Source organism: Leguminivora glycinivorella, chromosome 1 (assembly GCF_023078275.1).
Source record: "Leguminivora glycinivorella isolate SPB_JAAS2020 chromosome 1, LegGlyc_1.1, whole genome shotgun sequence".
NCBI classification, from domain to species: domain Eukaryota; kingdom Metazoa; phylum Arthropoda; class Insecta; order Lepidoptera; family Tortricidae; genus Leguminivora; species Leguminivora glycinivorella.
Window position 1 is genome coordinate 7,009,432 of NC_062971.1, and position 71,527 is coordinate 7,080,958.

The following is a 71,527-nucleotide window of genomic DNA, read 5'->3' on the forward strand; positions in this document are numbered from 1 at the left end:
TTGGTAGAAAAGAAAATTAGACTATTTGTAGTCAAAATGGCGCAACTAAAGCCTGACTACGTAGATTTTATTTGACCCTGAAAGAGTATCGCTACAAACCGTTTTCATATAGCAATAATGTGCCGACGTCGTATGTAATGGGGACAGCGTGTACTGGTTACCCGTTAATATTTGTAGAAAATTAAAACATGGTTTTACAGAATCAAAATTTAATTTGCAAGGTTTTAAGACTCGCTACTTCTTTCCGCACAGCCAAAAATCCATGAATCTGGTGACTTAATCGAAGTCATCGATGTTTATTTTCTTTTTGCGTTGGATCTTGTTTTGAAGAGAAGAATAAAAAATATATTAGGATAAATCGAAACCAACTAATCAATACAAGAGAACCGCACTATAGATTGTCAGTACCGGACATGTCAACAACCGATTTCAGAACATTGTTATTGAAATGCTGTGAAATCCTTCATCCATTGTTGTTGTAAGTAATTTATCACGTTCAGTATAATTATTTTCACTTTTATTAATATTATTTTGGGCAAAATTGCGATGCAACCGTCAGAAAATTTAAAATATTTACTTCTTGTTTACATCACTGACATTCGATGATGACTTTCGACGACGGGAGTCAAATAGTAATTCTTGCCAGTAAGTAAGAGAAATTAATTCAGCTGAAAATCCCCAACGTGGCGAGGGTCAAATGAAAACTTGTCAGGCTACTAGCGTTACAAAAAAAAAAGTTATCCAATGTGACCCCACTATGCATGGTGCAATTGTTTGTGAAAGCCAAATAACCATATTATATTTAATTTTATTTTATTAGTCCCTTAAACGATTGTGTGTTGGTGTTATGAACTGACATGACATAGTTGCACTACATAAAGTACTTACATGTTGAACTTCATAAAGTTTGATAACCCACAAGTATTCATTGAAGTATAAAACTCACCGGTACGTGTTTTGCCGTGAGATATAAAAACAATGTTGCATCACGTTTTTGCGAAGTAATAACGGTGTTCTTCTGAAAATGTACCATCAGGCCAATTCCAAATTAGAGTTCTATCATCTAAAGGATATCATTTGAATATCGTGCATTTCGCTCGTGCTTTTCCACAGCTGTATTGGCGCGAGCAAGATGCAAGATAACATATTTTTATATCGTTCTGACGACAATGTACATTTTGTATTGGCCTCATCTCGTTTCTCTCGGTTGTCTCACTTTTATACTTTTAGTTGGAAATTCAAAACGGGCCACGTCGCACATTTTAATTATTTCCCTACTCGACACATTTTTACTGTAAACTACTTTTAGTACAGATACAGTCCAAATTCAATAAGAAATATGAAATTTGAAATGTACGTGAAGTCGCTTTATAGCTACCTAATCAATTGATTTTTTTTATTTCCCTTTAATATGGCGTAGCTAACTCGCCCCGCCCCTCCAACCTCAACTCCACGCACAGACAGACATACTCATTGACACTCCAAGACAAAATACGGACTAACACCGACTTTTATAACTTTGTTTTGCTCGTATGAGCCAAAAGACCTGGCCCCCATAAGGGACCAGGCATATATTTTTTCCCCGGGTTGTCCTCCCAGGACATCCTGGCGTCATGATTCTGCGGATATGATAGAGTCTTCACTCTAAATTCCCAAAATGCACATCTCAAAAAAAAATTTTCTTTATTACCTAATTTATGCGGATTTATATTATAACCCCCGACGCAAAAACGACGGGGTGTTATAAGTTTGACGTATCTGTCTGTCTGTTTGTCTGTCTGTCTGTCTGTCTGTGTGTGTGTGTGTCTGTCTGTGGCATCGTAGCTTCCGAACGTATGAACCGATTAAGACTTCGTTTTTGTTTTTGTTTGAAAGCTGAGTTAGTCGGGAGTGTTCTTAGCCACGTTTTATGAAAATCGGTCCATAATTATGTCGGGGGTTTTTCAAAATTTTAATTTTGAGGTTAGGTTATATATAAATTAGGTACCTACTTTCATTACCCAATATCACACATTTTATCTAGGTAATCTGTTAAACTAGTACATAGTAAAAGCAGACCCCAAAATCAGATGGGAATAATCATGCTGAAGAGAGAGAGCCCAAGATAAGTTTTCAATGATTTTGACAGCCGTCGACGGTGCAAATGTCATTTTAAACGTCAAACTTCTATTATGTACCAATCGATGCCAAAGATATTTAGGACTCTCTAAAAAAGATTTACTACTTCAAATGTAGCAAGCGTAAAACGTTGGTTTCCTGGCCTGCGTGTTAATGTTGTTTGTTTGCTTGCCTGCCGTTAATTAACTCCGAGCGGAAGTCCGATCGCCACTGACTAATTTTGGAACGTTAGAATAGGATCAAAGTCTTTGTACTGCAATTTCCTTTATTTACGGGTTCAAACGAACATGATTAAACTTATAAGACTAAACTAAAAAACTATACCGTGAGTTTATGCTTTAAACGTCACAGAAAATGAAATTCATTGTATTGATAAAGTGAACATTGCTCCCAAACAGTTATAGGGACAAAAAAATACATATTTCGTGAAATTCACGCTAGGCGTCAAGTACGGACAGTCGAGTTCATAAATATATGTACATTTCTTCACAACTCGTTGCAGTAAGGTGAAAAAACCGGCCAAGAGCGTGTCGGGCCACGCTCAGTGTATGGTTACGTAGTTTTTCGTATTTTTCTCAAAAACCACTGAACCTATCAAGTTCAAAACAATTTTCCTAGAAAGTCTTCATAAAGTTCTACTTTTGTGATTTTCTTCATATTTTTTAAACATATGGTTCAAAAGGTAGAGGGGGGGAGACGCACTTTTTTTTCCTTTAGGAGCGATTATTTCCGAAATTATTAATATTATCAAAAAACGATCTTAATAAACCCTTATTCATTTTTAAATACCTATCCAACAATATATCACACGTTGGGGTTGGAATGAAAAAAAATATCAGCCCCCACTTTACATGTAGGGGGGGTACCCTAATAAAACATTTTTTTCCATTTTTTATTTTTGCACTTTGTTGGTGTGATTGATATTCATATTGGTATCAAATTTAAGCTTTCTAGTGCTTACGGTTACTGAGATTATCCGCGGACGGACGGACGGACGGACAGACAGACATGGCGAAACTATAAGGGTTCCTAGTTGACTACGGAACCCTAAAAATGTACACATATTTATGAAATCGACTATACGAATTACGTAAAGCTCAGGCTGTTAGCTCATATACATCTTAGGTATTTAGGTACAGAATGGCGCAGTTTGTAATAGTATTTTATGCAACTGGTGGTTAAAAGATGTCAAAAAAGGTGAGTGGCATGGGTAACAATTTGAGGCGAAGCCGAAAATTGTTAATAAAGACGCCACGAGCATTTTTTGACTCAGTTAAACACCGTTGCATACAATACTTTTTCTACGACCAAGCACTTATTTTGAAAGAAAATTATAAATCAACAAATACCTACTTTCAGTCATCTTAGTTATCTAGTGGACCGCCTACCATTTTGAATATGCAGTTTGAGTGCAAACATGAAAATAAAACTGTCTATGGTATGGTTCTTTGAAGCCTGGCCACTAAGACGAATCGAGCCGAGTTGAATCGAGTTCTCATACATTTGAATGCGATTCGACGCGTCGCCAATGAACGCAGCAGAAAACGAAGGAGTCTCGACTCTGCGAATTGGTTTGTTAAGTTGGTAGCAATGTATTTACTGAACTGTAACAGCTATATCGTGCTACTGCTACTAAATGTTTTCAGGGTATAGACTAGATAGACTTGTCCTGACATCTTTTATGTAGGGTTTTAAAGTTCTATGCACGACCTTGTAACTCACGAATAACAGTACGGGAGTAGAAAAAGGTATTTAATAGTTTAGATTGTCTATTATTTCAATGGAACCTAGTTTACCCCATAGGGTGGAAGATAAGTTTGCGGTCGCAGTCATAAATCCTGTGATTAGTTGCCAAGCGGACCGTAAGCATTCATGAATACTGGCAAAGATAAGATAACGCACGGAAGAAGACGGTAATGACTGCTAAGAATTCGTCTAACAGACCCTTTAGCTTTAGCACAACTTGCCTTGACGCGCGCGAGTCCATACCTAGGGGAGGCGCCACTAAAACCAAATTTTTACAACTTGAAAGAGCCCAGAGGTCACTATTAAAAGTTATGCATTCTAAACCATTTAGATTTCCAACAATAGACCTTTATAAGCTTTCGGATGTTCTAACAGTTAGAAAACTTTACATACTATTTGCAACTTTAAAAGTACACAAGTCTAAACCATACTCACCTACCACACGCAATAGAAGGAGAAACTGCAACATTATACCAACCACATCAATAAATACTACATACGCTAGCAGACAGTTTGCGTACAAATCCGGTAAATTATATAATATCATACATAAGAACTTAAATATATATAACTTACCTTTTTACGAATGTAAAAAATATATAACAGACTGGCTTAAATGTAAAAACTATTATGATACTGAAAATTTAATTACAAATGTGTTAGAAGCATAAATACTCACATCACATACGCACAAAAACACACACACAATCACACACACACACACACACACCCACTCACACTCTCACACACACACACACACACACACACACACACACACACACACACACACACACACACACACACACACACACACACACACACACACACACACACACACACACACACACACACACACACACACACACACACACACACACACACACACACACACACACACACACACACACACACACACACACACACACACACACACACACACACACACACACACACACACACACACACACACACACACATACATACATACATACATACACACACACACACACACACACACACACACGCGCGCACACTTTCAATCACATGGACTTGCTAGTCCATCTTAATCTCATTAGGTTAAAATATAGTTTAGAAGAGAAGTTACTTCAGTTAAGTTTTCAAATTGTTATTAAATTTCAATGATTCAAATAAATCATTCTTGTTTAGATTACTTACCTACTAGTTTTAAGGAAGAGCGGTACCCCTTACCACAGGTATTTGTTTACTTAAAAAGGGGTATCCACAACTAAAGTTATGTAAGTAACTCTTAAAATGAATAAAGAATTTTTAATTTTAATTTTAATTTAACATCACGCGCGACTTTAAGTTGTATGGACTCGCGCGCGACAAGGCAAGTTGTGTTAGAGGGTCAGGTCTTGCGTCCATCTGCTGTCAAAGTACACAATAAGTACACAGTGATTTGCGACCATTCTGTTATAGTCATACTTGTTATGGAGAATTTTTGACCAAAAGCTGCACTTTTAGATGGAAGCAAGCCGCTTTGCATGGTGATAGTAAACATCATAGTAAACAATTTTTTCCGAGGATATCGAAATTTCATCCCTTAGGAAGCCGAGCGCAGCGAGGTGTTTTATGAAAATGAAAAAAATTAATGTGTTAAAAATTATGTTACATAAATTAATTTCTTTCAACTGACACACGTTTTGTAAAAATCAGACCACCCAAAAAAAAAACTTGTTTTTTTGTTGTTTTTCGTTGCAGACCTCGCTACGCTCGGATTCCTAAGGGATGAATTTTTTATATCCTCAGCGAAAATCATTTATTATGATGTCTTCTATCAATGCATACTCTTAGCTGTAAGAAAAATATATTATTTCTGACTTTTTGGCTGAATAATTTAAAAGCGACCATATAAACAAACTGAGCCAACTTTGGCAACTTGTCTCTTAAAAACTACTGATCCGATTTCGATTCGGTTTTCAGTTTATAATTATGAATTTATTTGTCTTTGATTTTAAAAACTCATGTATCGACATTGTATATCTTATCTGTCGTTCTTAGCAATTCAGCGTGATACGAAAATTTAAGTTTTTTTTTTAATTTTTCTTACACGTTTTTAGCAATTTTTTTTTTAATTTTTTTTTGATTACATTAAACAATACCTTTCAATTGACACATTTTTTGTCAAAATCGGACAAAGCACAAAAATAATAGAATTTTTTTAACAGTTTTTAATAGTCCTCACTACGCTCGTCCTTCTAAGGGCTTAAATTATGATATCCTCGAGAAAAAAACTTTTATTTTGATGTATACTGTCACTGTGTACTTTTATATCTAAGAAAAATAGATTATTTCTGACTTTCTGGCAAAGGAATTGCAAAGTGATCATATAAACTAAACTTTTCCAACTTTGGCAACTTGTACCTTAAAAACTACTGATCCGATTTCGATGCGGTTTTTAGTTTTCAATTACGAATTTATCTGTCTTTGATATAAAAAAACTCATATATCGATATTCTACATTTTGTCATTCATTCTTTGAAGTTGTTTAATGCGATACGTAAATTTACATTTTTCAATTTTTTTGTTACTTTTTCTGAACAATATTTTTTTTTAAGTTGCACTAATCAATATCTTTCATTTGAGATACGATTTGTCAAAATCGGACCATATGATAAAAAGATAGAATTTTTTTCATTTTCATAAAACACCTCGCTGCGCTCGGCTTCCTAAGGGATGAAATTTCGATATCCTCGGAAAAAATCGTTTACTATGATGTCTACTATCACCATGCAAAGCGGCTTGCTTCCATCTAAAAGTGCAGCTTTTTTTTCATAACTAGTATGACTATTACAAGTTCAGATCATATTTGACATTAAATATATTTACATATTAAACAGATGCGAGAATATTTAAAAATCTAACCCTTATCAGACTCGAACGTACAACAGAAGTTTTAAGGGCCAAGCATGGGTGTGTTTTGTACTTTTTCTTGACTCTGTGCCGTGTTTCGTGGTTCCACTTTTTGTTTCGACAACCTGTTAGGATTTCGAGCACAAACTGCTGTTGACTTTTGTTTTGTACCATTAGGACTGTTGCTCTCGGGAGTTTATATGGACCGTTATCGGATCACGTATGTGTTGTACATTTTATTCTTATACCTACAGCAAATTGCGCTGTGCATGGCCCGCACACCAAACTCCATAGGAAAGACAGTAAAAAGTTAGATAAGTAATTTCCGGGCTAACCTTATTGCCCTTTCAAATAAAGATGGCGGCGTGCGCCCGTCGGCTCCACAATCACGCAGTAACCGCAAAGTGTGCGTGCATACACGAGCATAGTTACAATAAGATAAGATAATAATAAATAAATATTATAGGACATTCTTACACAGATTGATTGAGGCCCACGGTAAGCTCAAGAAGGCTTGTGTTGTTTGTAAGATGTTTATTTGTAAAAGTCATCACCACACCAACTGGTAAAGGCTCTCTTTGCTATTCGAAAACAGATAGCAAAATTGCATTTTATCCACAAGAGTGCAAAGTAATTTCACACAAATTTAAACTTGATGTCTTAAGCTGGCTGGTAGAATTTACCTATGATAACTGATGATTCTGAATCATATTTATGATTGAATAAATTGATGGATTTGATTAAGTTTGAAGTCAGTATTTTGTTCGTGTTGGTGTGGTGAAAAATTTTGTGTTTCACTCGGTGGCAGAGTTTGTTAACCTCAAGATTCCACTTATTAAACCACTTGCTGTACGCTCGCGGTTCAATATTGGAATCTTTCACTTGCTCGGGTATCAATATTGGCACGTGTGGTTAAACAATAACTTTTCCCCCTTGTAAAACAATAGTGTTATACAAGGGGGCAAAGTTGTATTTTAACGCCGAGTGTGGAATTGAAAAACGAGCAAGTGAAAGGATTCAGCGAGTGGTTCGAGAATAGAATCCTGAACTTGCGAGTTTTTTAACACACGAGAAGTAAAATACATTTGCACCCGAGTGTAACACAAAACTTTTCCCCTCACTATAGCGAGGAAACTACAACGCAAAAGATGCGTTTATCACTCACTGCTTCCAGTAGTTCCACAGGTAGTAAATCCTCTTTATTACTAGATTCACCTACTTTTATCAATTTTAAAGCAGTTAATTTGACTTTATTCAAGGTCAAATTACTTTACCCACTAGTGGATAAAATGCGTTTTTTACCCGCTGGTATTAAAGGACAAAACACGTGTTTCCGAGCTAGTGAGGGGAAAATAACTAATGAACCCGTCTTAAGTCTTTTGGAACCCATGGAGACTGCGAGACCCTCCGTGCATGCCGGACGTACTAGTGTTCAGACACTGGTTCAGACATAGATACGCGTTGTGGTATTAGTTGTTGAATAGTACCTTTATACGCCACGAGGGATGTTTTGAAATAACAGATATAAAATGACTGCAAAATAAATACGTCCGTTATAACATATTTTCGAATACACTACAGCTACTTACAAGGTTACGCTGAAGTTCGCAAGTTCGCCTAATTTTTGACACATCGCTCTCAACATAGGCCGTTCACTATAAATATTAGGTCCATTACTCACGTCACATGCTCCTATGACGTGCTATGAATTTATATAAGAGCCAACAGATGGCCCTGTTACTTTGATTTATGCGGCAGTTTTGTTTTGTAAATAGAAAACAAACAAAGGTTTATGGAGAGAAAGTTTATTTGGAGGGTTGACATAAGTAACTTGATTTGGGAGATAATAAATCAGCCAGTAACCTACTCTGAGTGAGCCTATTCGCGTATTTTATACGGAACTTTTTTGACCAGGTGAAGTCAAGGGAAGTGAAATGTAATTATTTAAAAAAATGGTAGCTATGTATTACAAAATATCCACTAATATTATAAATGGGAAAGTGTGTGTCTACGTGTGTGTGCGTCTTTCACGAAAAACGGACCGACGAATTGACGTGATTTTTAAGTTACTACTTCTTGTCTTTTTCTAACCCCCACTTACGTAAACAATCAGATCAAGACGAAAACGTTATTAATTTATCAGGGTTCGTAGACAACTAAGTACCTAACAAATCGCCGGCACAAACCTCTCTCTCAATCGCTTTTCCGTATAAGTAAGACAAATGCCGTTATGGTTAGCAAGGAGCGTAACGATTTGCCAATTATCTATGGGTCTCTTACACAAACTCCTTACAGCCTGGTAAAAAGAGTACAAAACAATACCGTCTTTGTAAAAATGAGGAATCACGGTCAAAGGTTATGGACAGATGGCGCCACCCTATTAGTCCATTGCACTTGCATTGCACAGATAAAGAATTTGATACGTGATAGCGAGAAGATGATATGTTTTTTCTCTCTCACACATATGAATGACAGTGTCATGCCTAGACACTTGCACAGGCGCCGCCTGGCGGGATAAAATGTCAGTGTGCCTCCTTATTGAACCGTTTTGCCCGTGGTATTTTGACACTTGTTCCATGTTCCACTTCTACTCTCTTTTTCCAAGCTGCAGAACGCTTAGGTACGAAAAACTCGATATTTTTTGTTCCTCAGCTTAATCAATTTTCATACGTAGTAAGACACCCTTTCCCAGTATCATGTCCCCATTGTAAGTCTTCGGATACCCTTTCGCACGCTTCTCGACTGAAAATAGTTATTTCAGTTCAGAAACTAGATTCAATCGAGCGGTAAATCGATACTCCCAACTCTAGCCTGCCTCGATTAGAGGCGACACACTGCCAACGCTTCTATCCAATAATTACAATCAAAATAGTGGGTGATACCTAATAAAAGATTGCTTATTTTTATCCTCAGAGAGCGTCGAGGAAATTAATTTCGCAGAATTGCCTTAAGACGCTGACAACACCCAATGACCTTGACGCTAGCATACACTGTCTATTCCTATGGGAGTAATGAGAGCGCGATGTCACTAAAAGAGGGCGACTAGGTACGAAAAGTACGGAAAAATATTGAAATAAAATAGAAAGATTTGTGCAATATGTTTCGTTAGTGTTTTAGAAATGTATATTTCTGTTATTGTGATTTTAATTAAAGACAACTAAGTGAATAACTGAATGACATAGAACCGTTTAATGACGAACTCGAGACCAATCTTTGCAATTTTTTTCTATAGAGCCGATTTCATTAAATCGTGTTTCGAGTACGTCTGTGTTCGTTGAAATATAATAAATAACAACATTTGTAATTTACTTGCCTTACTAAAACTAGTAGTTTACCTTAAAAAGACTGCGCAAGTATCATCAATTTTGCGCAATTGGGTGTTGTCAGCCCCTTAAATACACGCACAGCCCTCATGTTCTTTAGACATTCATAATATAATTATATGGAGACTATATTTGTATGAAGATTTGATCGTCACTTTTCTTCTCACGAAATCGACCTTACATATTCTGTCAGGCAGAAAAATAAATAAACATTTAATTTAATTTACATGTTCATCCTAGATTCTAGGATTTGATTAGATGATTAATACAAAAGGGGTACAGTACTAGTGACGAAATATATACATACTCATAAATTAAATAAATTACTCTCATGGCTCAGGAACCAATACATAACACTATTTTGTTTGTCTTGTATCTGATTAATCTGATCAGACTACAGCAAGTAAAGGGTTAGTTAGTAGCATTGAAATTTAACTTAATCCAAGTTACTTTTCATTACCTTCACAGTATAGCTTACACCAAACAATTTTAATTTATGCAGATGTACTCACGTTAATATATCGCGATCGGCGACATGTTAAGAGTCATAATATATGAAGACTCATCATCAGCGTGCGTAGCCGAATGCACAAACGCTTACGAAACGCAACGCTCGTAAATATCTATCTCTATCGCTCTTGTAGGTATTGGCGCGACGGAGCCAGACTAACTTTCGCGGCGTTTCGTTTTCGTTTCGCGTCGCAGAAATGCCATTTGGCTACGGCACCAGGCATGAGTGCTCGCGCCTGCTAAACTCCGACATTAAAATTCGCGAAACTTCCAAGCACTATGTCAGTGTAAGTCAAAGGCTCGCAAATTAGCGTCACGTGTGCTCGGCAATCCGCTCCGTGTTATTTATCGGAGCACGCTGTAGATGAGGGACAGGTTATATAAGTACGTTAAACGATCGCCTGGAATGGGAACCTAGGGGCTTAATGGATAGTGAACGGATTATCGAGGTTTGACAACTTCAAATTGAAATTGTCCTCGGGTTAGGTAATGGCGGTTGGTAATCTCTAAGGGTTAGAATTATGGACGAATACCTATCGTCATCTATGCTAGAGTAACGATAGTTTGGAGTTGCTGAAGAATCAATCAGTATTGCGGGTTGCATGGTTTTGTAATAATTTGTGTACTCAGAGCATATGTATAATAGGTACTAGAGAACGGGCAAGTCGTGGGCGAGCGTGTCGCATTTGTTAGCTTATTGGGCACAGTTGTCCCACCATAATGGTTGAAATCGAATCACCAGAGATGTTCGTCATAACTTTAGTCTTGGACATATTCATCTTAAGGCCTATCTTCAAAGAAACATGGTACAGGTTTTCGACTAAGCCTTGGAAATTTTCTAGGGTCTCGGCAAACAATACAATATCGTCGGTAAGTGCGACACACCATGGATATCGATACCGGTTTTGTCCTATTCAAGCGTTTTTATGGCGTCTTCTAGTACCGCCGTTAAAAGCTTGGGTGAAATAGTATCTCTTTGCCGCACTCCCCTTATGATGGATATAAGATCACTGAGTCTATGAAGCCGGACTTGCATTGTTGCCGAGCTATATAGCTCCCGGAGCACATCCACATCCACGTAGCGAGCATCAACTGAACAACGATGGAGAGAGTCAAACACGGCCCAATGTTCGACACTGTCGAAGGCCTTTTCGTAGTCTACGAATGCCATGCACAAGGGTAATATATAATATACGCGGTAATATAGCGCCATATGTACTGAAAGTATAAATATTTTAAGACTTTAAGATATATATTTTGAAATGAATCAGCCAACCCAGAGCTAAAATTATATCGTTAGAGGTTGTCAAAGGAACAACAAGCATTTGCTTCACTCGCTGAACAGTGAACACACGACATGTGTCCTACTCGTAGAACCTTATTCTCCATCGTACAATTAGATACACTCGCCCGTATTCCCAAAAAGGGTACACAGACCATGTTTTTATTTTGACAAAAAAAAAGTGAACGTAAAACCAGTCTTTATTGTAAACTGTTTGGTTTTTATCGGTAATAAATTGTTTTGACCTTCTCTTAAACCTAAATCAAGGTAAAGTTATCCATTGTTGTTACATAATAATATGACCACCCTATACAACAATAACAATGTCAGTAAATCAGCTCAGTCAGTTCAAATCAATCATGAGATGAATACCTTATTTTGCATTTGCTTAAAAATCTGTAAAACAAACGAAACGAAATATCAAGAAACAAGTCAGTGATTGATAACAGTGTTTATAAGAGTTTATTGTGCTGTAATTGATTTCGTAACTATTTATGTTCCTAGTATACATATTATGATATTACTAGCATTATCAGCGATAGCTCTGTTTGTCTGTCTTTACTTTAAACCACTGGATGAACCAATTTAGATATAACGAGTAGCAAAACATGGGATAAAATCGGCAGATGACGTCCTACCTACAACATACAACCATGTTTTGTTAAGGTTTATATTAAGTGTGTGATTGCAGTTTTTGAAGATTATTGAGAAAAATAATTTCAAGATCGCATGTTGTGAGAGCAAAATTAGCTTTAGTATCGTTAGGTATTTGAAGCGTATTTGATATTTAACTTGGGTGAGGCTGTGAACTCACGGCATCTGGTTCGATACGCCAGCGCCCTGCCAACTGAGCCACCAAGACTTAACCAAGCCTGCGAAACATTGCAAACGTTTCAGCTTGTCAAAGAGTTAATATTAGCATGAGTTATCAACAAGTTAGATTCAGATGAGTTTCCCTCGTTATCTTTTCCTTTTTTTGTATGAATATCTTTGTGTATTGTATGATATATTTTTTTATGTTGTGCTCACGAACGGGGAAAATAAAAACAGTCTTTATTACAGAAATTATTATTCCACGCAGGAAGCAGAAACCGCGGACAGCAGCTAGTTCTTAGTTAAATAATTGGAGTAAGTTTTCGTACCTACTCATTGTACGTTATCGCCGAACTATAACTAAATATTTATTCAGTACAACTTTAATATCATATCAGAAGTAATAAATATAAGAGACACGTGTAAATTTGTATATTTGTACTTATTTTGTGCATATTCGTTAGTCATTAGATGAAGTTTCAGCCGTTTAAGCATATAGAGACTACATACCTACCTATTATTTTATTAGAAATTTCAGAAGATTTACTCATTCAATTGTGATTGTTTAAAATGAACTTCAAGACATTCGTATTCATATTTAGTTTGGGGTATGTTTCTGGATATAAAATACTGATGATAGCCCCCCACTCTATAAGAAGTCTGAATATACTCGGCGTAGCCTATGTTAGGTTAGGGGGTTTCCGAACGGTCGCCGAGCTGTCAAGTTGACTCTGTGACCAGCTGATTTCAAATACTGAAATTTAATTCTATTTTTAGCTTTAAATAGGACTTCTACTCATTGTTAGTTAATTTAAGTAGTAAAGTATTATCAGTGATACAGTTTTGGTGAAATTGGCAACGTTACACCGAGTATTTATTGGACTTTGAGGCAGGACTACCCAACTGTCAACGAGTGATCAGACACTGCCGACTACTGACACACTGCACACTTTATTCATTCCTACAGCTCTCATCTCTGTCGTCATCTTGGCAAATCTTTCAATCTCTATTGAGATAAGTACTCATCCTTTTTTATTACATCTTTCAGAAAGCCAGACGAGTGACAATGGACACCGAAATTGCGACCGAAACTCGCAAGGCAACGGCACGACAACTAGAGATGCAGCTAAAAACAACAGCACAGGACCTACACGAGTCGAGGGCCTTGTCGAAGCAGTTGTTGGAGGAAAGGGAGGAAAGCGAAGTGGAGCTCCAGAAGGTAATCAACAAAAACTCAGAATTGAGAAGGGAGCTGGCGGACAATGATGTGCAGCTGACTGATGCCCGCGGAGAAGTGGACCGTTTGCAAGGCACAATAGACACCTTCAACCAGTGCGCTTCGACACATGAAGTGGCCTTGGCCCGCATCACACAGTTAGAAGAAGAACTGGGTGCGGCAAATGAGGAACTTAATTTGTTTAGGAAAGAGCGGGAGCACTATGATGCTTCGCAGTTACAGAATGTGTACCAAGAGTTGGTAAGCGGTGAAACACAATTGAGTAGGGACTCCAAACACATAGTATTCTTTAATAGTAGTAATAAGTTAAAAAAGTACATTAAGATTAATAGGTATATTAGGAGAACCCAAAAGCTGATCAAAGGCCAGGCATGTATTAAAAAATATAGTAAATTAAAACACACGTTAACAGTTATGAAAAACAGGGTTCAAGACTGTCATTCAGAGCTGGAAGTCAAGGAATCAAATTTTCTGAAATTAAATGCCGACATTAACAGGCTGAAAGATGAGCTTTTGGCAGTATCCACCATGTATGAGACCACTAAAAAACAAGTTGAGGAGCACATACAGGCTTTTAATAAATTGCTGCTAGAAAATAGAGATTTGGAGGAGCGGTGTAAAGCATTATTAAATGGAAAACATTGTAATTGTGGCCAAATGCCACCAGCAAAGATTATTCAAGCCGATGTGGCCCACGACACAACTGGGCAAATTTTTTTTTTGTTGTATGTACCAAATTTGGCATGTCCTACCTCTTTTGACAAAGATTGCACAAATTCTATATCACGTTTTTACAGGCGTTTGATATTTATGCATAAATAAATAAATTGTCTTTCAGAAATTATTAGTTTTGAATGAATATTAGTCATATTTTTAATAAAAACTTCTGTTTGAAGTCAACAAAAGTGTTGTTTTTCCCATGTCCTACCATGAAGTACTTATGTTTCATATGCGTTAAAATATTATTTTTGTATCATAACAATATATTTTTATTTATTTAAATGTTTCTTTGTACATTCTTTTCTAATTTAAATAACGCTTTATCTATCATAAATAGTTTTAGAATACTAAAAAATAATTTCAAACATAAACCACAAAAGTAGCTCTGTGGAAAATCCTACTGAGTTACGGAGAAATTTCGTCAATATTTACTTATTTTACTACTAAAGTGGTAGGTTATTTTTTATTCTGGCAACATTATAATGTCTTGCCGTGTACGCCATATTGGTTATTTGTTGTCAGTCGCACGCCACAACTCGTAAAGGAAGGATTTGTTCGAGCGTGTTTTAGAGGTCCGTTTCTGAGTTCCACATAGTGACTACGTTTTCGAAGGTATGTTGTATATTTTATTAAGAAACTACCTGTTCATATTACTAGATAGTTTATCTATTTTAATAATATATAACGTTTATGGGAAGAGTGTGTATAATTTAATTTACAACCAGAATTTTGTTTCTCAAAGGCGTAACCGTTACGTTCCATTGAGAAATATTGTTTCTCAGTGGATTAAAAAGTAACTCAGTGGAACGATAAAGCCGCGTTATAAGTACACATTTATAATTTCACATCATATACATGAAAAAAAAATATCGTCACTTTTTTATATGGAAGTTTAATTATTTTCATGAATGTGATGCAATATACAAAGAAAACAAATTACTAAATTAAGAGCCTCAATTTTCATACGTGAAGCGTAAAATGAGTCCAAAAAGTAAATATTTTGAAGACACTGAATATGTACACTTTTTCTGAGAAAGGGTCAGTTAATTTATTTATTTTTTATTTGAGATATTAACATCCACGTAAAAACAGTTTGCTTAATTGTTTGACGTAGTTAAATTAGCTCCATGTTAATCGCACCCTTAGTTTTATGTTACGTTCCACTGAGAAATTGTCCTAGCAATTTCTTAGACGTAAATTTAAATTTTTATAAGACTTTGTTAGCCTTACCTACCTGTGAGTATGATATTATATAAATCTAACATCTTCTTTACATTTAATAGGAGTTTATAGTTAATTTTTCAACAGATTTTTATGTTTTTACGAAAAAGTTTTGAAGTTTTTTGACCACAATGTCACTCAGTGGATGTGTAAAAGTGATTTTTAGAGGGTTCTTTTGTGTTTATTGTACTGTTTTTTTTTTAAATTTAAGTTCATTTTGTTAAGATTTCTGATATCAATAAAAAGATTTCACATATATACGTCTTTTTTTGTTATTTTTATACATTAGTAAGTTTGTAACTCAGTGGATCACCAAGCTCCAGAAACACCGATTAAAGTTCATTTTTTTCTCAGTTCTTACAAAAGTGCTATTAATTTCATTGAATTTTATGTAGATGAATGACTAATGAACACGAAAAAACAATTGTTATCATTCAAACTAACAACATTTATAAAAACACAAGTTTTTCAAAACGCTACAACAAAATAAAAATCCGCCCAACTAGGCATGCGGCAGTAGTTAAACAGCCCCCTAGAGCAGTCAGTAAGACTGTTGTTTTTTCAGATCAGATTGGGTTAGGAATGGGCCCATTATTAAGCTACCAGTTAGAGCAACAAGTGACAAATTACTGTTATCAAAACATTACTTTGTCTCATTTATGTGACCTTATTTCAAAGGGATGTTATGATAGCAGTACTACATTAGTAATTTTATTAGGAAATAGTCTTAATGTAGATAAGCTTAGCATAGATAAATTGATGTCCACTCTAAAAGTTATTGAAAAATCTGGTGTGGGGAAAATTATATTATGTGCACTACCTTATGCAGAAAATGTATCATATGACTATAATTGTAAGATAGCTTACTACAATTCTTTAATGTACCATGCCATAGCTGTTAATAAAAGTACCATTTCTTTGACTTAAATAAATTCATTGAGCGCTTCATGCTAGCTCCACGGAAGGTATTTTTGCCAAAGAAATTTTTTGTATATTTAGTGGAGTTATTGGCCTTCAATATTGAGCCAAATAGATGTAATAGTGTTATATATAAGTCTCAGTCAGCTGACAAAGCCAAGGACCCCATGCCTCATTTAAACTAGATTGTAAGACAGCGGAAAAACACCTGAGTATGAACGTTGTTCACCAGAATATTCAGGGTTTTTCCAGCAAAGAATTAGAAGTAGGATTATTTTTAGATAGTAATAATGTTGAAGTTATGTGTATTACTGAACATTGGTTGAAACAAGAACAGTTGATATTTGATTATGTTAATTTTAAATTAGCTAGTTTTTTTGCCAGAAAATCTGCTGTTCATGGTGGCTCCCTTATTATTGTTAAAAATTGTATGAAGTGTAAAGAGCGCAAAGATGTTGTAAAATATTCCATAGAAAGAACTATAGAAATTTCATGTTTTGAATTAGACAGATATATTATTGTATGTGTTTATAGACCACCATCAGCTGACTTCAGCATATTTGAATCTACAATGGAAAATGTTCTGAAGTTAGTGTGCAAGGGCCAAAAACATGTTATTGTATGTGGAGATTTTAATGTTAACTTGCTCGAGTCATCTAGTAATACTGTTAAAATGCTCTGTTTGTTTAAATCATTTAATTTATTTAATTTATTTCTTGAACCTACCCGGGTAGGTGTGACTAGTGCAACATGCCTAGATAATATTTTTTGTAACTGTGAATGTATAGATAAGAAATTATTTAACTGTTTTCATTCCGATCACAGCGGCCAAAGGGCAGCTTTCTTAAACATTATTCATGATACTCCACAAACAATAACATATAGACCCATTACTGGATCTCGCTTGGAATCATTCAAAAATGAAATTCAACATAGTTTGTCTATAATACCATTTTCGCATTATGACTGTAATCATTTGTATCAAGAAGTTTTCAATGTAATTCTGAATCAATTTAATAACAATTTCAAAGTGAAATCTATTAGTGGGTCAAAAGTTAAAACAAAGTTTAGTGAATGGGCTACTGTAGGTATTCACAAAAGTAGAAAAAGACTTTATGAACTTTATGGTGAGAGAGAGCTGAACAAGAATTCAGAATTCCTGGACTATGTAAGAAACTACTCAAGAATCTTCAAGAAAGTGTGTTTAACTGCCAAGAAAAACTTTATTAGTTCTAAATTGAAAGTGTCGGACAACAAAGTGAAAACAACTTGGAGTATTATAAATAAAGAAGCTGGTAAATGTAAATCACGCGATTGTCAAGTCAACATTGTATCAGATAATCAACAAATAGTGTCGAACAGCGATGTTGCCTCGGCATTCGAAGATTATTTCTCAAACATAGCCGTTAACACCACAAAATGTTTACATTCTTCTGCGGCTCAAGCCCATTCATTACTTTGTGCTAATGTTAAGAAATGTAATAATTCATTTGAATTTAGTCAAGTAAACTCTGTAAATATTGTTAAAACATTCAAGTCACTCAATTTAAAGAAAACGGAAGACTTATGAGGAACATCAGTTAAAGTAATTAGTCATGTCATAGATATAATAGCACCTTACTTGGCCGTAATATATAATATTTCAATTTCACAAGGCACCTTTCCAGATCTTATGAAATGTAGCAAAGTCATACCGCTTTTTAAATCGGGTGATTCGAGTGATATAACCAATTTCCGTCCCATATCAATACTTCCTGTTCTAAGTAAAGTCTTTGAGAAGCTAATGTTAAATGATCTACTGGGACACTTCAACAGACATAGATTACTTACAAGCAAACAGTTCGGTTTCACAAGGGGCCGTTCCACGACCGATGCTGCTTCGGTACTCATTAAACATATATATAATATTTGGGAAAATTCTTGTGATGCAATTGGCATATTTTGTGATCTTTCAAAAGCCTTTGATTGTGTGGATCATGGAACGCTCATTTTGAAATTAGAACACTATGGTTTGTCTATAAATGCCCTAAACTTTATGTCTTCTTACCTTAGCAATAGAACACAAACAGTAGTTGTTAACAAAACTCGCTCTAGCGGGACTGTTGTCCAATTAGGAGTGCCACAAGGCTCAATTTTAGGTCCATTCCTGTTTTTGGTTTATATAAATGATTTGCCATGTATAATAAAAAACTTTTGTGAAATAGTACTTTTTGCTGATGATACATCACTGCTTTTTAATATTGACCGAAAATCTACGGATTACAATGTAATTAATAGCACGTTATCTGATGTACTGCAGTGGTTTACTGTCAACAATTTACTTCTTAATTCTAAGAAAACCAAGTGTATTCGATTCTCTCTGCCGAATGTTAAACCAATCGATACAAAAATACTTTTGAATGATGAATGCTTAGAGATGGTAGATACAACACTGTTCCTTGGCTTAACATTGGACAAAAATCTACAATGGAGTCCTCATATAAGGAAACTAGCAAGCAAATTAAGTTCAGCCGCATACGCCGTTAGGAGAATCAGGCAACTGACTAATGTTGAGACAGCTCGCCTAGTGTATCATAGTTATTTTCACAGTGTAATGTCATACGGTATTCTGGTTTGGGGCAAAGCAGCTGACATACAGACTATCTTTGTATTACAAAAGAGAGCCATTCGTTCTATTTACAACTTAGGAACACGTGAATCAGTAAGAGAACTCTTCAAAGAAATTAATATCTTAACTGTAGCTTCCCAATACATTTATGATAGTATAATTTATATTGTTAAGAATTTAGACTGTTTCACTAAGAATTCTGATATCCATAATTATAACACTAGAAACAAAAATAAGCTTGCCATAAAGAAGTTTCGTGTCCGTAAAGTACAGAAGTCATTTGTTGGGCAATGCATTCATTTTTATAATAAGTTACCTGACACTGCTTTGAGATTACCCCTCCCAGCTCTTAAGAACTACTTAAAAAAATCATTGATGTTAAAGGCTTATTACAGAGTCGAGGACTATTTGACAGACAAAGATGCATGGCCCGAACCAGAAACTACAAAAAACGAATAGCAATTAAAATAATTGTATTATGTATAGAGGACACAGTTCAGATAAGAAAGCACATCAAATATTTTATGTTGTGTAGGTAAATTACATATTTAATGATATTGAGATTCATATTATCTTTTTCTTCTGTGACAATTTGATATGTTTTCTCTGAAGAAGAACGACGTATTATTAAGCAATAATATAATTTATTGAAATTAATTTCCATAGAGTACCTAGTCTGTTCATATTCTTTGATGAATACTTTTGCATGTTAAATTGTATCTTGTTATTTAATGCATGTTAGTTATAAGATGTAATGTTTTGAAAAGAAGTTGCCCGCCGAGTTTCTTGCCGGTCCCATAGTGGATACCCCCCTCCCAACTGAGGGGGGACTGAAATCTTCTCGAGGCTGAGGCGTAGGGTTAGAGCCGGCGTAGCTTTATTTGACGTTCATATGCGCATTGTAATATGCCTACTTGAAAAATAAATATTTCATTTCATTATTTCATTTTTTTCATTTAGGCATCTACTCAACGCTGGCCATGAGGTAAGCCCTATGTTCTGTTTTTCTTTTACTATTTAGAAACTGGTAATCGAACGAACTAGTCAAATTAAAAAAAAAAAAAATCATTAGTCCGACGGTTCCTCTCTCTGCAGCCCTAACCACCGGCAGCTTGGGCCCTGCCCCGCTGCTGGCGGCACCCTAGGTTAGGTTTTTTATAATGTGTTTATATGTTTTATATTGTTTTGTAAGTGTTTTATTTTATTTTACTTTTATACTCATATTGTAAAAAACCTAGCTTAAGAAAAGAGATAAATAAATGAAATAATCATTTAATATATGACATTCGTTATAAATAATTAATATTTGTTCTAAATTTTCACAATTCAGCCTTCGTCTTCTACTTGAGAAAATCCACTTTTTGCTTAAGAAAACCATATTTCAAACTCCATTGACGTAATGGGTAAAAAAAGCTCTCAATAGAAGTTCTGAATACTCTCTTAATATTTCCTCCATTATTGGAAATATCTCGCGTCTCGTAAAAAATATTACAAGGAAATGAATGATAATATTATCATTGACATTGATGTTTTAAAACTAGTAATCTAACCTATGTACTTCGTCATATGTTAAGACCATGTAGTATAAATGTATGACGACCGGTCTGGCTCAGTCGGTAGTGACCCTGTCTGCTAAGCCGCGGTCCTGGGTTCGAATCCCGGTAAGGGCATTTATTTGTGTGATGAGCACAGATATTTGTTCCTGAGTCATGGATGTTTTCTACCCACTCAACTGCTCTTCTATTGTCAAGTAAAATAAAGGTGACAGGCTGGTAACTAGAGCTACCAAAAGCAACTGAGTGGCTATGTATATAAGTATGTATTTATCTATTTAAGTATGTATATCTTCGCTTAGCACCCATAGTACAAGCTTTGCTTAGTTTGGGGCTAAGTTGATATGTGTAAGGTGTCCCCAATATTTATTTATTTTCCCTTCACTAGCTCGGAAACACGTGTTTTGTCCTTTAATACCAGCGGGTAAAAACGCATTTTATCCACTAGTGGGTAAAGTAATTTGAACTTGAATGAAGTCAAATTAACTGTTTTAAAATTGATAAAAGTAGGTGAATCTAGTAATAAAGATGATTTACCACCTGTGGAACTACTGGAAGCAGTGATAAACGCATTTTTTGCGTTGTAGTTTCCTCGCTATAGTGAGGGGAAAAGTTTTGTGTTACACTCGGGTGCAAATGTATTTTACTTCTCGTGTGTTAAAAAACTCGCAAGTTCAGGATTCTATTCTCGAACCACTCGCTTTGCTCGTGGTTCAACTATAGAATCCTTTCACTTGCTCGTTTTTCAATTCCACACTCGGCGTTAAAATACAACTTTGCCCCCTTGTATAACAAATAACTATTATGTAATATTAATTTATTATTTTATCTGTTCCGGAAAAGCACTTAGAAAACTTATCACATCACTAATCTGTCATGTGCAACCTAAATACCACGGCCCACGAGTTAGTGGCAACCCACACTCAGGCGACGCAATGTCTTAAGACGCGGAACGGACGTCAGCGCCGCGTCGCTTGAGCGTAATTTAAAAAATGTCTCTTCACATTTTGTACAGGTTTATATAATTACATTCGGGTGGCGCGGCGCTGACGTCCGTTCCGCGTCTCAGGACATGCGTCGCCTATGTGTGGATGGTCCCTTACCGATGTGTAAGAAAACTTGCCACAAAAAAATTAAAAGTGTCTTTTTGTCTGTTAACAACTGTCAAGTGCTCCCTAAATGCTACCAGTTACCGATATGTATTCATAATAGACTGATATTTTCAGGTCACCTACGTCTCACCATTTCCATTGAGAGATAAACTAAAAAACTTTACTCAAATCGACTTGAGCACCACAAATTCGGAGTTTTGGTCAGGTAAGGGTAAATTGTAATTATTCTTCTTTTGACAACCTTTAAATAATTTTCTCTTGGACACCTGTGACCTGTTTCACCACACACCACAGTGACAATAAAATTATTGTCGGCCGACAGACACTTTGCCGTTCATTGCCTGTTCAAGAAGGAAATTTATCGACCCAGAAATAGGCACAGAATTGTCTTAATTGTTTCATTCCTCTAAACCGGCCAAGAGCGTGTCGGGTAACGCTCAGTGAAGGGTTCCGTAGTTTTCCGTATTTTTCTCAAAAACTACTGAACCTATCAAGTTCAAAACATAAAGATTTCCTAGAGAGTCTTTATAAAGTTCTACTTTTGTGATTTTTTTCATATTTTTTAAACTTATGGTTCAAAAATTAGAGGGGGGAGGACGCACTTTTTTTTCCTTTAGGGGCGATTATTTCCGAAAATATTAATATTATCAAAAAACGATCTATCTTAGTAGACCCTTATTCATTTTTAAATACCTATCCAACAATATATCACACGTTGGGGTTGGAATGAAAAAAAAATATCAGCCCCCACTTTACATGTAGGGGGGCACCCGAATAAAACATTTTTCCATTTTTTATTTTTGCACTTTGTTGGCGTGATTGATATACATATTGGTACAAAATTTCAGCTTTCTAGTGCTAACGGTTACTGAGATTATCCGCGGACGGACGGACGGACGGACAGACAGACATGGCGAAACTATATGGGTTCCTAGTTGACTACGGAACACTAAAAATGGGTATTTTTTAATTACAGCTGATGCCGAAGCCAACATTGGGTATCTAATATCAAAACCATTGTGTGAAGATACCGACCCGTACTACATACAAACTACTAGTACTGAAGTGGCAGAAGCTATGCTTCAAAATACGGAAATGAAGGCATTATTAGATGACCCAACTGTTAAATTTGATGCAGTTATTTGTGATTATGTTGAAACGGAAATTTACGCTGCGTAAGTACAATATAGCCCACTATTTCAAAAAAATATATAAAAACATAATTTCTAGACATGGATAATATATAAACACAGGGATAGAATGTAAAATAATTACAGTGAGCTGGAAAAGTGCATGGCGAATTTATCCAATGAATTCATTCATAACTCCTCCATAAAATATTACAGCCCACTTTACCTGCCTATCAGGCAAAACTTATGTCCTACTTCTATAATAATAATCCCTTTAACAAATAAAAGCTGCAGGTACACTACATATCTAATAGGTATTGTATTTACTACTATTATTGTACAAATGAATTATTATTTAACATTTTTTTTTCTAATTCGGCTAAAACTATAATGTATCGACTTTAACGAGACTTGCAACCACTATCTACTGAAACGAATGTTCTATGCACTTGAATTGTTTCAAATTATTGAACCTATAAGTACTTCCTACGAATTAGCAGTTCCCTGAAATACCATGATTTTTAGAACCCACATAAATAGTACATCAAAATTTTGCAGAAAAATAGGTTATTACATTATATCCCTAATTTATATTCGCAGTTTGGCAGCTTATTATGAATGTCCTATGATTTGGGCATACTCCCTAGGTGCACATTGGTTTACATTGCGTCTCGTGGATGGAACAACGAACCCGGCTCATTCTAGTGATTATCTTTCACCAGATGTACCTCCATTGCATTCTATGGCTGAGAGAGTCAACAAATTATGGTTACAGATCAAGTGGAATTATTATAAATGGTAAGTATAAAAAATACTCGCAATGAATCAGTGTGCTGTCTTTGATTTAGCACTTTACTAAGGTAAAAGTACCAGTGTCTCCGTTACTTAGTTATCACTTTCAATCTTAAGTAATTAAATCAAATCTTTCAATCAAAGTTAAGACGACCGGTCTGGCTCAGTCGGTAGTGACCCTGCCTGCTAAGCCGCGGTCCTGGGTTCGAATCCCGGTAAGGGCATTTATTTATGTTATGAGCACAGATATTTGTTCCTGAGTCATGGATTTTTTCTATGTATTTATCTATTTAAGTATGTATATCGTCGCTTAGCACCCATAGTACAAGCTTTGCTTAGTTTGGGTATTAATCTGTGTAAGTGTCCCCAATATTTATATTTATTTATATTTTATAATTATTAGCTATATGGTATTAGTGTGTTGAGGACTGGTACTTGTAACTTAATATTTACATTTTAAGATTCTTTTGTGGATCAAAATCTAAAAACAGACGGACTCAAAATATGTATTTTATTAAACAGAAAAAAACTCTAGGTTAAGAACTAAAAAAAACAATTAAAAAAATATAAATATATATCCTATAACTAGTTGTATTTAGGTCTACTTAACGGCATAAGCCTAAGCCTAAATGTGCCTAAGTAAAAAAATATTTACTATTAATGAAATACTAATTATATTGGTTCTTTTACAGGTTCAAGACTGTTCCAAGAGAAAAAAGTTACTACGAAAAGACTTTTGCACCCCTATTTTCGAACAAAAATAAGCCTTTACCAAATTATTACGAACTCATGTATAATGCATCTTTAGTGTTAGCAAATGATTTCCCAGGAAACGGTCTTATACCAAGCACTCCTCAAAATTTCATATTTATTGGGGGTTAACTGCCTGAAGTAAGTTTTCCTAACGTAGACAACTTTTTTACAAGGTTACTTATATATTCTTTGTCGTATCCTCATGGCTGAGGGACGTGACGAATGTGGACACGCTTCACCAGTTGTCTCCATTCTGGGCCCGGTGCATGGTAACCTGCAATGTGGTCTTTGTCACAGACGTTATTCTGTCTAGTTCTATAAAGGCTCTTATAACTGCTCATCAAAAAAACTAACAAAAAAGTAACTGAAATTTTGGTTTCTGTAGTAGCCTCAGTTATTATATAATACAACGTTAATGAATTGCCCATTCTCTCAATTTTGAGATCTTACAAGTTGACTAGTAAGAATATCTGGGTAGTATATAAGTAGGTACTTCTAAAATTATTAAAACAAAGTGAATAAATTCAAGTGAATAAACCGGCGAACATATTTATTTTAAGTATCCGTTGTCCTCAGCAATTAAAAACTCTTTTGGATAACGCCACAAATGGTTTCATCTACTTCAGCATGGGATCGCTTTGGAAGGGAAAAGATGTGCCGAAAAATGTTACCAAAGGCTTAGTAGATTTATTCGGATCTCTGAAACAAACTGTAATATGGAAATATGAAGAATATTTGCCGAATTTGCCAAAAAATGTGCACACACTGAAGTGGGCACCACAACAAAGCATATTGGGTAATTTTATAAAAGTTTTTTTTTTTTTTTTCATTTTACTTTATGTAGTCTAGTAGTACCTAGTCATTTGTGTGAGCCCAGACAAAATAGGTCTTATAAAGAATTCAATGACTAGAAAATAGTTATTTGTTATACAAGGGGGCAAAGTTGTATTTTAACGCCGAGTGTGGAATTGAAAAACGAGCAAGTGAAAGGATTCTATAGTTGAACCACGAGCGAAGCGAGTGGTTCGAGAATAGAATCCTGAACTTGCGAGTTTTTTAACACACGAGAAGTAAAATACATTTGCACCCGAGTGTAACACAAAACTTTTCCCCTCACTATAGCGAGGAAACTACAACGCAAAAAATGCATTTATCGCTGCTTCCAGTAGTTCCACAGGTGGTAAATCATCTCTATTACTAGATTCACCTATTTTTATCAACTTTAAAGCAGTTAATTTGACTTTATTCAAGGTCAAATTACTTTACCCACTAGTGGATAAAATGCGTTTTTACCCGCTGGTATTAAGGGACAAAACACGTGTTTCCGAGCTAGTGAGGGGAAAAAATGTTTATTTTACTCTATACGTGCTCACAAAAAGACAATACAAAAAGGTAGAATAAAAAAATATATGCTAATCCTTTTCTGTGCTTCGATTGGCTTCGATTAAGATTGCTAAAGAATGTCCTGTAATATTCTAAGACATTTTACACAGATTGACTCAGTCTCACGGTAAGCTCAAGAAGGCTTGTACTGTGGTTACTCAGACAGTATAATCTAAGTACCCATTTTATTTTTTCAGCTCATCCAAAATGCCTGTTCTTTATCTCACACGGTGGTCTATTATCCACGACTGAGTCCGTCCATTTTGGAGTACCCACCATTGGTATACCGCTTTACTTTGATCAGTTCAACAATGTCAATAGAGGGGTGTTGGCTGGACGTACAATCAAGGTAGATTTGACGATAAATCTTGTCACCGATCTAAGAGTGGCTGTACAGAAAATGCTTCGAGATTCCAGGTTAGTTATGTTTTTAGTAGACTTACATTTACGGGGATATATAACGTGATTAACATGTCCGATTTTTGTCGAGGTATCGATATTTCGACGAAGTTATTGTTAAGTCCTTATTTGGTAGATATTCCGCGAATTCGCACGAATCGCTTTGATTCTTCTTTTCTTATGCGCACTGCCAAGGAATGGAATTCCTTGCCGGCGGCTATATTTCCAAGCTCATATAACCCGGCAACCTTCAAATCAAGAGTGAACAGGCATTTTCTGGGCGAGCTCACTCTACTCGTATCGTAGTCACATCTTTGCCTTCGGCTAGTCTGTGGCCAAGAGTAAGCTCATTTATTTATGAAAAGTTTATCGAATGCCGCCCAACCCATCTAGATTTCCCTGGAGATCTTCTTTTCTTGATGTGTTTTGCAAACAGATAGAACATGTCCAAGTTACAAGTGACACGTATAGGTCGACCACCTCTAGTGCTTCGTTCCCCACTATAATAATTACCTCTAGGATCAATTCACGATAGATTTTCGTCATAACTTGGGCCTTGGACATATCCATCTTAAGACCTATCATAGAAGCATGATACAGGTTTTCAACCATGTCTTGGTGACCTTCCAGGGTCTCGGAAAACAATACAATGTCATCAAAAAATCTCAGGTGCGAGAAGATGACACCATGGACGTCGATACCAGTTTTGTTCCATGCTAGCATTTTTATGACGTCTTCCGTAAGAAGCTTGGGTGAAATGGTATCACCCGAGTTATATAATTTCCCGAGAAAATTCACGTATTCATACATTGAAGGTTACAAGTCCTTAACTCTTTACGTACATATAATTTCAGTTATAAGCAGCGGGCAAAAGAAGTCTCCAAGATCTACCACGACCGGCCGGTGTCGCCGGGCGCGGAGCTGGTGCACTGGGTGGAGCACGTGGTGCGCACGCGCGGCGCGCCGCATCTGCGCTCCCCCGCGCTCATGCTGCCCTGGTACCAGAATATGTACATCGATGTTATATTAGTCTGTTTAGCTATGACACTTTTAATTGGTTGGCTTTGTAAAAAATATTTATTCGCATCGTTGAGAAGAAAACTTGGCAATAAAAAGGAGAAAAGAAATTAAGTTTTAAGGTGCACATTTTGTTCCGTGAGACATATTGTTTTGTTCAAGTGAGTTGCAGAATTTAATGAATTCATTGATAGATTCGCCTTACACTTTTGCAGCTCACTGTACCACAGATTATTAATAAGTTAACTGCACAGTGTGTTTTAGATTAATGACAGCTCTTAGTGTAGACATATCTTTAGTTTTAAAGTATAACCTGTAACATTTTCCGTGTTTTTGGACTGTAAAAATGTTACACAATTACCTACTAGTTTTTTCTTTGTTATATTTACACTAAAAATTAAGTAGCGAAGCAAAGTGCTTGACATTAAACGTCTCACGATTGCCTAGAGCCATTTAGATACTTTGAAAATATTGTTACAGTCTATTATACTATTGCAATCTAGTCAATCTAGTGGAGAATGGGGCTGGTCTTAAGTTACGTCGTTACAGGTTGTCATAGAAACTCAACCACAATGATATTCCTCTGACGGACATTCGCTTCACTTCAACTACACTCCGATACCTAACACAATTGCTATCTGATTCTCGATCATGCACTTTAATGTTTACAAGATATTGAAAGTATTTCTTTTGAATCTTTTTTTTTTATTAACCTCTTTTGTGTCCCACTGCTGGGCAAAAGCCTCCCCTCGCTTTCTCCTCTCGACCCTGTTGTCGGCATTTTCCCACCAATCTTTAAGAATCTTTTGATTATACATGTTTTATTCCAACCCTACATTCTGGCGCCCAACGTGGGGCCCATGAATAAAATGTACTGTCGATCATGCGCAGAGATCGGACAGTTGGGCGTCATTTGTATGATATTTCCGGAATAATGAACCTTATGTTGTTAAAATGACGCCCAGTTGTCCGATTTCTGAATTCAGGCAGGTAGTTCAGGCTTTAATATGTATGTGAGAGAACAGTCGCGAAAGTGTCCAGCTGTCATTTTTAAGTCACAAATATTTAAAAACAGATTCCGATTACAGTTGCAACGGGTCATTATTTGTTTAAGTTCCAAAATAATTCATCAGAATCGGGTTTTACTAATAAAAGCCTTAAAAAGCTAAAACGAAAGCGGCAAAGCTACACCGCAACCACATGAGCGACTCAAACATCGACCAATCATTACTGTTAAGCTTCAGGTGCCGTAAGTGCACTTTCTCGTATGGTTTCAGCCTTTCAGGGTACTTAGCCAACGTCACAATCGCTTACGATTTCGTAGTTAGCTCTCCCTGTCTTCTGTAGTAGCGCGACAGAGGCAGTCTGTGTTTCATTCGCCACGATTGTCACTTCGGTTATGCCGGCAGCTCGTCCCAGGAAGTGCACGTAGTGGCTCGTTGGTATAAAAATGGAGCGGTACGCGTAGAATTGGATCTGGTGCGGCTATAAAGAGGGTTCAGATTAGGGATGCCTCATTTGGTTTAAGGGTGTTGGCTTCGTTTTATAGAAAAAAAGCTAATTTATTTTTCATACGATGGCATTAGTAAGAAGTACAGAAATATCTATAGATACGGGTATTATGATATATTTTACTAAGGTATGTACTCTTTTTCTGTTTAAACGGGAATAAAGTAGCATATTAAAAACTAATAAGGTTGATAATATGTATCATAGAAAAGGGCTTTAAAAATACAGCCCCTTTTCATTAACTTACATAAATTCGTAAAATACTTCAACGCATTCTCATTTACCTCTTCAATGATATTGCGATAAATTAATAAATGCTTTATTGATAAATGATTCAGTCAGTTTTTTGGTTTTATACATACACGTTAATGTGTTTTACTTTACAAGCTCCATGGCTTAAATATAAAGATACATATTTTGTTGGGTATACGTACATATTTAGGTAGATAAATATTTTGTTATTAATAAGTAATGCTTAATTAATTTAAACTGTTATAGTTAAAATTAAAATTATGTTATAGTTCAATTACTCGCAGTAGTGGGCAGCAAAGCACATTTCACGAAACTGAAATTTTACACATATCACACTATTTCCTTAAAACATTAAAACGAAATCGTAAATCCTTCCATAAACGTTAAACCATTCCTCAATCCTTGACGACCCTATAACCAGAATAGCGTTAAAAGGTAATTTTACAGCGCGTGAGTGACAGCCCTGGCTAATGGCCGCGGCCCACGCCTGCCTCGTTATGGCCGCGTCTGGACTCTACGTGCTCCGTACTGCACGTACCGCTATTTTGGTACGACGTGTGTCTCCGGTTTGCTTTGATGACCCTATTGTGGTTTACGCTGTGGGTGAGAGATTTTAAAGGCTTCTTGGTTTGAAGGTCAAGTTTGGATTTAAGCTAGTTAATCTAAAATAGACAGTTGAAGCATTGTACCTAGAATGCCTGTATGCCAATAACGATACATTGTGATATTTGTGATAGATGTACCTTTCAATTGATATTTTGTAAAATTTGTATTTATTTCTCCAACCTCAATAATTTCAAATTAAATAAAAAACATATTATCATGACACATTCTTTCGATTGATAAATATATATGCTTTCTAAAAATAATACTGTTATAGATCACCTACACGCAGTAGTAGAAAGCAAAACATAATTATTTTATGAATCTAGAATTTTACAACCAACCTCATCACGTTGTTTTCCTACATAAAAAAGAAATCAATTTTAAAATGTTATAAAATGGAATCGTAAATCCTACCGTAAACGTTAAACTACTCTTCAATCCCTGACGACCCTGTTAAGAGGTAATGTTACTGTTCGTGAGTGACAGCCCTGGCTAATGGCCGCGGCCCACGCCTGGCTCGTTATGGCCGCGTCTGGACTCTACGTGCTTCATACTGCACGTACCGCAGTTTGGTACGACGTGTGTCTCCGGCTTGCTTTGATGACCCTATTGTGGTTTACGCTGTTGGGTGAGAGATTTAAAACGCAGGTGAAGGTCAAGGGATTGCATAGACAGAGAACATTTATTTATTTATTTTATTTCAAATACATTACACAGTATGACAGTAAAAACCAAAGCACTGAGTAACTAAAAATACATAAAAGCATAACAAATGATCGGCGGCAGCGGTGATCGATTAGGCGACCTGTCTGCTCGTTTGCCTCCTATCACATAAAAAAAAACAAATAAACACATCACAAATTATTTAGATTTAGGTTACAACGTAACGTCGAGGCTTCGTTGCGTCGTCTGTCCGGGCGTAGAATTTAGCAGGTTGCCCCGGAACCGTCGAAAGACTACACCCTTGAGCCAGAAGTCTGCACTCGCGATGGTGTCCTGCAGCGGCCGCGGCACGCGCACAACAAACGAGCTGAAGTGCACGTAGCGGCGCGACTGCAGCTGCTGCACCCTCAGCGTGAAGCCAGTCTTCCGGCGAACGTACTCCACCACTTCGTCGGCCACGGCGGAGTAATGCAGGCGAGACACGTAGAGCGGCTTACTTGGTGTGGCAACCCGAAGACCAGAATTAACCGGATCCGCAGTGCCACTCACAGTCTTACATAGCCAAATGCACAAACGCTTACGATATCGTTATCGCAGTTGCTAATCCCTATCGCTCTTCCGTATTGGCACGACAAAGCCAGACTGTGTTACGATCGGCGTTTAGCATCAACTATTATCATTCGGCTAGGTCAGCTGGGGTCAATAAAAGGAAATAACAATTTGTTTTAACTATAAGACTATAATACTGGTTGTAAGTGATGTAAATTCTTTGCAATAAATGGGCAAATTTTTTTTTGTTGTATGGTACCAAATTTGCCATGTCCTACCTCTTCTGACAAAGATTGCACAAATTCTATAAAACTTTTTTACAGGCGTTTGATATTTATGCATAAATAAATAAATTGTCTTTCAGAAATTATTAGTTTTGAATGAATATTAGTCATATTTTTAATAAAAACTTCTGTTTGAAGTCAACAAAAGTGTTGTTTTTCCCATGTCCTACCATGAAGTGTTTATGTTTCATAGGCGTTAAAATATTATTTTTGTATCATAACAATATGTTTTTATTTACTAATTTGTTTCTTTGTACATTCATTTTTAATTTAAATAACGTTTTACCTATCAAAAATAGTTTTAGAATACTAAAAAATCATTTCAAACATAAACCACAAAATGTAGCTCTGTGGAAAATCCTACTGAGTTACGGAGAAATTTCGTCAATATTTACTTATTTTACTACTAAAGTGGTAGGTTATTTTTTATTCTGGCAACATTATAATGTCTTGCCGTGTACGCCATATTGGTTATTTGTTGTCAGTCGCACAGCACAACTCGTGAAGGAGGATTTGTTCGAGCGTTTTTTAGAGGTCCGTTTCTGAGTTCCACATAGTGACTACGTTTTCGAAGGTATGTTGTATATTTTATTAAGAAACTACCTGTTCATATTACTAGTTAGTTTATCTATTTTAATAATATATAACGTTTATGGGAAGAGTTTGTATAATTTAATTTACAACCAGAATTTTGTTTCTCAAAGTCGTAAGCGTTACGTTCCATTGCGAAATATTGTTTCTCAGTGGATCAAAAAGTAACTCAGTGGAACGATAAAGCCGCGTTATAGGTACACATTTATATTTTCACATCATATATATGAAAAAAAAATTTATCGTCACTTTTTTATATGGAAATTGAATTATTTTCATGAATGTGATGCAATATACAAAGAAAACAAATTACTAAATTAAGGGCCTCAACTTTCATACATGAGGCGTAAAATGAGTCCAAAAACTAAATATTTTGAAGACACTGAATATGTACACTTTTTCTGAAATAGGCTCAGTTAATTTTTTATTTTTTTATTTGAGATATTAACATCCACGTAAAAACAGTTTGCTTAATTGTTTGACGTAGTTAAATTAGCTCCATGTTAATCGCACCCTTAGTTTTATGTTACGTTCCACTGAGAAATTGTCCTAGCAATTTCTTAGACGTAAATTTAAATTTTTATAAGATTTTGTTAGCCTTACCTACCTGTGAGTATGATATTATATAAATCTAACATCTTCTTTACAATTAATAGGAGTTTATAGATACTTTTTCTACAGATTTTAATGTTTTTACGAAAAAGTTTTGAAGTTTTTTGACCACAATGTCACTCAGTGGATATGTAAAAGTGATTTTTAGAGGGTTTTTATGTGTTTATTCTACTGTTTGTTTTAAATTTAAGTTCATTTTGTTAAGATTTCTAATATTAATAAAAGATTTCACATATATACGTCTTTTTTGTTATTTTTATACATTAGTAAGTTTGTAACTCAGTGGATCACCAAGCTCCAGAAACACCGATTAAAGTTCATTTTTTTCTCAGTTCTTACAAAAATGCTATTAATTTCATTGAATTTTATGTAGATGAATGACTAATGAACACGAAAAAACAATTGTTATCATTCAAACTAACAATATTTATAAAAACACAAGTTTTTCAAAACACTACAACAAAATAAAAATCCGCCCAAATAATCTGTTGGTACATTAATAAATAAATAAATAATTAGTCCCATGGTAAGCTCAAGAAGGCTTTTGTGTGCGGCATTATCTTACAAGTGCGGTAAAGAGAAAATTACTTATATTCTAGTTATGAAGTCCCTCTTCGCACGTCAGAATTCGCCCTTTGAAATTTTGAAATAGCCATATAAAGTACTAGTTTGTGGACTAAATAGTACAAGAAATCAGCACCTTACTGTATTGATACAGAAATTACTTTTCTCAAACATGGTATGAAATATTGATGTTATGTGCCTTATAATTGGCAGCGAAGTATGACATTGCAGGTGCGGCTAGGACGATTGATAGATAATGGAATTTCATACAAACCTTGCAGGTCAAGGCCGGCAAAGTCTTCTTTTTTAATTTCCAAACACATATAATTGTGACATAACATCAGGTATTTAGCCAATTAAAAAAACTATAAGGGGCTTTATAGACGTGCCGACTGCAACTGGTACGGGCCCTAGACAATATTTGATTTTGGGTGCGTTTTCATACAAAAAAATTTTTTTTCGTTTTTTTTATTAATTTTTTGTTTTTTTATAGGTGTTAAAGGGGAACGAAAATTCAATTATTTTTGCGCTACGACGCACCGTTTAGGAGATACAGCCATCCAAAGTTACTATTTTCAGTAGACTTTATTTATTTCATACCATGTTTGAGAAAAGCACTATACATACCTCGGCGGGAAATGGGGTTGCCCGCCTCAGACCTATCCGTCTATATGTCTTCGGCCGGCAACCCCATTTGTCCCGGCCTCTGTAGTAATGTACTATTATGTACCGTAAAGAATAATTTAATATTGTGAAAATGATCTACCGCAGTACGTAATTGACAAGTAAAACAGATTTTTAGCGGAGCTGAGAAAAAACTTCATTATGAATTTTTCCTCTGCCTAATTAGAATCACACCTAATTAAGATCCTTAAAATAAGGCATCCATAATTTTTAGGGTCTCGTACCCAAATTTTAAAACGGCACCTTATTACGAATACTCCACTGTTTTTCCGTCCATAGGTATGTCTGTTTGTCATGACGTTGTATCTCATGAACCGTAATAGTCAAACATTTGAATTTTTTATAGATGATGTAACTCAAACGGAAAAAAAATTGTATCAGACAGATCACATGTAATTGTCGGCCGAGGCGGAGCTGAGATTAATACGTGATCAGGCTTTAGTGGCCAAGGTGTGTATATGTCGCAGGGAAATGGCCAAAACAGAGATTAGATTTGATCAAATCTCTAAGGGATATGATCAAATCACGCAGGATGTCAAAATGGCGAATCCATTTCATCATTTCTCTAGAAAATTTCAGTCATTTGATTAAATCCCTAATCTAAATATTAGATTTGTTTAGGGATTTGATAAAATCCCTGAACCACGACAGTATGTTGACGTAACGATCTCAAAAAGTCAACTAGTTCTAACATTTTGCTAAAAAAATTTAGGGAAATGATAAAGTCTCAACTGGTATATGGTGATTTGATCAAATCTCTGAATTGGTTTCGTGAATTGACGAATGCATGAATCTAATAATATATCCAATTTGATTTGTTAGATTCTTGCCTTTGTCACTTGTTTTGATTAAATCTCTAACTAGATTAGTGAAATGGTAAAATAAAATGTCAAAATAGGTATTAAAGTTTTTTTTTAAACCAGCTATTTTAATCAAATACTTGGTGGATGTAAACTGAAACGTCGTATCGTTTCGATAAATAAGAAAAAAAATAGAATAAGTGAAGAAACAAAGCTAAAAATGTTTCATTTTAAATTATTTTCTTATTAAATTAATTTTTTATTAAGCAGAAACGTCTGCTAACGATTCTAAACATTTTTATATTAAAGGAAAAAATGGAAAAATTTACGCTTCCGGCGGGACTTGAACCCGCACCATTTTTGCAATCCGTGCAATGCTCTTACCAATTGAGCTACGGAAGCCACGCCGGACTTCGCAAATCTTTCCATGCCTATCCTTTTGTACACACGTCTTGGGGTGACGTCTAGCGCCATCTACCGACAGACTATTACATCTTGTAACGGCACTGGAGTCTCAAGTTATATTGAGAATTCACCAGTAACAATGTGCTAACCCATACTAAATAATATAAAAATGTTTAGAATCGTTAGCAGACGTTTCTGCTTAATAAAAAATTAATTTAGTATGGGTTAGCACATTGTTACTGGTGAATTCTCAATATAACTTGAGACTCCAGTGCCGTTACAAGATGTAATAGTCTGTCGGTAGATGGCGCTAGACGTCACCCCAAGACGTGTGTACAAAAGGATAGGCATGGAAAGATTTGCGAAGTCCGGCGTGGCTTCCGTAGCTCAATTGGTAAGAGCATTGCACGGATTGCAAAAATGGTGCGGGTTCAAGTCCCGCCGGAAGCGTAAATTTTTCCATTTTTTCCTTTAATATAAAAATATTTTCTTATTGATTAAAACATTTTGTCTTTTCACTTAATTTGTTTAGCGAAATGATAAAACTAGTTGACTTTATAAGCTCGTTTCGTCAACTTACTGTCGTGATTCAGGGATTTTATCAAATCCCTAAACAAATCTAGTGAAATGACAAAACGTGTCGTGTCTGTTGGCCAATTTTGTGATTTCACTAAACAGAGTCAGAGATTTAGTCAAATGACTGACATTTTCTAGAGAAATGATAAAATGGATTCGCCATTTTGACATCCTGCGTGACTTGATCATATCCCTTAGAGATTTAATCAAATCTCTGTTTTGGCCATTTCCCTGCGACATAATAATACAATTTTAATGCTCGATAGAATCTGGAAACGGTAACTTAGCATACTTAGCGCAGCGGCCTGAAATTCAGAATTTATCAGAATTAATTTGGAGTGTTAGACCTCTAGGTCCTATCTCCAAAGTATCAATTTGTCTGTGCTCAACTGGTATATCAGCTATTAGTGAAGAATCGTTCGAGCACCATTTATGTAATGAGAAACTACCTAATTTCATTTGACGCTTTCCAGCCAGAGAACAGAAAATGTTTAAGTGGGGCTCCCACGCAACACAAGATTTTTCTGCCGTTTTTATAGATAGTGTTTCGCTTTCATGTCCTCTCGTGTGCGAATCCGACTCGCACTGAGCCGGCTTATCTCCTTTGCAACTTTCCCGTAAAATATTTTACATGTAAATTATATGCACGTGCAAGTTTTCCGTACACGTGTAACGCAACATAACAGACTCATTAATATTTATGCCTTCGCAAATTAACGTTACTTTAATTAAAGATGAAAGTCGCTCACAGAATATCAAGTTTAAAGCAAGGATGATTTATATAGGACTAGATTTTGCCCGCGGCTTCGCTCGCGTTAGAAAGAGACAAAAAGCCTATGTTACTCTCCATCCCTTCAACTATCTCCACTGAAAAAATCAAGTGCATTCGTCGCTCCGTTTTGCCGTGAAAAACGGACAAACAAACAGACACACACACTTTCCCATTTATAATATTAGTATCGATTTATAATCTTCATACTAAGAATCGTACCTCATTTTTTAACGCCACCTATATTACCTATATAATATTGATGATACCTACAGATTTATTTTTTCCAAATGTATCGACATGATAATATATCATGATATTAAAAAATAAAGAAATGTGTCACTTGATCTTATAAAAAAAAAAACAAAAACACGCAAAAATATTTCGGGAAAATATGATTTTGGCCACTAAACAGCGTCATCTAGTTTAAAGCCTAAAAAGCCCATACATTCAGGGGTACGCTTTTTTGTATCGGTTTTGTCAGTCCCGTATTATATCGTTCTTGGTTTACAGAGTAAAATATTCTTAAGATTCACCTCTATCATAATCTAAAGTCATGGCTACACATTGTTTAGCTTGCACGTTACTTCCATTAAAGTCCTGCCTGAAGTTAGTACGTGGTACCAAACGTACATACAAACTTATCTAGTTTTACTTAGTGTAGATAAATAGAGGCTTCCAGGGTTACTAGCCATCGTCACAATCGCTTACCTTTCGTAGCGTCTTGTAGCTAACTCTGTCTATGGCTCTTCGTTTTAGTGCTCCCACGCTTAACTGGCTGTTATAAATGTTATATAATATTGTGTGACAAGGACAGCGCGATGCCACTGACATTACGGTTAAATTCGGAAATTGCGGAATGCTCCATACAAACTTCCACCCCCCCATTTTAGGGAAGTGGGGGGTTATAAAGAGACAAAAAGTAGCCTATGTCACTTTCTATCCCTTCACATGTCTCCACTTAAAAAAAATCACGTTAATTTGTCGCTCCGTTATGCCACTAAAGACGGACAAACAAACAGACACACACACACACTTTCCTATTTATAATATTAAAAGATATACTATAGTAGGTATAGTATAGTATGGATTTATAAGTCAGTATGGGAGCACCATTATTGTCGCGACAGAGCCAGTTGCGTTTCAAGCTAGGAACATACTACGCGGACGTCCGCGGTCGCGGTCCGGGCGTCCGCGTAGTCAGACCGATCAGTGTGCACGGTCTTCGGGACGTGGCTTCGGCTGACCAAAACATCCAGCGAGCCAGATTTCGATCCGACGTCCGTACGCTCAAGGCTACGTCCACGACCGACGACCGATAGTTTGCACGGTTAAGTGTATATTCATTGTCTAGATCCGCGTCCGCGGTCGCGCGACGGCGGACGTCCGCGTAATATGTTACTAGCTGTAATCGCCAGCAGCAGGCCTAGCAGAGTGACAATCGTTGACGCTACGCGGCGATCGAAACGCATTCTGACTCTGTCGATAGGGTTCACGAGTAAGGCATTGGTGACTGGTCTCACCGCGACCTAGTAAGCTATGAGCTATCGGCTATAATTATATTATTTATTTATTTGTTAGCCTGTTGTGTCCCACTGCTGGGCAAAGGCCTCCCTCTCTTTCTTCCACGCGTCTCGGTTTAAGGCAATGTTTGGCCAATCTTTTCGAAAGACATCAAGATCGTGCCGCCATCTCCTTCGCGGTCTGCCGTCACGCCGCACTATGGTTGGTGTCCATTCGGTACTTTTCTTGGCCTACAGGTCGTTTGGCATGCGACAGATGTGTCCGGCCCAGTCCCATTTAAGCTTAGCAGCTGTCAGGGCTACGTCGGCTACTTTGGTTTTGGAGCGCAAGATGGAGTTTCTAATCCTGTCAGTCAGTTTGACACCAAGGATGCTGCGCTCCATCACCCTCTGGCAAACCTTGAGGGAAAGCTTTTGAGCATTAGTCAAAGACCAAGTCTGGGCGCCGTAGGTCAGGATCGGAAAAATGCACATATCCATGAGTTTTCGTTTCAGCGATATGGGAAGGTCCCCCTTCATATATTCCTTCAAGGACCAGGCATTTTCGGTACGTCTTGCGACCTCCTTTTCTTGTCGTGCCTGGAAAGAGACTATTTGGCCCAGGTAAATGTACAGTCGCCATCAGATATATAAGAGCGCCCGAGGTACTCAAAAATATCTGAACACGCCTCTAACGCCTAGGCAATAGAGGCGTGTTCAGATATTTTTGAGTACCTCGGGCGCTCTTATATATCTGATGGCGACTGTACTCATGAATATATTCAATTCTTCCGCCGACAACTTGATGTATGTTATTTTTAATGTGTTTTTGTACAATAAAGAGTTACTACTACTACTACTTGAATCCTACATTTGGTACTGTTCGTCATTAGTTTGGTCTTTGACATGTTCATTTGCAATCCGATCTCGAGGATTACCGTGCTCAGCTGTTGGAGTATGCTTTCGAGTTCTGTTGCCGACGTTGAGAAAAGGACGATGTCGTCAGCAGAGCGAAGGTTTGTTAGCCGACTACCACCGACTTCAACACCCCTGTTCTCCCAGCCAGCCGCTAGCTTGCGGAAGGCGTGTTCCAAGGTCGAAGCAAATAATTTGAGAGACAGCGGATCACCCTGTTTGACGCCTTTATCTATTCTGAAAGTTAGCCCTGAATACTGTAATTAACCGACTTCTTTTATGTTTGCAGTGCTCGGCTATAAAAACGTACAAAAGATAATCACTCCCGTGTAGCACTACGATGTTGCGGTGAGCTATCAAAATCGCCGTGTCTCTTTCATTTGCACGGGGGTGCTTATCGTTTGTTCGTTTTTTACCGACTTCAAAAAAGGAGGAGGTTCTCAATTCGACTGAATGTTTTTTTTTTTTTTTTGGTATGTATGTTCCTCGATATCTCCGAGAATTGTGGACCGATTTTCAAAATTTTTTTTTTGATCGAACGGGTATAACCCCGAGATGGTCCCATTGGCACCAAGTCAGGGTCTGATGATGGGATCCTGGAGAAATCGAGGTAACTCTTTAAATGTTATAGGCACATGTAATGTTTTTAGTGTATTTTTCAAAGGTAAACCAGTATTTACGCCTGATGGTAATAATTTTATGTGGCTGAGCTGATGATGGAAGGTCAACTCCTCAATGGTTAGGAGTTAAAGGATAATTCTTTCACTAGTGTACATGTATTCGGACTGATACATATAATATCAATAGGAACCACTAAAAATCAACAAATAAATAAACTTTTTTAACAAAAAATAAAACCGCCTTCAAAAATAAGCGCGTTACAAAACACGGAGAAACTAAAAAGCAAAAAATAATAAACCTTTTCTTATCGTATTGCAATAATCTAAACATCCAAATTATAAACAAATCAATTATTTTTGGAGTCGGTGCCAGCCTGCGTATGGTTGGGTGGGGCAAACAGGCAATAGCAAGGCGACGAACAGGTCTGGTACTGACTGCAAAAATAATTGATTTGTTTATAATTTGGATGTTTAGATTATTGCAATACGATAAGAAATCTGAATTCAAAGGTTTATTATTTTTTGCTTTTTAGTTTCTCCGTGTTTTGTAACGCGCTTATTTTATAGCCGATAGCTCATAGCTTACCAGCTCGCGGTGGTACCAGTGCCTAAGATACAAAGCGCTCCCGAAGCGTAAGATATTATGACGTTGGCTAGAATGGTCAGGTACCCAGGTATGCCAAGTTAAAATAGGTTAGTAGTTTGCTTTGACAAAAGATCGTGTAGGGAAGATAGAAAATAATGGGCGCGTAATGCCATTAGTTGAATCAGAGATAAAAGTTTAATGAGATAAATTTTGTTGAAGCGAATCGGTATTTATAACTTTAACAAACTACGTTACATTTAACATGAGTTGGTATTTAACGTAATATAGATCCAAATTGAACACATGCTTGTATTCCCAAAAGGGTTAGGCAGAGGCAGAGCACATAAAAACTGCTTAAGTTTCAGTGCCACACTTCAGTGAAGAAAAAAAAAAAGAAATGTTAATATTATTGCAGTAACAAGTTACTAGCCCATCGCACCGCCTACACCCAATTGATCCCATATTTTGATCCGATTTCTACAATACCCACAGGTGGTAAGGGATGATGAAATTCTTAATGACGACCGGTCTGGACCCGCTAGGGTACTGACCCTGCCTGCTAAGCCGCGGTCCCGGGTTCGAATCCCGGTAAGGGCATTTATTTGTGTGATGAGCACAGGTTTGTTCCTGAGTCATGGATGTTTTCACTATGTTCATATTTCACTAGTGATAAAAATAGACACTGCAATCACAGATGTCAATCAAAAACCTTAATTAAACTTTTATCATCAAAATTCGATATTTTGTTTAAGGAAACGGTCGAACTTTCCAAAGAAACAAAATTGTCAGCTATTTTGCTTGTTATGTGGCGGCTTAATTCGTATATTTCTTGTGGTTTAGTATTCAGTTTTAGAAAAAAAGTCGTTAGTTTATAATCTGACTAGTGAGATTATGAACTGACGAGTTATTGTGAACCGTAAGGTTAAATCGTTCTGTTCCCATAGAGTACTTTACATAAACAGACACTACAATCACAGATGTCAGTTAATAGTACATTACTCTTCTTTCGGTATTGTTTTGATTCATCGACACTCGTTTCAAACTCCCTTTTTTACGCACTTGTATCGTAATGTACTATTTCAGTACAGATGGTGTTTTTTACACACTAGTGAGAGAAGTGGTTCATTTCTTGTCAGGTCGAAACTTCGGAGGGCCATCTGTTCTGAAAAACGTCGTACGATACACGTGCGTAAAAAAGGAAGTTCAAAACGAGTGGCGATAAATTAAAACACGACCGAAGGGAGTGCTTTAAATCGACACGAGTTACGAATTTCCTTTTCGTGTCTATTTATGTTAAGTGCTCTATGGTCACAGAACGATCTAACAATAAACTGATCATTCAGAGCGCTAGCTTCTGACGCATATGACAGTTTACAATTTGACGGTTTCACTACGTCAGATTATAATCTAACGAAAAAGAATCCGTTAAATTGTGAACGTTACGGTTGACAATAACTCGTCAGTTCATAATCTTACTAGTCAGATTATATACTAACGACTTTTTTTCTAAAACTGAATATTAAACCACAAGAAATATACGAATTACTTAAGCCGCCACATAACAAGCAAAATAAATGTCAATTTTGTTCCTTTGGCAAGTTCGATCGTTTCCTTAACCCTTAAATTGCCACTCTATGACCGCGCAGGATTTTTATAATGAAAATTGGTGTTTTGGGTTCAGTTAGGGTAGATTAAAGGGAAAATGTGTGAAAAAAAAACATAAAAAAATTGGAAATGGTTTTTTTGAAGCGTCACTTATAAATGACATTGCCAACTACTGCTTCACATAAAGACGTCACTTTGGACGGACATTGCCAACTACACATACACATTGCTAACATAGAAAAATAAAACGTAAACTTAATAAGTTACACTCAACATTGTCCGAAACTACACGTGCTACCTCTTTATGTCCGGCGCAATATCCCTAACGTAATCTACGTCATGAAAAATGCTCAAAACTATGTTGACTGTCCGGATCTGCTGTCAAGCTTGAAGTTCCCACTTCGTAGTCCCCTCACGCCTTGTGTCTCGCACTAAACGAATATTCCATATCCTCGCCACTAATACTAACTTCAGAAAAAACTCCTTTATTATAAGAGCCACTAAATATTTCAATCAAATTTGATCTGATCTCTGACAGTTTTACATCAGTACGCAAACTACTGACCCAAGACTTCACCCACTGTTAACTCTCAAATAACACTATAAACAAGTTACTGCTTTTTTTCTTTCTTTTATTGTTTGCTCTCAATCATTGTTTGAACTCATATATAGATATGTATTACATAATCTTTAAATAAATTACACAATTTTCTGTAATTTTGCACGGATGTACTTTGCCCAGTTACTATCTGTGGAAATTTAACTTGTTATTGGCTCGTTGATTCTATGTTATACGCCTAATAGTAACTTAATCTGTGAGTTTTCCTAATAAATAAAATAAAAATATAGTCCAGGCAAAAATAAACAGGTACCTACACTTTTAGGAGAAGAAGATTTACTGCTGCAGTCGTCTCTAAAAAACTCTCTAGCTAAGATTCTCATTTTTTCTTCGTTGTCTGATTCTAAATCGGAGTCTTTAGAAGCTGGAGGTGGTAGAAGAGCTATTATCCTCTTTGACCTCAAACGTTGCCCAGCCATATTGTTGTAAAAATGCAACTAATGTTAACAATACACAAAAAAATATTCGTTTAGAAAAGTTGGCAATGTCCGTTACAAGTGACAAATGGAAAAAACACAATATTTAGTACTAACTGGCAGTGTCACTTTAAAGTGACATATATTATAACTTCAAAAATAATAATGAAATGTTTGTCATTTATTCACAATAATGACACTAAATAGTAACTTAATTAATATTTCAATAAAATTCAGTGAAAAATACGCACAAATTACTAAAATACTTACATAACAACGACATTTGTCACAAGCGCAAAAAGACCTCACGGTTGTAATTTTTAAACTAAGTATTTTTTTCAAATTTTGATAAGATAAAGCGATGCGAAAGTGCGTAAAAATAAAAGGGATAGACGCTAGACCGTATGGATCACGCCACCTTCGCCAGAGTGCCTAGGAATCTGAGTTAGCCTAGACTTTATAGGACGTCATTTAAAACGGACAAAAACAATTTAAGGGTTAAACAATATATCGAATTTTGATAATAAAATTGTATACGTTACGGTTCACAATATTTCGTTAAAACCGAAATAAATTACACATATGAAAGAAAAAGTTGAAATATTTTCAATAAATTATAATTTAACTTGTGTTTATTAGAATTGATTTAGCAGCGCCATCTCTCGAGCTGTGTCGAAACCAACCTGAGTTTGGTTTACACGGGGGGCAAGAACCATACCGTTCTGCCCTAGGGGTGGACAGAGGGCGCTACGAGTCCTTGTATAGATTACTCATATGAGAGATAATTTCGACCTCGACAGCTGTGACCTGGGTGGCCGAGCGGATTAAGAGGCATTTCCCGCGATTGGAAAGTACGCTGGTTCGATTCCAGCCTCAGGCACCAGAGGACTTGGTCACTTTTTCTTTCATATGTGTAATTTATTTCGGTTTTAATTTATATACATAGTAATGTGACTATATAAATATATAATATATATCGTTGTCTGAGTACCCACATCACCTTCCATTAGCCTTCTTGAGCTTACCGTGGGACTCAGTCAAGCTGTGTAAGAATCATCATCATCCTCCTTGCGTTATCCCGACATATTGCCACGGCTCATGGGAGCCTGGGGTCCGATTTGACAACTAATCCCAAGATTTGGCGTAGGCACTAGTTACCCGAATGGTAACTAGGCCTTATTGGGATTAGCCCGGTTTCCTCACGATGTTTTCCTTCAATCTGTGTAAGCTTGTCCTATAATATTTATTTATTTATTATTTAACCCGTCACGACGGCTACGAGTTGGTATTCCAGTGTGGATTAATGTCGACCTATGAAAATTCCCCTTTGTCCGTCATGGTTTGCGTTTTACGCAACGAACTCATATTATTTCGTTCACTTCTTTCATGACATCGTGGAACATACAAAGTTTTTCGAAATTAAATGTTGACATGAGTCTTAATCTATAAATGGATATAGATACCATACACTAAGGAAAAAGCGATCAAGCCCACTGGTGGCGAAGCCGGGAATCGAACCTGGGTCTCCAGCTATCGCGGCTGACGTGTTCGACCGTTACACCACCCCGACCGTCGGGGTACCCGTCGAAATTTCTCTAGTGTATGTTATCTCTGAAGGATTCATATAGGAGGTGCCAGCACAAATTGCTCGCCCTTAGAGTTGGTCAAAGGCGCCTAGCCTTTGTATGTTCCACGGTGTCATGAAAAAAGTGATCGAAATAATATGAGTTCGTTGCGTGAAACGCAAACCATGACGGACAAAGGGGAATTTTCATAGGTCGACATTAATCCACACTGGAATACCAACTCGTAGCCGTCGCTTTTTCTTTATTGTATGGTATTGTATGGTATAATTTATATATAGTAGTGTTACTACTTTAAAAGAAAAAATATATATATTTAATAAAATAATTTGATTTGTTCCCCACATCGATAGAGACTTAATCTGATCTTTCTTAGAAATGAATATGTAGTAATTAGTTCAATTTAATACGTTTCAGTTCATTACCTTTTTTATTTTTATTTAAAATATTCATGTCACAAAAATTGGGACGTGCAAAACGTGGAGGCATTTATTATCGGATCTAATTAATGTGTTAACTTATCATGTACCAAAATCTTTGATCCAGACTTTATTACATTGGCAACACTGACCTAGTTACTACAAATCAGCAGTTTCTTCCGGTTCCGGATATCCGGCTATCTAAACGAAGGCCCGGTAATCCTGGTTGTATCCAATATGGTTACGTCGATACAGGCTAGTGCTGATTTAAGTGCATTTCTAAGAATCTGGACGTGGAATACTAATAAAAGTTTTGAAGTTTTGGTTATTTTCACCATGGTGTAACATGAGAAAAGCGAATTTTAGTTTAGAAAGGTACCTTTTAGTTATTACATAATTTGTTGCTACGATGAAGTATATAAATACAGTATTCATCTGTAGTTTATATCTGTAGCGGTATCGAACAGGCAACTGAAACAATGTGAACTTATTTTGCACGAAAACACAAAAAATCCAAAACTCAGCTAACAGGCATGTGGGTAAAAGATAAAAATTTCCACAATCCACTGTTTGTTGCGTATTGAAAAGGTTTCGGGAACGCCTAACTTTAGAACGAAAGCCAGGAATTGGTGGGTTGCAGGGAATAAAGGATAAATAAAAGAAGGAACGCATCTTAAGGATAATTGCTTCAAATTGTATGATGTTACCTTGTGACGTGGCTAAAAAGTAAAGATGTCCCAATCGTATTTTCAAAAGGTGAAACGTAGAGCAGGGCTAAGAAGTTTTAAATCACAAAACGGCACTAGATCGGAATATAAGACAGAAATCAGCAGCAGAAACTCGATTGAGAAACTATACGAAAATGTGTTAGCAAAATTTGACTGCGTTCTGATGGATGGTGAAACTTACATAAAATCCGATTTCTTAGAAATCCCTGGCCAAGACTTTTATAGTAGCAAAAGTAGCACAGAGGCTCCCAAAGACTGTCAAATAAAAAAAAATCTAAGTTTCCAAAAAAATTACCTACTTTGGCAGGCAATTAGCAGTTGCGGGAAAAGAAGCAGCTCTTTTGTCACTACCGGAACAATAAAGGGCAGCATCTATCAAAAAGAGTGCTTACAAAAGCGATTACTTCCGTTTATTAAGAAACACCACTCCTGGCCTTTATTTAGGCCAGACCTTGCCAGGTGTTACTACGCGAAACCTGTCATGGAGTGGTACAAAGCAAATGGTGTAGCCGTGGTACCGAAATATAGCTATCCACTAAATTGCCTAGAACTCCGGCCTATCGAGGAATATTGGAGTATAATGAAAGGGTTTCTTAAAAAGAGAGGCGGGGAGGTTAATTCCGTGGAGGAGCGGCGAAAACTGTGGACCTGGCGACAAAGAGGTATCCTGACGTGATGGTGCAAACTCTTATGTGTCGTGTTCGAAGAAAAGTACGATCGTGGGCTTATTCGTCGAGAAACCTTGACTAATTATGGTTTGCATTTAAAAGCGGAGATAATACAAGAAATTAAGGTCAAGCATGCTCTGCATAAAAATTACAAAAAAAGTGGTTCTAGTGATGACTACAATAGATTTTCAGAGTGCAGAAAGAAATTAAAATCGGCAATTTCAGTTGCGCACGATCAGTATCAAGATCAAATGCAACATAACTTGGCAAAAGATCCTAAATCATTTTGGAGTTTCGTAAAAAAGAAAAGAGACGGCAATAATAGTATCAAACTAATGGACGATAGTGGAAGGGTCTTATCACACCAGGAAGCTGCTGAAGAGTTTTCTAAATTTTTCTACTCAGTTTACAACTCCTGTCCAGCTACACTCGACCCTGTAGCCGCCAGTGCGATGGCATCACCTAACAGCAGGTATGTACACATTCAGGAACTGCAAGTGGTGGAAGTTAACCGTGCGCTGGAGAAACTACCGTCTAAACGTTCAGTGGGACCGGACGGCATTCCCCCTTTTGTTTTAAGGGATTGTCGTTCGGTGTTAGCAAAGCCTCTATGCCATTTGTTTAACATGTCATTGAAATCCGCTACCTTCCCTGACCAGTGGAAATTGTCACGAGTGGTACCAGTACCAAAGGGCAGCGGTGGGCCAAAAGCGGCTAACTATAGACCAGTTGCAGTGCTGTGCGCGCCTGCAAAAGTTTTTGAGTCCGCTATACAACGGTCGTTACAGTAACAGGTTGGTTACCAGTTGTCAGATGCCCAATACGGTTTTAGGGCTGGACGCAGTACTGAGGGAAATTTAATGCACCTTATGTCCCGGGTGGCACCTGCAGTGGACGCTGGCGGTCAAGTAGATGTCACTTACTTCGATTTTAGGAAAGCTTTCGACATGGTAGACAATGACATCTTACTGAAGAAGCTAGCGGACGCGGGGTGTACACCACATAAGGACTGTATCGTTAAGTATAAGGACAAAACAAACCTCGTCTAAATGTTGACATGTGCATAATTTTGTATTATTATGTTCCGAGAGTATGATCTTAAGGTATTGGTAAGTACTATTTGATATAAGAAGGTCTGATATTTTTTTTATTTTAGGGACTTTATGGTACTTTCATTAAGGTCTAGCAAATAAATTTCGGACAACCCCTATCTGGCTTAATTTGAGAATATTTCAATGACTCTTTGTACGATTTCAACAAACAAAGATTAATATGCTGCCAAAATATATTCTTTAAGAGTCCTCTTCATGGTTTTTCCATTGGGTACTTGTAGAATAAATGCGGCGAATTTATATAATTTAAAAAAACGCAATTTTGAGCAACGTTCCGGATTGCCGTAAATTTTTGATGCTAGCAGGATGAGAGAAACAGATAAAAAAATTAGCCATAAGCCAAAGTCTAATTGACATTCATGGTGTTTGAACAGTGCTTAAACCAGATCGATATAAACAATGTATGATAGTCAAATTCGACATCAAAGTCGGAGTTAGAGTAAGCACCATGCCACATTCTCTAAATGGCCGCCATACACAGATCCTGAACTATATTTTTTTAAAATAACAGTGGCTAGACTATGTCCAGATATTCTGCTTTGTGGATCATGTGTCGTTGAGGTTCGCACCATACAATTTTTTTTCGCAATCGTATCGTCTTTTACGCACTTTGTGAATTTTCTAGTAGCATTTGTCCGGAATAGTAATTGGTACTCGGGAGGATTAAGTCAATACTGTCTAAACCATATGCTTTACGTCGAGTTTCTAGGACAAAATGTGTACCTTATTATGTGCCTTATTAAGCCCATGGCTTGTTATAAGAAAAAAATATAATAGCAAATAAATACGGCTACTCAAAGTTGTCTTCATACTTAACGATACAGTCTTTACTCTTGCATTTTTTGCAAGTTACATGCGGGGAAGGAGCCAGTACGTAGACTGCGCTGGTAACCGGTCAAAGCCATACCATACCAGGTCTAGAGTCAGCCAAGGAAGTAATCTGGGTCCATTACACTTTGTACTGATGATTAATGATCTACCTAGTGTGGTACAAAATGCGGAATGTTTACTCTTTGCCGATGACTTGAAACTACTACGAAGGATCGAGGATGTGTCGGACTGTGTCGCGTTGCAGGAGGATATTGACCGAGTGGTTCGTTGGAGTCACGAAAATAAACTGCACTTTAATGTAGCCAAATGCTCGTCCATGTCCTTCAGCAGGTCCTTCAGCCCGATACTTCATCAATATGTAGTAGAAGGGGCACCAATGGAGCGTTTGACGGAACTGCGAGATTTGGGGGTTCATTTTACCGCGGATCTTTCCTTCAAACTACATATAACAACTATATGCAAGAAGGCGTACAGGAACTTGGGATTCGTTTTGCGGCAGTGTCACGGGTTTTCCAACGTAAGAGCTATACGCGCACTGTACGAAGCTCTGGTCAGAAGCCACATGGAGAGCAGTTCTTGCGTCTGGAGCCCAAATGAGGCGAAATTACTATCAGGTCATTTTCATAACCGAAACATAATGAGCATGATTGCGCTCTTCCGCTTATCATTTATGTTTATTTTAGTGACTTGATAAAAAGTAGTCGTTCTAGTCATTCTTACTTCAACGCTATTCAATTATTAGAATTCAGCACATAAGGTTAAAATGTTATAGTGTAAAATGAATAATACTGCACTAATAGTCTTGCTGACTTTAGCGTCTGTCGCTGGATACAAAATAATGGTCCTAGCTCCAGTACCTATGAGAAGCATGAATATTCTCGGCGTTGGTTATGTTCGGCATCTACTAAATGCTGGTCATGAGGTAAGTACCTACTATGATTTTTTTCATAATATAAAATATATTCTGATTATATTATAACTCCAATACCCAAAGGCTGTCTGGAAGAGAGCGCTCTTAAGTGATAAGACCGCCTGGTTGTTGCCTCTGTTAATTTGTTTTTGTTTCTTATGCATTACTTGTAAACTACGAGTATGTGATGTGTGCAATAAATGATGTGTGTAGTATTGTACGGTATTGTATTGTATTGAATTCTATTGTACTCTTAGTATAAAATTAGATCAAATCATTTGCAATAAAATAATAAATAATAAATCTATTAGTATTATCAAATAAAAAGCATTTGATAATATAATAATATTTGATCACACTACTGATTTATTTGGCATTTCAGGTCACCTACGTCTCAGTATTCCCATTAAGAGAAAAGTCAGAAAACCTAACTCAAGTTGACTTGAGCAACATGAATTTAGACATTTTTGAAGGTACGGCTTACTTGTACATGAAGACTAGCTGTACCTATGCTGCCCTCGTTAAAATTATTATTAAAATTGGCATTACTGGACACAATACATACGTAGAGGTAGATTTCTTATCGGATTGCAATAATCTAAACATCTAAATTATAAACAAATCAATTATTTTTGGAGTCGGGGCCAGCCTGCGTATGGTTAGGTGGGGCAAACAGGCATAGCAAGGCGAGGAACAGGGCTGGTACCGACTGCAAAAATAATTAATTTGTTTATTATTTGGAAGTTTAGATTATTGCAATCCGATAAGAAATCTAAATTCAAAGGTTTATTATTTTTTGCTTTTTAGTTTCTTCTTGTTTTCTAAAGTGCTAATTTTTCTTATATAGATTTAGAGCGCACAATGAGAGATATTTAAATGAACTCAAATAAACGGAACAAAAATATCATTAAAGTCTACGTCTTAGATTGATTCGTGTGACTATCATGAGTTATAATATAATATTATCTGTACACATTGTAAATTTTATTAGAAAACGGTAACGTTACGATTTATTTTATAATGTAGGTATTTGAGTTTAAAAATTACAGATGATGACGCAGGCAATATTAGCTACTTCATAACACAACCACCATCTGAAGGTACAAACGTGGAGTACATGGCTAACAGTGCTAAAGTGGCGGAGGCTACCTTCCAAAATAAGGAAATGCAAGCATTATTACATGACCCGACTTTCAAATTCGATGTGATCATATGTGATTATATGGAATCCGAAATGTATGCGGCGTAAGTATAATATTACTGATTTATACATACTCGTATTGACAACTACATTTTACATTCATTTACCTGGGGTAAACTGGCCTTATTCGGTGACACGCCTAATTCGGTGATAGGTACAAGCTTTGAAGCACTCGAAAGACGATTTTTGATTGTTTCACCGAATTAGGTGTCACCGAATGAGGCGAGTTTACCCTATAGGTATATTTTTCGATCCATAATTTATACTTCTTTAAAAAATAATGTAACATTGTCTACGTTAAACTTCCAGAGCAGCAGCAACCACCTAAATGCAACAGAATTACAGAATGGCTATTTTTTGTTATCTTTTATAATAATAAAACGCCACCAACGTTCCGTAAAGTAATTTGATGAAATTGTAAACATTTACTCTGTTAATAGTTTGTAAAATCATAAACTTCCAGCAATCACATTCTTAGAACCTCGAACTAAAAAATCCTACTTATTTACGGAAAAATGTATTTTCTCAAACATGCAATGAAATATTGTCTTTACGTTCCTTAAAATGGGCTGGGAAGTATCGCTTTTTGGGCGCAACAACTCGAGAGGACTGTAAAGGGATTTCATATTATTTTTTAGGCCTAGGCCTGCAAAGTAACTTTTTTTATAAAATATTGTCCTTTAGAGCATTTTTTTTAATTTCATTGTATGTTTGAGAAAAGCACTATACATGCCTCGGCGTGAAAACGGATTCCCGGACACACTTTCTTCACATGTCGTCGCCAAGTTCGGTCTCTTAAAAATGACAAATCCGAAAAAAATATTTTTTTTTCACATTAGGTACGAAAATAAAATAACATAGTAATTAAGTTTGTACATACTTAGTTATTTTTTTACAGGTTTGACTGGTCCAAGAGAAAAATATTTTTACGAAAATTTCTTTGCACCCTTATTTTTGAAGAAAAACAAGGCATTACCAAATTACTACGAACTCATGTATAATGCATCCTTAGTGTTAGCAAATGATTTTCCAGGAAACGGTCTGATACCAAGCACTCCTCAAAATTTCAAGTTTATTGGGGGATATCATATTGAATCTGCTACAAAACCACTTTCAACGGTAAGAATTTTTATACACCAAAATTGTTTTCGGTTATGGACTGTGTAATAGACATCATAAAATGAGCTGTAATACAACTGGCGAGTTATTAATTGTGACATTTATGAATATTAAATAAATAAATAAATATTATAGGACATTCTTCCACAGATTGACTGAGGCCCACGGTAAGCTCAAGAAGGCTTGTGTTGTGGGTACTCAGACAACGATATATATAATATATAAATACTTATATACATAGAAAACATCCATGACTCAGGAACAAATATCTGTGCTCATCACACAAATAAATGCCCTTACCGGGATTCGAACCCGAGACCGCGGCGCAGCAGGCAGGGTCACTACCGACTGCGCCAGACCGATCGTCAAATATTCATGTGTGTCTACGCCAATTTTTAAGCTATTTCCATTCATACATAATATGTATATTACATAGACGGTGAAATATAAAGGACCGTTCAAACTTTGCATAATGAATTTTGAGGTCATAGAATTAATAACTTTTTAGTATAAGACCAATGCTGAAATCGCAAAAAAAAAATACATTTCGACTCATGATGCCGATGCCGCTCGTTTCTATAGAAAAGTCAATTTTTTTCGCGATATCAGCATTAGTCCCATAATAGTTATTTGTTATACAAGGAGGCAAAGTTGTATTTTAACGCCGAGTGTGGAATTTAAAAACGAGCAAGTGAAAGGATTCTATAGTTGGACCACGAGCGAAGCGAGTGGTTCGATAATAGAATCCTGAACTTCGAGTTTTTTAACACACGAGAAGTAAAATACATTTGCACCCGAGTCTAACACAAACCTTTTCCCCTCACTATAGCGAAGAAACTACAACGAAAAAAATGCATTTATCACTGCTTCCAGTAGTTCCACAGGTACTAAATCATCTTTGTTACTAGATTCACCTACTTTTATCAATTTTAAAGCAGTTAATTTGACTTTATTCAAGGTGAAATTACTTTACCCACTAGTGGATAAAATTCGTTTTTACCCGCTGGTATTAAAGTACAAAACACGTGTTTCCGAGCTAGTGAGGGGAAATAAAACTTATTCATTATGACTTCAAGTCACTAAGTCACTATGCAAAGTTTGAACGGTCCTTTTTATCCTGTATAACTATCTATTTCACCCTGTTGACCCTGTATAACTTATAACATGTCTGTCATAAGAGCGTTGGCGGAGAGGTTTGACTGCTAGTATCTGAACCATTGTCACATGATTCACATGCTGGTAGCAAAGTCCTCTTGACTATTGCAAATTTAATTAAATTTAATTAATGTACATATTATAATTTTAATTTTAATAATATAATTATGATCCTATGTTGATCGCAGAATAAACAAATGAAATGAAATGAAATAAGCTCTTGTGAAAGTTCTAAAGTTCCACTGGTAACAATCGTGAATTTGGTAGTCGAAGTACCGTATAGTTTTATTTTTGTTTGATGAAATGAAACCTCATGAAGGTAATAGAATAGATACTATAGAAATCCGGTAGCAATTTACCGAATACACAGAGCTTTATTGTATGTATTCACATTTCATTGTAACGCAGGCAGGCGTGAAAAAATGGCTACCTATTGGGTTGGCACAAAAGTAATGAGACACTTGGTTTACGTTTTATATTTTTTAGTATTATTACAATACAAAAAGCTTAGTCGATGATGTAATCACCATTAGCATCTATGACTTCTTGCCAACGATCCGGCAAAGTTTGGATGCCTTTCGCCCAGAACTCTGATGGTTGTGCCTCGAAAAAGTTGTTCAACTCCACTTGTACATCATGGAAATCATTGAATCGTTTACCCCGCAAATGTCGTTTCAGGGCTCTAAACAAATGAAAGTCTGATGGTGCGAGGTCTGGAGAATAAGGTGGGTGGGGTATCGTCTCCCAGCCCAAGTTCTGCAGCTGTTGGCGAACGGTAGATGCGACATGAGGTCGAGCGTTATCATGTAGTAAAATTACAGTGGCTCGTCTTCGTCGTTTTTTCTTGATAGCAGAAGATAGTTCGGTGAGCAGTGTTAAATATTTGTTAGCGTTTACAGTTTAATTGTGTAATAGTTCATGAAACAGCATGCCTTGCGAGTCCCAGAAACAACAAAGCAAAACTTTTGAGCGGTTCTTTTGACTCAGCTTCGGTTGAGTTGGTGGCGTTTCTTCTCGAGGCAGCCAAAAAGCACGACGTGTATCGTTCTCATAATAAATCCATGATTCATCTCCCTAACTAGATCAGTCAAAAACTCTTTACTTCGGGGTCGCAGCAAAAGTGATTGACAGATGGCGACACGGACTGCACGACTGGCGTCGGTAAGGACGAGCGGTACCTATCGAGCCAAAACTTTTCGATACCCAAGCTCATGCAGATGGTATTCCACAGCGTGGTGACTGCAGTTAAGTGCTTCCGCTAATTCACGAGTAGTAGCATCAGGATTCGACTGTAGTTCGCGGCGTAAATCGTCATTATTGAATGCAGGTGGTCGCCCTGAGCGTGACTGACTGTCAAGGCTCCTATCTCCTGATTTAAAACGGTCAAACCATCTGGACACCGTGGCATGGCTTGTACTTCCAGCGCCCAATGCAGTGTTGATATTGTCAGCCGCAGCTCGCGAACTGTGGCATAACAAGTACTCGTATAAGTAAAGTGTTCGAACTTGTCGCTCGTCCATTTTATTTCAATCTAACTAAACCAATAACAAGGCGGCTTTATATACCCTCACATTAGAAGTACCTAGAATGTTCTACAACATACTAGAATATTATCGAAAACAATTAACTTAAGAAAGGAAATGTATAGAGTTTTGTAGAGTGTGTCATTACTTTTGTGCCAACCCAATACATTAAATAATAAGTGTTATCCAAATTCACAGTAGCTTTTGTACCCAGAAATTAAAATATCTTCTGGATAACGCCGAAAATGGTTTTATATACTTTAGTATGGGATCGCATTGGAAGGGAAAAGATATACCGAAACGCATTACCCTCTATACGTATTATAAAACACTGATTTAAACTTTCACGATTTTTGCACATATTTAAAATTGCAAACGGGACTTAATATATAGTAATACGCGGTTGTTTAGCTATGTTACGGCATATAATTATATCCCTAGGGTTATAACTATACCTCCGCCGCACCGCCGCACTCCTGCCTACAATCATTTCACTAAACTGAATCCAGTGATATAACTATATGACTAAACTAGTAACGTATTATAGTTATATTCCTAGTAAGGTAGCAATTAATCGCTTTCGTTTAACTATGTTACGACGTATAATTATATTCCTAGGGTTATAACTATATAACGGCTTTATCTATCTTACTGCGACATATCAATCACGCCGACAAAGTGAAAAAATAAAAAATGGAAAAAAATGTTTTATTAGGGTCCCCCTACATGTAAAGTGGGGGCAGATATTTTTTTTCATTCCAACCCCAACGTGTGATATATTGTTGGATAGGTATTTAAAAATGAATAAGGGTTTACTCAAATCGTTTTTTGATAATATTAATATTTTCGGAAATAATCGCTCCTAAAGGAAAAAAAAGTGCGTCCCCCCTAACTTTCGAACCATATGTTTAAAAAATATGAAAAAAATCACAAAAGTAGAACTTTATAAAGACTTTCTAGGAAAATTGTTTTGAACTTGATAGGTTTCGTAGTTTTTGCGAAAAATACGGAAAACTACGGAACCCTACACTGAGCGTGGCCCGACACGCTCTTGGCCGGTTTTTTTTATATTTATAAAAGTAAAACATGTAGGTACATTGTTAATTTAGAACGCTACGAGTACTTATATGTTTTGAATGAAATCGTTTTTCTACCCTACTGAGAACTCCATAGTATAAACACCATAGTCGTCAATAAGAAACCTTCAATCTCAAGTTTATCGATATCGGCTTTGCCTGGGCCGACAATTGCATGTGACCTGAAGCATTTCTCATTTTACTGAACAAGGTATATAATCTACTATTTTATATACCTGTCCTTTTTCCAGCTCATCCAAAATGCCTGTTTTTCATATCACATGGTGGTCTATTGTCCACGACTGAATCCGCCCATTTCGGAGTACCCACCATTGGAATACCAATTTACTTTGACCAGTTCATCAATGTTCAAAGAGGGGTACAATCCGGACGTACAATCAGGGTCGACTTGACTCTAAATTTAGTCAATGATCTACGGGTGGCTATACAGAAAATGATTCAAGATCCCAGGTAAGTCCTTACTTTTTACTTTTTCTGTTGAAAACACTACTTCTCTCGGCCATGCGGTATCTACAGTGTAAGACCGGACGTCCAGTAGGACTTGGTGTCTAAGGTTTTTCACGATTCGGTCTTCATACAATGCTCTCAAGATGGCCATAAAGAACGGAGTTGGTCAGGTTTAGTTTCCCCCAAAATGTTAGGTTCAGCCACTAACTAGGTCTTCAATCTCACGATTCACAAAAATTGTCCATCTTACGGAGTACCGGTCTTTTCGGTCTACTTTTGGGATCGCATAATATTATGGTATTATGTATTATTCGGAGAATCTTCCTATATGCAATTGGTTAGCATATTTTTAGGTACTTAGGTACTTTGTTAGAAATGAAACATAAATACTAGAACTCTAATGTAATAGTGCCGTACCATTGAGGGATCTTCCTAAGGATTGTTCTTGCACAATCCAATTATACTTACGAGTTACCTGATGAAAGAAACACTCAGTAATGAAACGATAAGTCAAAAACTATTATTACACATTTTATAAAAATAAGACGGCTGTAATGTAGTTTACGCATGATTTCAGTTACAAGCAGCGGGCAAAAGAAGTATCCCAGATGTACCATGACCGGCCGGTGTCGCCGGGCGCGGAGCTGGTGCACTGGGTGGAGCACGTGGTGCGCACGCGCGACGCGCCGCATCTGCGCTCCCCCGCGCTCATGCTGCCCTGGTACCAAAAGATGTTCCTCGACGTTATATTAGTCATTTTTAACCGACTTCAAAAAAGGAGGAGGTTCTCAATTCGACTGAATGTTTTTTTTTTTTTTTTTTTGTATGTATGTTACTCGATATCTCCGAGAATCGTGGACCGATTTTCAAAATTTTTTTTTGATCGAACCGGTATAACCCCGAGATGGTCCCATTGGCACCAAGTCAGGGTCTGATGATGGGATCCTGGAGAAATCGAGGGAACTCTTCAAATGTTATAGGCACATGTAATGTTTTTAGTCTATTTTTCAAAGGTACACCAGTATTTACGTCTGATGGTAATAATTTTATGTGGCTGAGCTGATGATGGAAGGTCAACTCCTCAATGGTTAGGAGTTAAAGGATAATTCTTTCACTACTGTACATGTATTCGGACTGATACATATAATATCACTAGGAACCACTAAAAATCAACAAATAAATAAACTTTTTAACAAAAAATAAAACCGCCTTCAAAAATAAGCGCGTTACAAAACACGGAGAAACTAAAAAGCCAAAAATAATAAACCTTTCAATTCAGATTTCTTATCGTATTGCAATAAGCTAAACATCCAAATTATAAACAAATCAATTATTTTTGGAGTCGGTACCAGCCTGTGTATGGTTGGGTGGGGCAAACAGGCAATAGCAAGGCGACGAATAGGTCTGGTACCGACTACAAAAATAATTGATTTGTTTATAATTTGGATGTTTAGCTTATTGCAATACGATAAGAAATCTGAATTGAAAGGTTTATTATTTTTGGCTTTTTAGTTTCTCCGTGTTTTGTAACGCGCTTATTTTTGAAGGCGGTTTTATTTTTTGTTAAAAAGTTTATTTTTTTAACAACAATTCTAATTGTTTGCCTTTGTAAAAATCATTAATATTGTTATAGAAAAGCAAGCAGCCATGAGAAGGAAACTTAGTATTTTATACAATCGTGATATAATACAAAGCTTTTCAGTCGAGTACCATGTTTAGCCTGTGTGGTGACGGGTTAAGAACCCTGTGTGGTGACGGGTTAAGAATTTCACCAACCCCTTTCTTCCCGTGGGTGTCGTAGAAGGCGACTATGGGACATGGGTTAAATTGTGGCGTAGGCGAGAGGCTGGCAACCTGTCACTGCAATGTCACAGTTTCGTTTTCTTTCAACCCCTTATTTGCCAAGAGTGGCACTGAAGCTTTAGTAGTTTCATGTGTTCTGCCTACCCCTTTATGGGATACAGGCGTGATTGTATGTATGTATGTATGTACCATGTTTAGGCCACGAAGCTTGCTGAGTGGCCTAATAATACGGTACGAGAGTGAAAAGCTTAATTATATCACTATTGTATACAATACTTTTTCTATGAGTCATCATTTTCATCATCAATGGACGGAAATATCATCATTCAAGTTAAAATTATGTTAATAGCGTCGTTCACCGTTGTATCAACATCGAATTACCTAGCAACCAATTGTTTATAATAATCGTCTCTGATTGGTCGTCTCATTCATGTTTTATATGTTTTTCTTTTAAATAAGTTTTCCCTCATGTAGCAACGGGTTAACAATTTCACCACCCCCTTTCCTCTCGTGGGTATCTTAAAAGTTTACTGTACCCACACCACTATTGAATTCATCTTTGAAGGAAACAAGTGCCACTCTTGGCAAACAAAGGGTTGAAAGAAAACGAAACTGTGACATTGCAGTGACAGGTGAATCCATCTTTGAAGAAAACAAATAACAAGATTTGAGTGTTGTGCTGATTCACATCGCTCTCACTTTAGACTTGAACAAATACTAGCCTTTCAAATGCTTGTTTGGAACAATATGAACGGCGTGCCGTGTGGCCTAGTTGTCAGGACGTATTGTGTTAGTTCTCTATTCGTACAAACTATAGACACATTTCTGCTCAAGTTAACTCAGTTATGTTAGGCATTTTCCGCAAGTCGACAACCCGACTATGCACAGGTTAACTTAGCAAACAATTTTACTGTTTACCCTCGGTGCACTGTTAAATAAGCTCACCACAACAATTTTTAATTTATTGAACGTATTTCGTCCGGTAATTTCAAATAATATCTTGCTCTAGTTTTAACCCTTTTATTACGTTTAATGATGAAGAGGCATGTTTAATTTGAAGTAACGGGAACGACGAAACCAAAATGGCAGCTCCCCCAAGGCACTTTTCCAATTTTCTTTATTCAGACGCCTTGGAGTTTTTGAATACGTTACTCGATAACGAAAATTATGTTCATTGTAAGTTTAGAGAAAGGAACAGCGCCCCTAAATAATAACTGAACCTAAATTTACTTATACATTTTATACACGGTACAACTTGAATTGAGGAAACCGAATAATTTGAACAGCGGTTACACCTCATCATAGTAGAAGACTAAAAACCTTTTTGGATTTCGCCTACTTTCAGAGCTATAAGCATTTAAATAAATAAAAATTACTTATTATTTCTCAGAACAAAACGCTGTTTTGATGGCGAAGATGACATAATCTAACTATCCTCGTTGATAGATATCAAAAAGTAACTAGTGACTCGTTGCAAAAGAGTATTATTTTTTTTAAATTGTAAATTTTTATTTTAGTGCTTGTTTTACGAATAACATTTACTTTTTATGTGAAAATACATCTAATATAACAAAAAAAAAAACGTTTTTTGTATGACGTTACGTCATATTTTGCCCTCAGAAATCCGTAGTTAAAATTTTTCGGTTTTCTCATATTACACAGTGTAGGTATATAGTCCGTGACGTTGATTCTATCGGTATGTACTCGAACCTACTTAAATAATATGTACTCCTAAGAGTACGGACTAAGCCGGCCTTACATAATATGGTCTCAAATTATTAATTAAATAATTCAGGATGTACGGATTTGCATACAGATTGATCTGATTTTGACAGTGTATGGCCAACCGGCCAGCCTTTTGAATTTATAACTATAATTCAGACTGTGTAAGGCCATACGAGAAGTATGCGTAATTTAGAATTTTTAGGAGTGTCACCGAACTCATCTAAGGCACAGTATAATAAAGAGTACTATCGTACAGTATGGCCACTCCTGCTCCCCGCTGAAATCGCCGCCCACCCCCTCTCGGTTACCTGACAGTTACTAGTAGTCAAAAAATGTCCCATACGATTTTTTCTTATTTTGTTACCATTTTCCATAGGTACATGTTGTGTGGGGTAACAAAAGAGGAAAGTAACAAAAATGTATGGTAATTCTGGGACACATTTGTCTTCCAGTGAGATTGAAAGTACTCGTGATTCTGAGTGCGATTTACCTAAAATTCCCTAAAAAAATCAAAATAAAAAAATGACAAAAAAAGAAATGCTCTTCTACTCTTTTTAGTTAGAATGTAAGACGTCAAGAAACCATGTAGGAGCTCTGAACTGAACTTTACTTCCCACTCCCACCAGTTTCCCTCAGGTACACTTGGCTTCGTTGTTCATACGGCTGCAGATTAAAATTATAATAAAATGTTGTAGCCCATTTCAAGAACGTGAAAAACTAAATTTACGATGCCTTGGGTTTTTTGAAAGGTTATGTATAAACACAGTATAAGGATAAATCAGTAGTTAATCTCCGGCAGCGGCGACGCGGTCGTTACTACTGCGCAAGGTCACGCAGGGTTGTACCCTGTGCTACTGTCCTACTCGTAGTAACTGTGTATGGCGCTATGCTAGTACCAACGCTCTTTCTACCTTTTTATCTAATAAAGAGTACGTGTTTCAAGTACGTGTTTGTTTTTTAAATACTGACGAAATCGTATTTACATAAAATGTTTGAATAGATGTTTGCACAATATTTAAGTAGGTACCAAACTTTCAAGCTAGATAGATCGCAGCATCTACCTAAATGTCGTTACAGATTAAATCCTTATTGATTTTAATGTGTCATTCTAGCTTTAAATCTCACTTTTACGCCATTTACGTAAGCAATAATGTACCTAACACTGCAAAAATATAACAACCACTTACTTTTCTGGGTGTCTAGGAATTCTAAAGAACATTCTGACATTTCTGCATTTTGAGAACTGTTCTCCATACACCCATAAACACTACAGTAACGAAAATATGTCTTCGATGCTGACGTCATTTTCTCCCGAACTCAACACGTCAACACAGCGCGCGAACGCGGCCCCGACTGTCCAGCCCAATACTTACCAGTTTCGCATGTATTCGGTGCATATGGAGAGTAGTTTTCGACACACCGCGCGGAGTGAAGTTTGTTAGAAGAGTTATTACTGCTTTATACTGTGGTATAAATATCATGTTAGTTTCTATTTTAAGAAAGGTTTCCAATTTTTTACAAGCGCATGTTAGGAGTTTATGGTTACCATAGACTAAACAGTCATTACGCAAATTATATAATGATACAATTTCATATTCGTTCTAAAAGTATCTACAAAATATTCTAGTGATGTCGTTCGGCCACATTTGCGGGTCAAATGGGGTTTCTTTAGTAAAAAGTATGACTGGAATCATTTGTACTTTTGAAACGGATATGACATTGTACCATTTAATTTGCTAAGCATCAGCACGCATCAGCATATGTTGCTATACCTATTATTACCCGCACCACAACTGAACCCACATCTCACAGTCAACTTCTGTGACATTCACGGGAGGATTTCCTCCCGTACAGTCAACCATCAATTAGAACCCTGTCGTATTGACTCCGTGCTTTCATTTCTATAGAATTCAGTTTGACTTTTACTGTGAAGAGATTCTACAGTGGCCTAGGATTCAGATTGGTTGACTGTTCCTACATAATATAATAGTGTGACATTCTTAACCCATTGCCACACACGGACTAATTAACCTCCTTGCATTATCCATGCATTTTTGCCACGGCTCATGGAGCCTGGGCCCGCTTGGACAACTAATCGACTGGCATCTGACCTTCCAACCCTTTTCAATCATAAGTATATTCTTCTTCTTCTTATTGGGATTAGCCCGGTTTCCTCACGAGTTTTCCTTCACCGAAAAGCGGGCAAATACGAATATCAAATGACATTTCGCATATAAGTTCCGAAAAACTCATTGGTTGGAACCGGGGTCCGAACCCGCGACCTCCAGATAGAAAGTCGCACGTTCTTACCAGGCTACCAGCGCTTCCAGGCTAATATTATTTATTTATTATAATTTCACAGGTGAGCGGAGTGCGTTTAAGCTCTGCTTGATTTCTTTTTATTGATGTTCGTTGTACACTGTTTTAACTTACCTGTAAAGTGGCCGAGTGGATATGACGCCATGACTTGCAGTCCGGAGGTCACGGATTTAAATTCTGGTTTGTATTACAAAAGATTTTTTTTTTTAAATTATGTATTAAATACAATTTGTTATTTACTGCTAACTCTTATCTGTAGAAGCAAGAAAAATTCCCAATCCACATCAAAATGGCGCGAGAGAAGGCCTGTGCCCAGCATTGCTTTTTTTAGGGTTCCGTAGTCAACTAGGAACCCTTATAGTTTCGCCATGTCTGTCTGTCCGTCCGTCCGCGGATAATCTCAGTAACCGTTAGCACTAGAAAGCTAAAATTTGGTACCAATATGTACATCAGTCTTGCCAACAAAGTGCAAAAATAAAAAATGGAAAAAGATGTTTTATTAGGGTACTCCCCCTACATGTAAAGTGGGGGCTGATTTTTTTTTTCATTCTAACCCCAATGTGTGATATATTGTTAGGTAGGTATTTAAAAATAAATAAGGGTTTACTAAAATCGTTTTTTGATAATATTAATATTTTCGGAAATAATCGCTCCTAAAGGAAAAAAAAGTGCGTCCCCCTCACCCCTCTAACTTTTGAACCATATGTTTAAAAAATATGAAAAAAATCACAAAAGTAGAACTTTATAAAGACTTTCTAGGAAAATTTTTTGAACTTGATAGGTTCAGTAGTTTTTGAGAAAAATACGGAAAACTACGGAACCCTACACTGAGCGTGGCCCGACACGCTCTTGGCCGGTTTTTAATTCTAAATGGGTTTACTCTTGGCCACAGACTAGCCAAAAGCAAAGTCTGCGATTCGGCCTACGATCTATGGAGTAAGCTCGCCTAGAAGATGCCTGTTCACCCTAGAAGGTTGCCGGGTTATAAATATAGCCGCCGGCAAGGAATTCCACTCCTTGGTAGTGTTAGACGTCAAGGCTTACAAAAGCTTTTCAACGCACTAAAATTTTACGAATATGACCAATATTAGGTCCATAAATGTGCCTCTAGCAAAATGATTCAAAATGTTTCGCTGCCTAATATTGGAGGCTTGTCAGAACCGTCTGAGTCGGTGACAAATTGCGTAGCTGGATAAAGCTACGACCACGCTGTCGCGGTTAAAATAAAAACAGTATTTCATTCCAAATAATTAAATTCAAATTCAAATATAATAATTATTTGTTTTACAATGTCTTCGGCCGGCAACCCCCTTTGTCCCGGCCTCTGTAGTAATGTACTATTGTTTTACAATAGGGCAAATTTGTTGTTTAACCACTCGTGCTGATATTGATACCAAGGAAAGTGATTCCAAAATTAAATGACAAATGCGAGTGTTTCGAAAAGTGGAATCTGGATCGTTGAAAGAGTTTGGGTTTCAAAGCACGAAGATGGTTAAACAAATTTTCCACAGAGTAAAAATAGTACATTACGATAAAAGAGCGTAAAAAAGGAAGTTCGAAACGAGTGGCGATAAATTAAAACTCGACCGAAAGGAGGGTTTTAAATCGACACGAGTTACGAATTTCCTTTTCGCACGTGTATCGTACGACGTTTTTCAGTACAGATGGCACTCCGAAGTTTCGACCTGGCGTATAATGAACCACTTCTCGCACTAGTGCGTAAAAAAAACACCATCTGTACTGAAAAAATATCACAGATGTCATATATACCATAGATCAGGCAAACGTATCTACTTAGCGTGTCAAATGAACTCAGTGAAATCCACTGAGTTGTCCGCCTCTAATCGCAGCTTGCAGCTTTCGGGCGTCGATTTTTGTAAGTTGAAGTCAACAAAAACATTAAATATGCCTCGTTACGTGATATTTAATTGCAACAACACAAAAATTATTAACACTCAAGGGCCTGAGACATATTTAAAATCACAGGCAAGTATCAAGTTCAGTACAAAATTTGACACGCTCGGCCGCCATACAAATAGATGAACTTGTTTCTTCTATCTAAATCTAATTCTGTGAAAAATATATTGTTCACCATACCGACACGAGGTAAATACTAACTGAAAAACATCAAACTAAATGAAATCTAACGATTTAATTAACATTTAAAAGTCAATTCTACCCTTAGGACATAGAGTTAAATTTTTTATGCACTCTTGTGGACACAAAGTAACTTTCCATCAGGTGACCGCTTTCCATCAGGCGGACCGTATATACCTGTTTTCCACCAACGTGGTATAAAAATATTTTTTAAGAAAAAAAAACCGCCGCCTTTAGGGTTCTGGTGAAAGGTACTTACGAATGTTGGATTATGTAGAAATGTGTAGGTATTTTTTAAAACTGCTTTTAATGTAATTCTTTGATTATTTGATGGAAACTCAAATGAATATGCGTACCTAATACCATTAAGGTTCGAGGAGTTTCCTCAATTCCTCATGAATCCGATATCCGATTATAAGAAATCGAGCTTGACAAAATTTGACTTGAAAACTCAATATGCTTAACAAACACAACAAAGAGAACAAATCTCCTAACAAATAAATGTCACGGTTTTGAACTTAAATGCATGCTGTATTTATAAAAATACCAAAGTCACTATAAGTGTGCCGTTCAGATTTGAGGAGTTCCGTTCTGATCATCATCAGAAGTTCCACGTTCCACTGCACCAAATGTCACTGTTCTGAACGTAAATGCAAGCTGTTCTTGTAAAAATACCAAAGTCATTATAAGCGTGCCGTTCAGATTTAAGGAGTTCCGTTCTGACCATCATCAGCAGATGACTGCACCAAATGTCACTGTTTCGTACGTAAATGCATGCTGTTCTTATAAAAACACAAAAATCACCATATGTACGCCTTTCAGATTTGAAGAGTTCCCCTCGATTTCTCCAGGATCCCATCATCAAAACTGGGTTCTGATAAAAATGGGACCAATCTGTATGCATATACATTCAATAAAAAAAAATTCAAAATCGGTTCAGTAACGACGGAGATATCGTGGAACAAACATTATAAAAAACATACAGACGAATTGAGAACCACCTTCCTTGAGATTTGGGGCGGCTGTAAAAAAATAGGTATTCGACTAGTTGCAGCTAAAAGCAACTCTAGGATAGAGTTGTTATGATAATAGTTTAGCTGTAGATATGACGGATATACTTATTTAAATGTACATAATTTACATATTCTGTTGTTTGTCATATCTTTATATCCTTTAAACATGTTAAGTCTCCAAGTATTCATTAATTATTCTTAGGGATATATTGTACCTAGATTAAAGTATTACTTACAATGCTGAATTTATCATCTTGTTATTGTTTAGATATTCTATTTTTGGAAATTTTATATTTTAAGGAGATCCTTAACACTTATTATGACTCCTTTAAATTATCTATGTCCTCTTTAGTAAATTTCAAAAAACATTCAATATGTAGCTAATCTAACTTAACCTTTTAAACAGCATTTAAGTTAAACGATTTCTTTACAACGTTGCAAGAAGTTAGGTCCAAACGTGACATACATAAGTAAACTGTAATCCTGGAATGGCACAGGCCGGCACTTTATAGCTAAGCGTGGTCGTAACTCGAAATCAGACTCCGATACAATATGCATAGCATCCTCGCTTGAACAGATTTACTCTTCGATTTATGCTACCCTAGTACCCTAGTCTCGCACTAGGAGAAATCCCTTGGGATTTTAAAAACGTAAGCTGCGTTAGAGTCCAGTGAATAGAAAACATATGTACCTACTACCTACTACATTAAAGTTTGGGTGGCTGGACTAGGTCATCTAGTTAGATATGTTATAACTATATACGTACCTAATTATGAACGTTCCACACTTTCTCTGTCTCTAGTGTAACCATGAAAAAAATGTGTCTTTTCACATGATGTGACAGGGTAAGAATTTCATCACCCCCTCCTGCTCCTCCCGTGATTGCCGTAAAAGTCGCCTGTGGGATATGGGCTCAATAGGCTAGTTTTCTATCCTAAAATACTTTATGCAGTGCACGAAATAAAGCACCACATAATTAGAAGAACAATATGGACAGTAGTTATGTTTAAACATAATTTCTATTTAATAAGTCAAAAAGAAAGATATATAGTAAATGAATTGACCGTGACGTCACTCCTCAGTATTTCATAGTAATTCCAAATTAGTTAGCAAATCGTTTTGTCAGTTCTTAAAAAGAAGCTGATTTGACTAGTCGGAAATTTGACTAGTTCTGGTGTCTACGATGATGGCCTAACAAACTGTCACTCGAAATATCACAATTTCTTATGATTTTCTGATCCTTCCTTTGCCAAGAGTGTGACTAAAAATCAGGCCAAATAATTCTTGATCATGATAAAAATGATAAATCCGTTTAAGTACCGACTCGTATTTTGTAGGTACTTATACATTTAGTTTAAAATTTCAAGCATCTATGAAAACAACTATGAATAAAAACTTTATTCCACCCAGGAGAAAATACCTAAAGCTAAAGCACACTGATGACTCTTTCTTTAAATTTTATATTCCGAAGCCAACCTAAAGTCGCCAAATGGAAATCCGACATGCTGCGATTCAAGATCCCATATTTATGCAAACTAAGAAGCTTTTCTGCCACCTACGGCGATGCAATATTGAAATATCGGAACTATGCAGAGAGTTTTATTTTTCAGTGAAATTCGGCAGTTTTAACCGTACATTGGAAACAGATTTTCTATCTATGTTTCGTACTTTTTAGGGTTCCCTACCTTGAAAGGAAAAAGCGGACCCGTTAAAGGATCACTTTCTTGTCCGCCCGTGCGTAGGTACGCCCGTCTATCTGTCTGTTTGTCAAGACCCTTTACCTCAGGAACCCGAGGAGATATCAAGCTGGAATATATATCAAATACTCGGTCTTCTTTCCCTTGGAGCTGTGCAAAAATCAAACTTCTAAGCCAACGTAATTAAAATAATTTTTAACATTTGCAAGGGAACCAAAACCTACCTACAGGATACTTACTTACTTTCCGTGAACTCAGAATCTTGAAATTTGTTACGAGACAACGTCAAGCACAGATGAAGGAAAAATTATGAAAACCGTAAAATTTTATAAAACTACATATTTTTAATAACTTTGTACGCGTGAAAGCCTCAGTGCGCGAGTTGGACTCTCAATTGGCCTGTTTTTTTGTTAGCTTTCGACTCGTGGGTTGTCGAATGCCAGCACTATTGCACAGGGATTTTTTTTTGACTTTTTGCCTAGGATTCACGTCTGTTGTTTATTCAAAGGGAAATTCTGTTACAAGTCTTTTGTCCAATAACAATGTTTTGCGGATTGTTCTGCGGTTGTGTGTTGATAAGCTGCCGTTTATTTTTTAACTCCGTGAAAAAGCCAGCCAGCCAAATAAATGCCCGTTAACCATGAGCGCTGTAAAGAGTTCGACATTTTTAACTATAAAACTCCTGTTTGACTCTCAGACATATTAAAAAAATTTAAATGGAAATGGAGCGAAACATGTCGAGCGTTACAATGACTTAATACGTGAGTAACCCGCTTAAAATATTTTTAGAGTTTGACATGTCGGGATGTACTTACCTATTAAAAATCATTATGCGATACATATAATCCGTTTTCATAGTTTCATTCTAAGAACAAGCCTCATAGGTCTTTGGGATGAATTTATAGATAATTATGTAGGTAGTAGCTAAATTAACAATTCAGTTACATGTCATACCTACAACAATAACTTTTTAAACCAGAATGTTAAAATCAAAACTACATTATCTTTTTGAACAGTTATGTGCCTACCTGAGGTGCCTACATAACAGGATTGTCTGGTCTCTACTACTATAAACTTAACTACGGTAAATTATTTGGTAAAGCTTTTTGTGGCGACTCCGCAGAGACCCTGTTGAGAAGTTTATCTAGTTTAAGTGTTTACTGTAATCTTGAGTAATAAAATAGTGGCAAAAAACTTATTTTACAAAATCACAGTGAGTAGACCCAACCAAATCCAAAACCTTTGAACTTTGATTCTGATTCTTATTTCAAGAAAGCAAGTCGTTTATGAACTACCTACCTTTCCTGTGGCTTTGCCCGCGTACTAAAATAATTCAAACTTTGGACCCCCATTTCACTCCCTTACGAGGTGAATTTTTAAAAATCCTTTCTTAGTGCTCCTCTACAGCTACACCTTATAAGAAACCTACGTGCCAAATTTGAAATCTCTAGGTCCTGCGATCTCGTTTGTGCGTTGATATATTATGTCTGTCAGTCAGACAGTCAGTCAGTTTCTTCTTTTATATATTTATATAATTTAGACCTCCCCCTTTCTTCCCGTGGGTGTCGTAGAAGGCGACTATGGGATATGGGTTAAATTGTGGTGTGGGCGAGAGGCTGGCAACCTGTCACTGCAATGCCACAGTTTCGTTTTCTTTTAACCCCTTATTTGCCAAGAGTGGCCCTGAAGCTTTAGTAGTTTCATGTGCTCTGCCTACCCCTTTATGGGATACAGGCGTGATTGTATGTATGTATGTGTATGTGTATGTATAATTTAGATGCAGCTCTAAAATCAGACCAATGTAAAATCCTATACACATTAAATTATTAGGCATTTATTTATGGCAGCATAGATAAATAATTATAAGAAAACTATACCCCACAAAGACGTTAATTTTAGATAAGTAGTCTTATAACTTCCTAGTTTGAAAGACGCAAAAACGGTTAATTCGTTTCTAACGAGAGTTTGCAACGAGCATCATTTGCGCGGTTCAATAAACAAGATCTGGGGAAATGCTCCTCGCTAGCGATAAAGAATCTTGACATTTTCATCTATTCAAATAAGAGATTTTTAAAAATCGAAATAATGTTTTGAAAAATGACACTCAGCCCTATTTGAACTTTATACACTTAAAATATTAGAACTAGATACGATGTTCATAATTTTCTTTTCAAATATGACGTTTTTGCACAGAATAAATACATAGGTAATAAAATACATAACTACGTTAAGTTTTGTTGTGCTAATCCTATTAACTTTACCTAGCGTAAACTTATAACACTTAGATAGTTCTACCGACTTATATTATGTAAGGGAGTCCCCTCTACCAACAAACTGTCCTGCAGTTTGGCAGAAGAAATAATGTTATCAAAAAAGGGTTTATTTTGAGAATAAACAAATTTTTTTTAACGCCGTGGCTTGTGTGGACGACGGGCACGCGACGGCAACGCGATGCGACACCGGTGCGACGAAATGAAGCTGGGTGACGTGACGCGACACGCGACGCACGACATCGATGAACTTGGATAATTGGCGATGCGATGCGACACGATGGCGGCGGAAGCGTGAACGGAGTAATAAACCAGTGGTGAGCCGAATGAAGTCGATTTCGTCCGAATTTCCTCAAGGCTGGATTTTTTCGGAAGAAACATCATTCTCTTCATATTTGCAGCAGCCCGTGTCTCATATTTTTATTTCACAATAAGAATAGGTACCAACCTAGTTTTATATCAGGTGCTCCGAGATACGAACGAACCGCTCGAAGAATAGCTGCAATCCGTTTTTAGCTGACTATATAGATTTTCTATAGATGTACGTGCATGTCAAATGCACGTAGTGACTTACTTATCAATTTATCACGCAGTTTCTGCCAAAATACAATAAATATATAAAACCTCGGCCACACATGAGCGTTTTGAGAGCGGGGCGCTATGAGAGCGTACCGCCAGCGCCGCGCCCCGCTCACGCTACGCTCTCAAAACGCTCATGTGTGGCGGAGGCTTTTAATGTCACATTTTGTAAAATATGTACTTATGTAATGTAGTCATTCCGTTTTTCAAACATTGCAGGCAAATAAAATCATCTACTATGAAGCTATAACAATCTTTATTGGATTTGGTACGTCTCTGTAGTTTTGAGTTTAAGCTTATAAAAATGAGTTCGGGGGTACGGGTGAATAGTCTCCAAACCAATCTAGTGAAAACATTGGGCGCGAAGAAAATGCGTAAACAAAAACGATAAGGATCGCATAAAATACCAATAAACTTATTTTGGACTCGCCATATATATACCTACTTACCTACTCAACTTGAGTCGTCACCCACGTTGATATTTTATTCAGATACTTGTCTTTGCATTCAACTTACGAAAAATATATAAGGTAATATACTTATACCAATAAACTTATATTTGTAAGGACGTGGCATTTAGACACCGAAAATGGGGCCAGACTGCCTGCACAGCGGTGTTACTGAGACCGCTGTGCACAAATGCGTGCCAGTCGCGTAAGTGATGCAAAATTATCAACCAATAGCGTAGTAGCATTTCAGCAAGACGAACCAGATGGGAGTGTTCTATCGAAATTATATTGTATTGTGTTGCCTTATCCTTACTTTTGAAATCTTTGCCAATAAAAAGATAATATAAAATAACTATCGTACAGTGTGTTGGCGTTGAACCTATGGCACCTATATTTATTTATCGTATGGCTTACAGATTGTTCTCTACTTAAATTTTTAAAATACTAGATTTAAGAGATTTGGCATTTGTCGAAAGTGTCTTGAGATCAGCCATTTTTCCGCTAAACTTGGTGATGGGCCACTCGAAGACTATGTGGTGCACCGACTGATCTGGGTGGCCACACTGGTACTCCGCAGACTCACGCCATCCCCATCTGCACCACAGAGACGCGCAGTTTCCGATGCCTATAGATACGTCTTTAACGTGGAAAAGGTTAAGAAATGTAACGTGCAGGTATTTTAAATATCTCAATTGTTAACTTGAGTTTTTTAATGGCCAAATAAACGATGAATCCATTTAGTTGCTATAAAACCGATATTCGTAACTTGAACGCAAGCCGCAGCGACCGTAAAAAGCTAAAAGTCGATTAAACTCATTTAAACTATTTAAGCGAAAAAGAATTCAAAGTTGGCAGAAACGAAGAATTTGTAAAGTAGGTAGGTATCCTATGGAGGAAGCTTGTGGCCGAGTCTGAAGTGACTTCAATAATGAATAGTTTACAAAATTAGCTGAAGTCTTTTGAACTATTTTAAATACCTACACCGATAAATGGTAGGATGATGTAAAGACGGAAGACTTTCCTAGCAAGAACTTTATAAATAGGTATTCGAAACGTCGTAGCGAAAATGCATAACTAGTTTTGGTGAAGTGCCTTGAAAACTAGTTTCAGTTGGCTAATTGTTCAAATATACCTGTGTCTCACAAGTGGAATGATGAAAACTGGAATAGTACCTACAATCTCCATTTTTAAACGAGATTTAATTTAACTCGAATTTGCGGATGTTTTCATCACACTGGCAGTAAAGAAATTAAAAAAAAAAGATAAAAAAAAGTTAATTGGTACTAGACAGCATAACTCCCTAGGGAAATCGTTTTTCCTAAAACTCCAGCTACACTTGCCTGCAGTTGCATAAGTACTCTCTGCGCAATTATACTTAATAAAAAAAAATGAACAGTTATTCCTAGATTTCATTTCGCTATTGAATACTGTATAAATACTATCCCTGTCATTTCCAATTATTCAACAAAAAGAATAAACCTAGTTGCTCATACACATCCTCGTTCCGTATTCAGCTCACGAGTGGCGTAAGTCGAGTCAGCATGAAAGCAATTAGCCCGGGAAATAGTTTTTCCTCCAAGAACTGATTCCTCTCACGCGCCACCTTAGGGAAATAACAAAGTTTAGCCGCGCTTGTTATGGGAACTTGTATTAACCACTTGCATGACATTATTACGTTTATGTAGAATCTTGGTTATTGGCAGGACATAACGATTAACGTAAGTAACGACGTAAGGTATTAATCGTCACAAAAGTACGTGAAAAAATATAAAAGAGACGGTAAAGTGCTAGTCAGACTCGCGCACTGTGGGTTCATTTACGGTTTTAGAAATTCGCAACGTTGCTTCATATCAAATTTCAAGATTCTGATTTCACGGTAGGTTTTAATTCCCATGCCAGTTTCGAAAATTTGCGGCATAAACGGCTGCATCTTTTGATTGTGTTACCTTAGAAGTTTAATTTTTTTCACAGCTTCAAGGGACTTTCCGCTTTCCATCAGGCGGACAATATACCTGTTTGCCACCGACGTGGTATACAAAAAGGGATAGTAGACTCTACTTGAAGTAAATTCCAGCTTGGTACCTTTACCGCGTTTTTAGGGTTCCGTAGTCAACTAGGAACCCTTATAGTTTCGCCATGTCTGTCT

The 71,527-nt window shown here is 36.7% G+C and overlaps 3 protein-coding genes across 3 annotated transcripts; 2 read left to right on the forward strand and 1 right to left on the reverse strand.

The window, feature by feature from the left end:
- The first annotated feature begins 13,200 nt into the window (after nt 1-13,200).
- On the forward strand, nt 13,201-27,659 carry LOC125233464 (UDP-glucosyltransferase 2-like). Its single transcript, XM_048139504.1, has 9 exons — nt 13,201-13,355; nt 20,331-20,355; nt 22,150-22,240; nt 23,012-23,210; nt 23,766-23,963; nt 24,650-24,834; nt 25,240-25,506; nt 26,291-26,510; nt 27,347-27,659. The coding sequence occupies exons 1-9, from the start codon at nt 13,237-13,239 to the stop codon at nt 27,621-27,623; spliced, it is 1,581 nt and encodes a 526-aa protein (XP_047995461.1). The 5' UTR covers nt 13,201-13,236; the 3' UTR covers nt 27,624-27,659.
- Nucleotides 27,660-38,127: 10,468 nt separating this feature from the next.
- Nucleotides 38,128-46,983, reverse strand: LOC125233473. The gene is made up of 3 exons (XM_048139514.1): nt 46,958-46,983; nt 38,814-39,027; nt 38,128-38,295 (listed from the first exon to the last, which is right to left on the reverse strand). Exons 1-3 carry the CDS (start codon nt 46,981-46,983, stop codon nt 38,128-38,130), a joined length of 408 nt encoding a protein of 135 aa, XP_047995471.1.
- A 1,650-nt stretch (nt 46,984-48,633) lies between these two features.
- On the forward strand, nt 48,634-57,080 carry LOC125233478 (UDP-glucosyltransferase 2-like). Its single transcript, XM_048139520.1, has 8 exons — nt 48,634-48,899; nt 49,270-49,429; nt 49,937-50,132; nt 50,973-51,207; nt 52,630-52,681; nt 55,150-55,432; nt 56,007-56,181; nt 57,063-57,080. Exons 1-8 carry the CDS (start codon nt 48,756-48,758, stop codon nt 57,078-57,080), a joined length of 1,263 nt encoding a protein of 420 aa, XP_047995477.1. The 5' UTR covers nt 48,634-48,755.
- The last annotated feature ends 14,447 nt before the right edge of the window (nt 57,081-71,527 follow it).

What these genes read in the sequence shown, in the direction of transcription:
- LOC125233464 (XM_048139504.1), top strand. Translation starts at nt 13,237, where the DNA reads ATGAACTTCAAGACATTCGTATTCATATTTAGTTTGGGGTATGTTTCT. An exon ending in AAGTGGAATTATTATAAATG is followed by an intron (nt 23,964 to 24,649) that starts GTAAGTATAAAA and finishes GTTCTTTTACAG; the next exon opens with GTTCAAGACTGTTCCAAGAG. An exon ending in ACCACAACAAAGCATATTGG is followed by an intron (nt 25,507 to 26,290) that starts GTAATTTTATAA and finishes TTATTTTTTCAG; the next exon opens with CTCATCCAAAATGCCTGTTC.
- LOC125233473 (XM_048139514.1), bottom strand. Translation starts at nt 46,983, where the DNA reads ATGTCGAAAGCTTTCCTAAAATCGAA. An exon ending in AAAGCTTTCCTAAAATCGAA is followed by an intron (nt 39,028 to 46,957) that starts GTAAGTGACATC and finishes GCTAACTTTCAG; the next exon opens with AATAGATAAAGGCGTCAAAC. An exon ending in TACTCCAACAGCTGAGCACG is followed by an intron (nt 38,296 to 38,813) that starts GTAATCCTCGAG and finishes CTTTCCCTCAAG; the next exon opens with GTTTGCCAGAGGGTGATGGA.
- LOC125233478 (XM_048139520.1), top strand. Translation starts at nt 48,756, where the DNA reads ATGAATAATACTGCACTAATAGTCTTGCTGACTTTAGCGTCTGTCGCT. An exon ending in GAATCCGAAATGTATGCGGC is followed by an intron (nt 50,133 to 50,972) that starts GTAAGTATAATA and finishes GTACATACTTAG; the next exon opens with TTATTTTTTTACAGGTTTGA. An exon ending in TGAAATGAAACCTCATGAAG is followed by an intron (nt 52,682 to 55,149) that starts GTAATAGAATAG and finishes TGTGACCTGAAG; the next exon opens with CATTTCTCATTTTACTGAAC.